Here is a 72,089-nt window from a genome sequence, read left to right on the forward strand (position 1 = left end):
TGGTAAAGTCGCCTTCACAGGCTCTTATAAAAAGAATAATGAAGGCCGTCATTATTAATAAATTTGTAGAAAGAGTTCATTGTAAAACAACCTCTTTGTGAGAGTTCCCACAAGGGGACATCACCAATTTGAGACGGTCTTACATAAAAGAGATCTTCTTTGAGAGTATATAGTTGATCCATCTATTGGTTCTCTTACTTTAACTTTCTAAGAGAGTGTTCTTTATGACCACTGCAAGGCAACCGTACAGTCCCACCTTGCTGCATTAGCATAGAGCTCAGTAAACAAAGAGAAGAGCTTCAAGAGCCCTAGCCAACTATCCCCCCAAAAGTAGATGTTCGTGCCATTTTTCAATTTAAATGACAGACAGTTCCAAAAGGCTTTAAGTTGTTTGCTGATATCTTTCCAAATAGGGGATAGGCTTCTCAGACTTTTTCTAATCTTCATCCTAAATTTCTTCCTCTGATAGTAAACTCTTTGAATAAGCTTTCACTAAGGGGAGTCACTGCTTTACGAGAACTTCCAAGCCTATTTTGCAAGAAATGCTAGGTTCATTTGCTCAATATTTTTTATCCCTAGCCCTCCTTGTTCCTTGGATCTACACACCAAATCCCAATTCATCAAGCAATGGAAGCCACTAACCTTATCCACTCCTTTCCAAAGGAATGCACGACACATCTAATCAATCATATTAAAGACCCATTTTGGTAATCTAAATACCAACATATAATAAGAAGGGAGAGCTGACATCACCCTATTAATAAGGGTAAGCTTATCCTCCAACAAGAGTAATCTTCCTTTTCAAATAGCCAATCTTCTATTGATCTTCTCTAACAGTGGAAGCTAACATTGTCTTGTAAGTCTCTTATCATAGAGCAGCATTATGAGTGATGAGAATGTTTGAAACCAACATATATGGATGCATAAATAAGTTTAAAAAAAATGAGTGATGAGAAGTAAAATAGTCTTTGTGTATATGGACAGATCCACATTCTCATATATAAAATAATTATATCAATTACAATAATTATTGTTTGATACTTGGATAAATATACATGTCAGCTATATTTATTATAGTCTTGCGAATTTTATTGCAAGCAAGAGGTGAAACAAACAAAATATAGATTTAAAGTAAAGATTAATCACAATGGATCGAAGGCATTTGTGCCTACTTATTATGAAATGGTGCAAAATTATTATTATGTGAATAAATATTAATTTTGAAGTTAAAAATGTTGCCCAGTAGATACAACCCAAGAGGGGGGGTGAATTGGGTCTTTTAAAACTTTTATGCTACTTCTAAAACTTTATGATTAACTATGCTAAGTTGTATAGATGCACAGTGAAAGTTAAACTTAGCAAGGGTTTGATGTATAGACTTCGACTTGATTAAATATGCTTGCAACTAAAGGATGTGTGGATAAGAATTAAGCAAGCAATTTATCTAAGTAAGTAAGTGTGTTAGTTAGACAATAACTAGAGGCATTACAAACACAAAGGACATATAGTGGTTCGGTGCACCCCAGCACCTACATCCACTCCCCAAGACCTCTTGGGAATTTCACTATAATCCTACCGATTACAGCCGGTTGTTTTACAAGCTCACAACCCAACTTGTTGTTTTACGAGCGCACAACGAACTCGGTCGGTTTTCCCAGGCTCACCGACTAGAACCAACCCCGATTGTTTTTCCGGGCTCACAATCAAACCCTTACACGTTGGTTTTACCCTCGGCTCACCAACAAACCTAAACCCCGTTGGTTTTCCCTTTGGCTCACCAACAAACCTTTAACCCCTTGATTCAATCCCTTGATTGAATCAAGTTACAAGATATTAAAACAAAGAATAAAAACAAATCAAAGCTTCTTAAACAAGCAGATATGACAATATAAACAAATAGAGTAAAGAGAAGCCCTCAAACGAGTTTTGAAGATGGAGGAGCTCGGCTTCTTCTTTACTTGATCCTCCTCTGATTTGGCATGAAGTAGAGGATCCCCGAGGCAGCACACGGATGGAGAGGAAGCTTTCGGATTCACTTGGATGCTCTTCTTCTCTCTATTTCGTTTTGGATGGCCCTTTTGTGCTTATGGGAGATTTCCTTTGTAATCTCTTTGAGATCTCTTTCCTAGATGATCTCTCCCACTTCCATGAGTTCTCCCCTAGCTCTCTTCTTGTTTTTATAGCTTTAGATGGCGTGGAAACAAGAATATAGCCGTTAGAGACAAGAAAAAGAGCCGTTGGACACAGTCTGCATTTCCTGACAATATTACCGTTGGGATCGGAGTCGACTCGCGCGATCAGGAGTCGGCTCGCCTGTTGCAGGAGTCGGCTCGTGTTTTACCGGAGACGACTCGGTCACTGTTCCAAATTTGAATTAATGTGCTTGCCTCGACTGGGAGTCGACTCGACTTAACCTGGAGTCGACTCGCCAACTTCTGGAGCTGACCTGGCAATTTCGGAGTCGGCTCATCCACTGAAGTCCGTGGATCCAATTTTGAATTTGATCCACTCGAGTCGACTCGACTGTCCTGGGAGTCGACTCGAATCTCAGAGCCCGAACTCCCGATCCTCTGTCTTTTGGCTCGTCCAGTCTTGGAGTCGACTCGAACTTCCTCGGAGTCGACTCGGCTCTCAGTTTCCGAAACTTGGTCTTCTGCCTTTTGATGTGAAGCTGTCTTGGAGTCGACTCGAGCTGTCTGGGAGTCGACTCGAATCTCAGAGGCAGTAACCTGGTCTTCTGTCTGTTGATGGTCGCGGAGTCTCGGAGTCGACTCGTGCAATGCGGGAGTCGACTCGAATCTCAGAGTCCCAAAAATGCTTTCTGACTTTTTCCTTGTGTTCCGCTGAGAGTCGACTCTTGCTTTCTTTGGAGTCGACCTACCAACCATCGGAGTCGACTCGCGTGCCACTGGAGTCGACTCGAATCTCAGAGTCCGAAAATCGTTCTCTGACTTTTCTGCCTGTGACTCCTAGGAGTCGACTCATACTTCTCCGGAGTCGACTCATACTTCTCCGGAGTCGACTCGAATTCCACTGGAGTCGACTCGAAGACTGTTCTTTTGAATTTTTCTTTTGATTTTACTCCTCCAATTTGAATCCTTTGAACTTTAAACTTGGGCCAATAAATTGTAGCTTTCTTCCAACTTGAGAGCTTTGGAGGCCTTCTTGTGTTCTTCCAACTTGCTATGTTCCTTGCAAAATAAATATCTTTCTCCTTGCAACATAAACATTAGTATCTATACTTCAAGGTTTTGTGATCATCAAAATCAATCTATGAATCAATCTTTGGGTCATCAATCTCCCCTTTTTTGATGATGACAAAACTTGGAGTATATGCAATATAAAAGATATTGATTTCTAGAAGTAATACATAGCTAAGTTGCATGAAGTGGAAAACATATATATTTAAAAACATACTTCATGATAATGCTTTAGATTTAATCAGCTTAACACAATCAACATATTTAAATTTTAAGCTGATTTGTATTCAATTCAAAGTAATAAAGCATTCTGAGTATATAGCATATACTTAGATATTTCTCCCCCTTTTTGACAACATCAAAAGGATAGTGAAACATTAAGTACAAAGATCAGAGCAGAACTCATCGAGTGTGAATTCAAGAGTTTTTTTTTTAATTTGATACCACAGATAGTTTTCTAATCAAGTGTAGGTGGAATCTTCCTTAGGTTAATTCAAGAAGTACCACAAATGATATTCAAAGAAAAATATGAGTGGAAATCTAACCTCTCTTCACTAAGTATGAAAGCTTGTTCATTTAAGACCTTTTGCCCAATTTATTAAGTATTTTATCAACATGAGAGCAATTTAATTAATTTTCAGAGTAAAAGATCAAAACTTATATATTTGGAAAAACATATCATCATGTTGGATCATTAATTCTTAATGACTTCAAAGTTCTTATATGATAATAAGAGCATTGGGGCACAAATACCAAAATATGAGTTTATGCAATTTTTGATACATCTTTGAGCTCTTTTAAAGACTTTCTTTTATTCCTTTAGAAAATAAGCATAATTTGATACATAAAATAATGAATTGGCACACAATTTAAGTTTTAAAGATCAAGTCAATTAGGACTCATTAGTGAATATCAAAATAGATTTTCTAAAAGATACTCAAGAAAATTTTACACGTTATTCTCCCCCTTTTTCATTAAGTTAGAGGCTCTTTAAGCTCAACTTGCAATTTGGTTCATGATTTATGCATAAGATATACTAACCAAATAACACGCCTCAAGGTGTATCATAAAGATTTTCAGATTAAATTTCAGATGATACATATTGGAGAGTATTAGGATCATTTTTCATTTTGTATTCTTCCTCTCTCCTTTAGTTATAGATATACGCGATTAAGTTCCGTGAGACCTCTCCTTCTGAAATTTTCTTTCTCCCCCTCTATTGATCATTCTATTCAAGAGTTTAGAATTTGAAGATAATGTTCAATAAAATTGTCAATCTCAAAAATATATTTTCTATAAGTTTCAGCTCATTTTCATAAGACTCAAGGTTTGAGATAAGACAGCCTTTATAGAACTCATCTCAAGGTATAAACTCATTATATAATTAAAGCAAGTCGTGCAATATAAGGAGGTTCATTAAAAACAATCCATAAAAAAGATACTGAATATCTGAAGCTCCCCCTCAAAAGATGCATTCTTCTTTAATCATTCTTTTCTATTGTTGAATTTCAGATTTTAATGATAAACGTGAATAAGACTGAAATTCTATGATATCGAGAATGTAGAGTAATCTAGTATTATTCAAAATTTGTGGCAATTACTCTTTCTAATCCTTCAAGAACAAGTTATGCTTTCTCTTAATCTTAGAGAAAATGTATAAAAATATTAAACAGAAAATGATTCATTTTAAGCTCAGTTTCTTTCAAAAGCATTTACATTTTCTTTCTCTTAGAATCATTTGAGTGAGCTGAAATATTTCTAGCTTTAAGATCATTCACTCTATATATATTCTGATGGAAGTCTTGAAGAATGTAGGAGAGAAAAACATATAGATGATCATTGAGGTATATAGATTTATAGAACTCAATTACTTAATCACAGTTTTTCAGCAATGTATACATGAAACACAATAAATCCCTTTTTAATATCAAAATAAAATTATATATTTAGAAATTTTTGTTTGCAATCAAGATCATCGAAAGACACATCATTTGGACCAATATTGGTACACTGTAAGGATAAGAAATGATATGTTTCAGATGCGTATCGGGTCAAACAATCAAGGCATCAGAATTATTCTATTTTTCTTAAACTGTAGTTTTTATATAGGAATCATATTGAGTTTAAAAATCAGATTCTGAATTTTATAAAGATTTTCAATAGAGGCTTTTAAATCATGATTTAAGATATGTATCTTTCACATTGAAGCTCATCTTAAATCACTAAGATTGAAAACACATATTTCAATAACATTAGAGCACTTTCAGAATCTTTATATTTAATATTGAGTTTCGATACACAATGGAGGATAATTTAATAAGTATTAGGACATTATGTATCAAAGTTAGGCAAGTAGAAAGATAGATCAAGATTAATTCATTCTGCCTAAATAGAGATATCTTTCTCTTCTCCTTTTTACAAATTTATTTAACTTTCAGATTTTAAAGATGATTGTGAACGACAAATCTGAAATTTCTTTTCAATAATACCCAAAAATTTATGCAGTATTTCAAACATTCAATTAAATTATCTAAGCATGGAGCATTACAAAATATTGAGAACCCATAATTCAAAACATCATTCCACATGCAACATATATTATGTGTTAAGTCATGCATTAAGAACAAGCATGTCAAGGATCAAAATCAATTCTTTTCAAATAAACTCCCCCTATTTAAATATAATCTTGCATTGATTTCATCCTTAAGGTGTGTTTCCAAGTGACAAAGAAATTGAATTGATTCTTCTTATATATTTTCATTTACTTTGTCTTTCATTTTTACTTTCTTATGCTCTATACTGTATTTGCTCCCTATCCGGTGGAGTTGAAAGGGGCACGAGGTACTACCACTAGCCTCCCTCTTGTGCCGTCCCTAATATGCCCTACACCGAATAGTTGGGTCAAATAGTGCCGGGTACTACCACTAGCCTCCCCATTGGCACCATCCCTATGATGAGCAATATAGAAAGGTTAAAATGTTTACTTCAAAACCTCCCTGTTTAAGTGTAATTAATTATGGATTTTATCCCTTCCAAAAGAATGCTCACACAAGTCTCACAAATGTGTCGAATATATTAAGTTTGTTTTGCTTTTCCTTAAGGTTGAAGTGTTTGCCTCTACTTGGATTTTACTTCTCTTGAATAATATCCATTTTCTTTTCTTTATCTCTCTCTCTTTTTGTTATTCTCAAGTAATTTTCATGAGAGAGCAGAATAGAGAATTAATCTTACGTATCATATATATGTATATCATGCAAACAACATCTTCATTATGCTCAAGGATTCATAACTTCTCACAAGTTATTTTACATTAACATTTTAAGCATATACTTGTGTATTTCATGGTTATGACATAGGCAAAGATATATTTTAGTTTGGGCAAACCATGAAATAATTTCTAAAAGTATAAGTCAGTCAATACACATATAGACATGATATCAAAAAATTAATAATTAAAGAATTTAATCATGCCATAATAAGATTTAAGTTACTGACTTTGCTCAACTAATTTGTGAGAAAGGTATCTAAATTACCTATTCATTATATGTTCTTCAAGCCAAACTAGATTTCTTATGTGTGAACTTTTGGCTGAAGAAGATCCTCTCTCTTGTTTGCATGTGAATGTTTAGTATATCTTACATGAAGATATCCTTCAAGTTGAAATTTCTCATTTTTCTTTCTTGAAGGAAGGTCATTAGTTTCTTTAAGATACAAAGCATACATCCAACATATATATTTTTTTTAACTAGATGACTCAATATAAAATATGACAATAGTTGCATGTTGAGTCACTTTACTCAAGAGATTGCCTAAATATAAGCAAGCACATATCATTTGAACTAAAGAGATAGATTCATTAACCAAGATAGTTTAAGTCAATTTAGTTTAGATTCTATTTGCTTAAGATAATTATCAATAAGATATGTTAACTATGTTTTAATCAATTTATCTTAAACATTTGTTTCTATCAAAATTCAGATTATGATTTATTTGTTATCAATAAAATATGATTAATTAAAGTTAGATTGAAGTCTTGCACAAGGTCACATAATGAGCATACAATCTGGTCTACTAGCTGTATGATAGAATAATTATTCTATCATGCTTCAATACGGCTTTAACACAATAGATCTACTTTGCTCATCCTTTTTAAATTCTACAAGATGGGGTCATAGATATACCTTCTTCATGCCAATCTTCTATAAGAGTTTTCTTGTGGACTAACGTTGGTCAATGAAGATCCCCTTTCCTGTTTGTCTTAATTTGGAGTTTGAGAGAAGATGTTAATTCATTCATCATATTTCAAACTCACTTTGCAATATAACTCTTCATTAGTAGAACCAAAAATGATGTCATCAATGCATACTTTGAGCAAATAAGATATCACAAATTCATCTTTTTGATGCATAGATTTATCACTATTACTTTCTATCAAAAAGGTTGCTTAAGCTTTTATATATCATGCTTTTGATGCTTGTTCTAAATCACATATTGCTTTATCATATATGTAATGTGTATTTTTAAATATGGTGGTTATTTTTCATAGATCTCCTTTTTAATGAAGTAACCACATAGGAGTGAATTCTACACATTCATTTGACAGAATATAAAGCTCATGAAGCAAGCACATGATAATGATGATCTTTACTTCTAATCATGCAAGAATCTTTATCAAGATCTATTTCATCTTTTCTTGATTTAATCTTTTAGTAGTCATCAATTTTTCTTCATTAAGTGCATTTCTGAAAAGACTCAATTTTGTTATACTTATTAACAAGTTTTCAGATTGTTATATGTAAAAGATTAACCATATACATATATAATTTGATTTTAGTATTTTGATAACAAATCATTAGCCTCATAAAGAATAAAATGACTTGATATTTTTGCAACTAAAATCTTTTCATTGAATATTCTATATGCATTGCTTGATGAATGATATCCAAGAATAGACATATCTCTATCAAATTTGGCATTATTTTCATAAGAGCATATCAAGCATAACATGTACGACTGAAAAATATGAAAGATATGTAATGGTTCATTTTCCATTTTTCAGAAGATCAAAATTTTCATAAAAAATAGATCTAATAGAAATCATATGTATGACAAGCAGTGATGATAGTCTTTTAAAAATTATTTAAGTAGATGACTAACATACATAATTGTCTTTTTCATTTCTTCAAGAATTCTATTAACCCTATTTTACTTATGATGTCCTTGGAGCTGAAATAATTGAATTTAATATTATTATCTGTATAACCTTAATCAGGATTTTGGTTTTCAACACTGTGCCATGATCTTCACAGTTTGGAAACCTTTTTCATTTGAAGCGCTTTTACGAGATTTAGTAAATACAGAAAAATACTTCAGTTTTATTTTCCAAGAACAAATCCAATGTAAGCTTTTGAAAACTTAGAGATGGAAACAACATCTTTAGATTTAGAAGTGATTTTTGTTTGTTTCCTTAGTTAGCATGCATAGCAAAACTTTGACCTTTAAGTAGATAATCTAAGTAAGCCTATAGCAAGGTCTTTTGAGATTAAGTACATACTAGCATGAGTTGATTCTATGTGCCAAGGATGGTTTCTTTAATCTTGGTATTCATAGTGCATATATTCAAAAGCATACCAAGTACACATTATCATATCTATGATCAATAAACAATGATGCCATGGATAAAAACTCTCAATCAAGCATATAGAGAATTCATAGAATTAATCTTAATAATGATTAATCATTTAGCAACTTTATCCAATAGTGAGTAAAGTATCCTATAAAATGAAGTGATTTGATTATATTTCCAAAAGTATTTTCTATATCACAAAATTGATCAACACATGCAATTCATACTTTAATCAACTAATAAAACAATTTCAGTATGAGAGGATGCAAGAATTACTAATTTCATTATTTCTTCCATTTTAGTCACTTTTCTTAAGTATATTTTAAGTTTCACTCTTTAATATATGTCTAGAGCACCCAATGTCCAATTTAACATCTTTTGTTGGAGCCTTGAGTGCTAGACACACCTGCAGAAAATATTTAGATTTTCAACTTAGGAACCCAAGCTCTTTTGGGTCCTTGCAGGTTAGCTATTATTGTTCCTTTTGGAACCCATATTTTCTTAATAGCTATTTTGTCCATAGGCTTGCAGATTTTAGGACTACAAGAAGTGTATTTCTGCATCTTCTTATTAAATTTAACGAACATGGATTTAACATGAGTGGTAGATAACCCTTCAGTTTTCTGTTTTTGCCTTTTAGGTTTATCAAATTTGCAATGTACAGATTTAGGAACAGAAGTGATTTTGCATAATCTTTGTTCCTGTTTATCAGCATTATAAGAATCTATTTTAAAATGATTAGAAACTGTTTTAACAAACATATTATTGAAAGATTTTTGGGTGTACCAAGGTTGACATCCCAATCCAATATTATCAAATTCAGCTCTTTGATTATTTATCATTAGATTCAATTTTTCAGAGCTCAAAGTAAATCTTTCAACAACAGGTTTTAATTTGTCAACTTCTTTAGTTAATCTTTTGTTATCTTCTGAAAGCAATTCATTATTTTTCTTAAGTTTATCATGGCTTTCAGTGAGAAGTTGGTTTTTCTGATTTAGTTCTTTATTTTTCTTAATTAAGATTTCAGTTTCATTTACTAGGATTTTCTTTTCATTCTTCAGGTTCTTGTTTTTACAAATGAGTTTCTTATGTTCTTGATACAAATCAGAAAAGGCATCATGGAGTTCATCAAATGTAAAATTGCTTTCAGTTTCAGCATGTACCTCTTGTGCCACCAAGCACGGATTTTCAATATGATACTGCTCTCCTTCTACACATGATGTTTCAGATTTGTTAGTGCATTCATATTTGTCTTCAAGCATATTCCATATTTCTTTAGCAGTCATGCAAGAAGATATGCAATTAAACTCATTCCTATCTAGTGCACAATATAGTAGGTTCATGGCTTTTGAATTTTGTTGAGCCATTTTCTCATTATGACTAGTGTTTGTGTGTGTTCCATTGACTATAATGCTCCATAAACTATAATCAACTGATTGTATAAAAATGCGCATGCGTATTTTCCAATGTGTATAGTTTATGCCATTAAATAGTGGAGGTGTATCAATTGATTGTCCTTCTCCTAGAAAACTATCTATTTGAGTTGTCATGATCTTTGGCTCTAGTCGGTTAAGACTACAAATAATATTTGAGCACCTGCTCTGATACCACTTGTTGCCCAGTAGATACAACCCAAGAGGGGGGGTGAATTGGGTCTTTTAAAACTTTTATGCTACTTCTAAAACTTTATGATTAACTATGCTAAGTTGTATAGATGCACAGTGAAAGTTAAACTTAGCAAGGGTTTGATGTATAGACTTCGACTTGATTAAATATGCTTGCAACTAAAGGATGTGTGGATAAGAATTAAGCAAGCAATTTATCTAAGTAAGTAAGTGTGTTAGTTAGACAATAACTAGAGGCATTACAAACACAAAGGACATATAGTGGTTCGGTGCACCCCAGCACCTACATCCACTCCCCAAGACCTCTTGAAAATTTCACTATAATCCTACCGATTACAGCCGGTTGTTTTACAAGCTCACAACCCAACTTGTTGTTTTACGAGCGCACAACGAACTCGGTCGGTTTTCCCAGGCTCACCGACTAGAACCAACCCCGATTGTTTTTCCGGGCTCACAATCAAACCCTTACACGTTGGTTTTACCCTCGGCTCACCAACAAACCTAAACCCCGTTGGTTTTTCCTTTGGCTCACCAACAAACCTTTAACCCCTTGATTCAATCCCTTGATTGAATCAAGTTACAAGATATTAAAACAAAGAATAAAAACAAATCAAAGCTTCTTAAACAAGCAGATATGACAATATAAACAAATAGAGTAAAGAGAAGCCCTCAAACGAGTTTTGAAGATGGAGGAGCTCGGCTTCTTCTTTACTTGATCCTCCTCTGATTTGGCATGAAGTAGAGGATCCCCGAGGCAGCACACGGATGGAGAGGAAGCTTTCGGATTCACTTGGATGCTCTTCTTCTCTCTATTTCGTTTTGGATGGCCCTTTTGTGCTTATGGGAGATTTCCTTTGTAATCTCTTTGAGATCTCTTTCCTAGATGATCTCTCCCACTTTCATGATCTCTCCCCTAGCTCTCTTCTTGTTTTTATAGCTTTAGATGGCGTGGAAACAAGAATATAGCCGTTAGAGACAAGAAAAAGAGCCGTTGGACACAGTCTGCATTTCCTGACAATGTTACCGTTGGGATCGGAGTCGACTCGCGCGATCAGGAGTCGGCTCGCCTGTTGCAGGAGTCGGCTCGTGTTTTACCGGAGACGACTCGGTCACTGTTCCAAATTTGAATTAATGTGCTTGCCTCGACTGGGAGTCGACTCGACTTAACCTGGAGTCGACTCGCCAACTTCTGGAGCTGACCTGGCAATTTCGGAGTCGGCTCATCCACTGAAGTCCGTGGATCCAATTTTGAATTTGATCCACTCGAGTCGACTCGACTGTCCTGGGAGTCGACTCGAATCTCAGAGCCCGAACTCCCGATCCTCTGTCTTTTGGCTCGTCCAGTCTTGGAGTCGACTCGAACTTCCTCGGAGTCGACTCGGCTCTCAGTTTCCGAAACTTGGTCTTCTGCCTTTTGATGTGAAGCTGTCTTGGAGTCGACTCGAGCTGTCTGGGAGTCGACTCGAATCTCAGAGGCAGTAACCTGGTCTTCTGTCTGTTGATGGTCGCGGAGTCTCGGAGTCGACTCGTGCAATGCGGAAGTCGACTCGAATCTCAGAGTCCCAAAAATGCTTTCTGACTTTTTCCTTGTGTTCCGCTGAGAGTCGACTCTTGCTTTCTTTGGAGTCGACCTACCAACCATCGGAGTCGACTCGCGTGCCACTGGAGTCGACTCGAATCTCAGAGTCCGAAAATCGTTCTCTGACTTTTCTGCCTGTGACTCCTAGGAGTCGACTCATACTTCTCCGGAGTCGACTCATACTTCTCCGGAGTCGACTCGAATTCCACTGGAGTCGACTCGAAGACTGTTCTTTTGAATTTTTCTTTTGATTTTACTCCTCCAATTTGAATCCTTTGAACTTTAAACTTGGGCCAATAAATTGTAGCTTTCTTCCAACTTGAGAGCTTTGGAGGCCTTCTTGTGTTCTTCCAACTTGCTATGTTCCTTGCAAAATAAATATCTTTCTCCTTGCAACATAAACATTAGTATCTATACTTCAAGGTTTTGTGATCATCAAAATCAATCTATGAATCAATCTTTGGGTCATCAAAAAAATTTCTTAATATTTTTGTAATATATGACATAATGATAAGATCCAAGAGAGCCTACTAGGATGGAATTCATTCGATGCATTCATTATATAGAAGGAAAGGAATAGGTATCAATAAAAGCTGAGTTCAAATATGCCAGAACTTATCATTTATAATAATATTATTGCAACTTATTTTTTACTTTTAATTTGTTATTTATTATTTTATAAATTATAAAATCAAATGATAGAGCTACAATCACAACCAATGCCAAAGGGTAAGGCCTCATTAACTCTAGATAAGATAGTTGATCATGAGCTTGATATGAGATCGGGATACATCAAAGGTCTTGGTTATTGTCCGAAGCCAAGTACTTCGAGGTCCGCTCATTAATCATTGTCCAAATATCAACAGTCAGAGGCAGAGGCTCAAAATTTAAAGATACAGTCTAAGTGATCAAAGGTAGAGTCTTAACAGTCATAAATATAAATTTAGAATTTAAAGATATAGTCTCAATAATCAAAGATAGATGATTTGAGGTCATAACTAAACTCGGCATTACCTAATCAACCTGAGAAACTTCAGGCTTTGCACAACAGCAAATCTATCTCATAGTTAGTCACCGATAATATACTTGTATTTTACTTTTTTATGATAAGATACATTTTCTTGAACATTTTTAAAAATATTTTATTTTCTTTGTCTCCATGTTTATTAAATGAAAAGCATTGTACATGACTTATACACTATTGACTAATTAAACCTTATCTTAATTTTTGTACAAATTAATGTGGATTATGGATTGTTATATAGGGAGAGCATGGAGCATTTATTGGACTTGGGACTAGTTACTATTGGGATATTTTTATTTAGTAGGTTTCAGTTTTATTTTGGGGATATTATGTAAGTGAACACTGATAAAGTGTATCAATGATTGATGTTATTGATTCATTTTGGAATTGATTTGTTATTTATTAGATTCCACGATTTTAGATTCAAATGTGTTGTTGATATATGATATTTGTAAAATATATTGACATGTTTAGCAATCATATGTTACAAAGAAAACAAAAAGAAGGAAAAATTATTTTCTAGAAATAAATTACTTCTAGCAAGTTAATAAATTTTGTTTATAAGAGTGATTCAACATAAGTTGACCAATATCAATCTTGCAGCGAAAAGAAAAATTGCTTAGCGATGATATATGTTCCATTGATCCTAGAGGAAAATAGACAATTATAATACTTCGTTCAAAAAGGCTATATATTGGTAAAGAATAGTTTTCATTACTAATTTGTCTTTTTGCAACAAAAAACATTTACCTACTAATGGTGAGCTATAAGCAATGAAGATATCGGTCACTAGTATTTTGCAATTTGCAATAAAAATATTTCATCTTTAGTACTTGATTTGAGCGACAAAATAGTATCATCTCCAATAACCATCTTTTTATGATAAGGTCAAATTTATTACAAAAATTTAACTCCATCTAGTAGAAGTTTTATATTAGTTAGATTTTGTTTAAAAATTTAAATCTTATAATTTTATAGTTATCTTGTGTGTGAATTTTTAATGTGTTAAATATGTAATGCTAAGTAGAAATGATTGCATCTAAAAAGATTGCATGACACTATGAAGAGAGGGAGATCACTACTAGAAGTGCCCTTAAGTGCACAGCATTTTGGACCACTGGACCATGCATTCCACGCCCAAAAACACAATATACGAATTTTATAATTATCATATATGTGAAATTTAAAGCAATTAAATGTCTAATACTAAGTAGAAAGTGATTGCATGTAAAATTAGAGAATAATTTAATTTAGCTGCATCATTGACACTGTATAAAGAAAGATTACCATCACAAACATGTCCTCCTTCCAGTGGACTATGAATCCTATGCCAAAATGACCTAATATGAACAGTGCCGGCTCGAGCCTTAGGCGACCGCCTAAGGCCCCCGGCCCAGGGAAGGCCCCCACCACCCACTTGTTTTTTTTTTTTTTTAATTCCAGCTCAGGGCTATCGCCTATGTGGGAGACTGGGAGGGGACTGGCTATGCCTATGGGCTATCACTGGCGGAGTGGGCAGCGGGTTTGGGCGGCGGCGACGCGACGTAAAATGGTGAAAGGTTGAGGCCGACTGCGGCGACTGGCGACGGGCGACGGGCGATGGCGTGGTCGGTGGTCGAGCGGTCGAGTCGTCAACACTCGACAAGCAACGGGCAAGTGGGCAACGGCTTTTTCCTCCCCGGCTCCCCCCTTCTCTCCGACAGTCCGACTCTCCCCTTCTCTGCCTTTTTAATGTCGGAACCTTCTCCGGTTCTCGGCACTCGGTCTCGGCACTCGGCAGGGCAGATCGGCTATTCGGCTTGCAAAACCCTCTCTAGCTCTCCTCGCCGACGTCCGGTCCACTGTGCGTCCGTGCAGAGTCCCGTGACTTCCGTCCTCTCCTCGGCGTCCAGCGTCCTCGCCGACTCCGAGTCGCCGTCCTCGGCTCCTCCGACATCCGACTCCGCGGCGACCGAGGGCCGAGGCGGTGAGGCCTCAGTGACTCAGTCCCATCCTCTTCTCGCCGACGTCGCCGACTCGCCGTCCTCGGCCTCCCGTGAGGCTGTGACCGGCGCCGGCGGTGGCCCCGTCCTCTCCTCAGACCTCAGCTCCTCCGCCGCTCCGGCCGGCGGCCTCCTCGGGGTTCCCGGTTCCCAAATCCCAAGTCCCGACGGCCGACGGACCTGACACCCGACCTCCTCCCAGGCTCCCAGTCCCACGGTCCCACCGGGCCACCTCCCGAGGTTCGGCTGTTCCCAGTTCCCACTGTGGCACTGTCTACAGTCCACTGTTCCCGATTCCCCAATCCCACTGAGTTGAGTAAGTAACTGTAGTATGTAGTTACTTAGTTTATTAATTATTTTTTGGTTTAATTAAATTATATTTAGTTAAGTAATTAATTTAAAATTTGTTATTTTTTGGTTCAATTGTAGATTGGTTGTGACTTCACTACTTCAGCGGTTCGGCACTATTCGGCCTCTTCTCGCTGTCGAGTTCGGAACTATTCCACCTCTTCTCGACACAATTAAGTTCGGCACTACTTGTCGGGACCCGAGTTTGTTTTTCTTGACACAATTAAGTTTTATCATTTTTAACTTTTTTATATTTTGATTTGTTTGTGGTAGTTTTTTAATTGCTTAGTTTGATAATATTATTTATAGATTAAAATGTCTAATAGAAAATATGACTGTGGATATGAAAAACTCAAAAAAAAAAGAAAAATCGATAAACTCATTCAATCTCAAAAAGGAGCTCTGGATAGATTTGTTGTTACAAACAAACATAACACTACATCAAATTCAACTCAAGAATTAGCAATAGAACAGGCACCCGAAATAGAGTTAAAAAATGAGATTGCCAGTGAAACAATATCTAGTGAAGAACACAATGGAGAATCAGATAGAGATAGGATAAACAAGGAAAAAGATTGTGAAACTAGTTCTATTCCTACAAATTTATATGATCCTGGTCAATGGAAAATAATTGATACAAAATTTAGAGATCTAATAGTGGAAAGAGGTCCAATTAGGGATTATGATTTTCATTTTCCTAAGGATGAAAACAATAGACACTTTTCTACGATATATTATATTCGTAAGTTACCTAATGGTGAAAAACATGATAGAAAATGGTTAGTGTATTCGAAAGATTTGGATAGAGTATATTGTTTTTGCTGTAAATTATTTGATTCAAAGTCTAGCACGAGTCAATTAGTCAATGAAGGAAGTAGGGATTGGAAAAATCTAGGTATCAAGCTTAAAAGTCATGAAACAACTAATGAACATATCATTAGCATGAATAGGTGGATTGAGTTAGAAGTGAGATTGCTAAAAAATAATACAATTGATAAAAATCTCCAAGAACAAATAAACCAAGAGAAGGATCATTGGAAAAAAGTTCTATTTAGAATTATTGCTGTCGTAAAAAATCTTGCAAAAAATAATTTAGCATTTCGAGGAAAGAATGAAAAGATCTATCAAAGCAATAACGGAAATTTTCTAAGTTTTATTGAAACGATTGCAGAATTTGATCCAATAATGCAAGAACATATTCGACGCATTCAACATGGTGAAATTTACAATCATTATTTAGGTCATAATATTCAAAATGAATTGATTCAAATGTTAGCATCTGAAATTAAAGCTATAATACTTAAAAAGATTAAAGAAGCAAAATATTTTTCTGTAATACTTGATTGCACTCCTGATGCAAGCCATCAGGAACAAATGACCCTAGTTTTAAGATGTGTAGATACTTCAACAAGTTCAGTAAAAGTAGAAGAATATTTTTTAGAATTTTTAGAAATAGATGATACCTCTGGAAAGAGCCTTTTTAATGAACTTATAAATATAATAGAAAAACATAAACTTGATGTTAATGATATAAGAGGACAAGGGTATGATAATGGATCTAATATGAAAGGAAAACATCAAGGTGTACAAAGAAGATTATTAGATATAAATCCTAGAGCATTTTACACACCATGTGGATGTCATAACTTGAATTTAGTATTATGTGATACTGCTAACTCGTGTCCTAAAGCTATATCTTTTTTTGGAGTGATACAACGGATTTATATCTTATTTTCTTCTTCTACAAAACGATGGAAAATTTTACAAGATAATATATCTACATTAACTCTTAAACCCTTGTCACAAACACGTTGGGAAAGTCGTATTGAAAGTGTCAAAGCAATTAAAAACCAAGCTCCTAAAATAAGAGATGCTTTAGTTCAATTAGCGGAAACTAGTGAAGATCCTAAAATAAAGAGTGAAGCCACATGTTTAGCTACATATGAGATTGAAAATTTTGAATTTTTATTAGGCATGAATATTTGGTATGATATATTGTTTGCTGTTAACTCAGTTAGTAAGATTTTACAATCTGAAGACATGCATATTGATGTTGCTATAGATCAATTAAAAGGTCTTCTTTCTTATTTGAAAAGTTATAGGGAAAATGGATTCATGAATGCTTTGAATTCATCTAAAGAAATTGCAAATAAAATGGAAATAGAACCTATATTTTGTGAAAAACGTGTGATCCGTAGAAAAAAAATATTTTGATGAAAATAATGATGATGAGATAACAAGATCAGCTGAAGAATCTTTTAGAATTGATTACTTTTTATATATAGTAGATCAAGCTATTTTTTCAATTCAAAATAGGTTTGAACAATTTACCGTATATGAAAATGTTTTTGGTTTTTTGTTTAATTTTAGAAAGTTAAAATCTTTGAATGAAGATGATTTGAAAAAGTGTTGTCTTAATCTTGAAAACTTTTTAAAGCATGGTGAATATTCTGATATTGATGGTATTGATCTGTTTTCAGAGTTAAAAATTTTAAAAGAATTTTTACAAACAGAAACTAGTACCCCTATTGATATTTTAAGTTTTATAAAAAAAACAGATTCTTTTCCAAATGCATGCATTGCATATAGGATATTATTAACAATACCTGTAACAGTTGCTTCTGCTGAAAGAAGTTTTTCAAAATTAAAATTGATAAAATCTTATTTGCGATCAACTATGTCACAAGAAAGATTAAATGGATTAGCTATATTATCGATTGAAAATAGTATTTTAATGGATCTTGAGTATAAAAGTTTAATTAGTAATTTTGCTTCTCAAAAAGCTAGGCGAATTATTTTTAAATAAAAATTTTAAAATATTTTTATACTTATTAAAAAAATTATTATTTAAATAATAATAAAAAAGGCCCCTTCTAATGAGTTCGCCTAAGGCTCCCAAATGTATTGGGCCGCCCCTGAATATGAACATCGCTGGCTAGGAATTGAAAGCTTCAGTGTCCGAATGCAGGTCAAACTTCAGCTAATATTTGATGAACCCGACATCCAAGCAAGTAGATATCAATATATTTCGAATATTAAAAATAGTTATATATAAATACATAATACACAAGCACCATAGCATAACAAAAGAAAATTATTGCAACCAAATCCTACTATTTGTAAAAAAAATATGCGGAAAAAAGATCTCAAAATGTTGAGATGAACCTATGCCAATTCATAGGTCGTACCAGTTGATGGTTGTCCTCAATCCATCCATCTAGGAACTAGACCATTTCAAGATTAGACCATGATCCTGAATTGGTAGATGTTGAGACAATGTGGTGTTTGGTAGATCCTGAATGCTATACCATGCTAAATGAATAAAAATGAGGCCAGAGCCCCTTCATCACAGACAAGTCATTACAGCACAAGTTGTAAGAAAATATAAAAGATATAAATAAATCTATTTTGTCCTATCAACTTAAGCTTTTGAGATAAGTGGTGATTTCAACACAGGCTACCTTGTTTTCAAATAAACCAACTAAAAACAAAGATGAACAAACGACTTGTTATGATACTCAGAGTCAGAGGTATTCCTCTTTTTCTGATGTAGAAAAAAATTAACATATGATTCTTGCACTAATCTACCAAGTCTGATGGCTGAGCTTCCAGCAGCATGCAAAGGGTGATGGATTATTATTATTCTTATTATTTGGTTATGAGGTGAACCGCCCGAGAAGTTTTATGAGGATTCCAAGTTCAAGGCACTGATACATTACTACAGCTATTACCACAAAAAATAATCAAGAAAAAAACAGATGACATCCAGCCTCTAAAACCTTTACTTCAAGACAAAGAACAAGGAGGAGGGGTATTGTTATAAGTTTTGGATCAATGGAGCAAGGATCACTTGCATGCTTGAATCGAATCATAATGGTTAGTAATTTTGGTTGGTTTAAAGTTCAAGGCACTGATACATTATTACAGCTATTACCACAAAAAATAATCAAGAAAAAAACAGATGACATCCAGCCTCTAAAACCTTTACTTCAAGACAAAGAACAAGGAGGAGGGGTATTGTTATAAGTTTTGGATCAATGGAGCAAGGATCACTTGCATGCTTGAATCGAATCATAATGGTTAGTAATTTTGGTTGGTTTAAAGTTCAAGGCACTGATACATTATTACAGCTATTACCACAAAAAATAATCAAGAAAAAAACAGATGACATCCAGCCTCTAAAACCTTTACTTCAAGACAAAGAACAAGGAGGAGGGGTATTGTTATAAGTTTTGGATCAATGGAACAAGGATCACTTGCATGCTTGAATCGAATCATAATGGTTAGTAATTTTGGTTGGTTTAGCGTAACATTAGGCATCAATATTCACCAGCCTTGTTCCCGGAAGAAATTGTCCAGCTTCGGTGTCACCACCCCAACTCTAGCAAGAGCTCACATGGTGACCATCCGTGAGTCAAACGGTCAGAAGTCAGAGCCCTCCATCCTAAGTACCTCAAAATTCTCGGTGACCATGTGCCTCCACTGCTCCTAACGGTCTGATCGCTCTCCTTAAATGATGTACCTTTTAATCCTCCATTTTGTACCCAAAATGCCCTTCCGTGCCAAAGCATTATTTTTGCCATTTTTTCACTCAGACGGTGCTAAACGGTTCATACGTCCAGCCAAAGGCTTCAAATGGGTCAGGTTGACTGTAATACGATTCAACCTATTTAGGAGGACTTGTGAGGTAGATTAGGTCTTAAAATTTATTTCGTTCTACTTTTCAGGTCGGATCTGATTTACTGAATTCAGATCCAACCCGACTCAACCCATTTAAAATTTGAATAATTTTGAGCTGTCAATTATACGGCCCGATCCGATCCGAAACTGTAAAATTATTTGGGCCCATGGGCCATAGCCCACGAAGGTACAAACAAGTTTTGAAGTCATTAATTGGTTGATTCGAACCGAATCTGATTCAGATCCGATTTTTTTTGGGTTGGGTCTGGGTTATAATGGATCCGATCGGACCCGAATGACCCGTTAGGTCAAAAATTGTAGTAGTGGATCCGACTCGAGCCGATCCGATCTTCTATTAAGTTAGTTCTTGGTCTAAAATTAGGATCCGAATAAGAAATCGGATTGGATCGGGTTACTTGTAATCTGGCCTGATCCGACGCATTTGCATCCCTACTAATTTAGATGACGTGCCAAGAAAATGGGCAAAAATTTAATGCGGGGAGATGATGGCGACAGTGGCGATAATAAAAATAACAGCTTTGATAATAACAATAGTATAATATTTTTAAAATATATAAAATAAAAATAATAATATTAAATATATTTTTTATTTTATTTTTTAAAATTTTATTTCAAAAATATAAAATAGGAAATAAAAGCGACAAGAAACCGATCTGATCTCTTCTCAATCAGGTGAGGCTAAGGCCGTTTAGGTCAAATAAAAAGACCTCCAAATGGAACCAATAAAACATGCGCTTCGTAGTTTGTACTTGGCGGTTCGCCGTGTCTCTTTACGTTGGAGCTCCTTTGTCTCTACGTGGTGTCACAAAATAAGAACTCATCATGGCTTGGCTGAGCCACTAATTCTACGGCACATAGTAACAGGAAATCTGGTATTGACACGTATAGAATTTGATAAAATGTTATCATAGGTGGCATGAAGTAGTTTGCTGACTATGGTGTTGCCGAGAGGGACGTCACTTTGACATTTTGTACGATCCTTCAAGTCCCGGAACAGCTCCACTAATAAAAGCTAGAGATCATGACCGCAGATGCATGTCCCCCATGAAAACCTTTTTTTAAGAAAAAAAATGAGGGGAAATGTCTATTTTATTTTATTTTATTTTTTCGTGCGAAAAGAGAACCCAATTAAGCTATATTTTATACTTCTTTGCGATTTATAGTTTATTATTATGAAGCTGGGAGAAGATGTATAATGTCTATTTTAAGCAATTTTTATTAATAATGATTACCCATTATTTGTATTTTGTTGTTTTTTTATGTAGCTGGGGCTTCTCTGGAATGGCAAAAAGGAAGATGTGTGAATACGAGAAAGGTAAGCAATTTGTGAATTGGAGAGACCAAGCAGGTTGTCTAAATTGGATAATGCTAGGTGGGGTCACTCTGTCTCATGATATCAGATGGCGCAGGTTTCAATCTTAAAATAGTATACAAATGTTTGGATAATCAAGTTGGTCACCATTCTAATTGCAATATACAATGTCCTGCATAATCTTTCAACTATATGCAATACCTTCAAGAAGGCCCTTAGTTGATAAGTGATAATATGAATTCTAATTACCTAATGAAAATAATTGCGGAAACAAGCCAACATGTATGCTAATCCATGAGGAGTGACAAATGTTTAATATTCAAGAAAGCGGTAATAGTTATAACCCTAACTCACTTTCATCCCTTAACGACAAAATCAGGTGCAGATTCTTATCTGGCTTCCTCCTCATCATAATTACCTTAAATTTTCTTTTTTTGCAAGATAATTATCTTAGATTTTAAGTAGTTTATCATGAGCTACTGAATTCTATTATATGGTTGACCTAATCTATGCTAACACCTATATTATTTTTGAAGTAGTAGACACAACTTTTTCTATGTCAATAGCTTTAAGTCTAAATAACATTATACGAGAACTAGTAGTTCCTCGAACAATATAAATGCAAAGGGAAAAAAAAAGAAAGAAGGAAAGGAAAAGTTATTATCTTACAAGAGTACTCAAAGGAGAGTTAGAAGGTTAGAAGGAGAATGAGGCTTAAATATCACCTTGATGAGAACATCTTTACACTAGCCTTGATGAATTGCACACATGTTGGTTGATAAATCTTCAATTGCTTACATATTTGCGTAACTATTGAACTAATTATTTATCTTTTTCTTGTTTTAAGTAGATACGTGTTACCTGATTAAAGCTGACAAGTACAAAGTTGGTAGTAAATTAAAATGGATAGTTATATTTAGGGCTATTGCTTTAGTTGCATCTAACCCATTCCTAGAAGGAAGAATAAAAATATTGTTGTATTTTAAATCAAACATCAAACTGAAAATGACAACACTAATGAACAAAAAATAATATAAGCTAGATCATTCATTGACTCTATGATATTTTAAATTAATGTGCAGGAGGATTATCACTTAAAGAAGAGATGCTGATATGTTTTCCTTGGCAAGATTACTTTTGATTGCAATCTTGAGTGTTGGATATCTTTGCGAGTTTCAAAATGAATACATTTGATACTTGATAAGCTACTTGGTGCATAGATGTTTATTATTTTTCACTCTCTGAAGCATCTTTTCTCATGTTAATTTAACATGAGAATATAATATAGGTATTATATCATAATGCCTAGTCTTATGCATGCCAGCATCTACACGTATGATGCTTACTCAAGTCTTGGTTAGAAAAATCAATGCTAACTAAATCATTCAATTTAAATGAGAAGTGTTTCATGTCCTAGTAGAATATCTAAGAATTTATTTTAAAAAAAGATACTTCTATGCAAAAAAAAAGGCCTTTACCTTCTTTATAAGCCAACTATCAATTGTATAATTGGTCTTCGATCTACCGCTTTCAAGCTCAAGTCGTTCTACGATCAAAAGCCAGTCGTAAACTCTTTTTGCAAGCTCAGTCTTTTCCAAATCAAGATCTCTGTCTGTCTTCGTTCTCGCAAGCTCAGTCACCAGACAACAAACTTCGTTCTCGAAAGCGCTCAGTCTCAAGCTCAAGCTAAGCTGTGGTCTAATTTCTCTGTCCTTCTGTCTCCCCTATTAGCTAGTTGTCCCGTCCGTCGTCCAATCCCTCCCTTCGTTCCTATAGTCCATTAGAGTAATGGGTCTAAAATCCCGAAGTCCCTGAGAGCCTTATTTGATTTACCGGAATGCGGTTTAGAATCCGTCCCGTTCAGGTTATAAACCAATTATTATGAAAAATATACTTGATACAAAATACTGCTGTAAATATTAACTAAACCAACAATATGACCAAAAAGAATTCAATGAATTCAACAAGAAATTTTCTTTTTTCTTTTTTAATGTAAATCCCTCTCTCAATGCATAAAATTTCTTTTGTTAGAAAATTTTTACAAATTATGTGATTGAGCAGTATATTTAAAAAAAAAATCAGTTTTTTCCTAAGTAGACCAGTTTAAAAACTACAACCAACATTGTCACTAGTAATCTAATTTGAAAAATTTACATATATGATATGCATCAGTTATATAACTTTCTATCCAAATCTTCATGGACAACAGACATCTTTTATGTTGAGAAATCAAATCCACCTCAAAAAAATCCATGATGGTTGGATTATCATGGATTTTATCAGGATATTTTTAGATCTTGTCTTAATCTAATGTTAGTCCAATTGGATAATCACAGCATTTGGCTCTTTCTTTGTAAGCTGTCCATTTCTCAAGCACCAGCGCCCAGGTCTCCAAGACAATATAATACCCACAGACTCCACTCATCACAAACAATTAAACAAAGGAATCCTACCTGGGAATTCCTGTCCATTTCTTTCCCAAAAATATCACACCACGTAGCAAATCAACGGCCGACACGCCGCCACGTGCACAGCGAAGTCGAAATTTGGATTTGCCGCGCTGTGAGTCAAACAAATCGAGAACCCTCCGTTCCGAGCCTCAGCCTCGGAGTACTCGAAACCACGTCGCCATAAATAACTATTCCCCTCCGACCCCGTTCCCATCTCTAGTAATTAATACCACTAGATCGAAGAGGATTCAGAGCAAACTCTCCGCAAGAGACTCGCTTTTTGGGTCGGAAGCTCCAACCTTTTGGGTGTTTCTGCTTCGGTTCGTGTTCTCTGAAGCTTCTGGAGCCGAAGGAGCCGCATCTCGCCCGGAACGGTGGCGTGTGGGTTTCAAACCAGGAAGACGTTGAAAAGGGACGCTAGGGAACGATCGAAGGAGGGACAAATGAGGTTAAAAATGTGTTTTTCTTTTTTTTTTGAAGGATTTGACTGATTTGCATGTGTCTTTTGGGAGAAATCCACCTCTGGCAGTGGTTTGGAGGTAAGAGTAGAGCAGATTGGTTTCAGCTCAGTGAAAAGATTGGATATTAGTTGTTTATTTGATCCGGAGGGAGTAGAAAGTTTGGATTTTTAGTGAGAAATTTAAGTTTTTTGTGACGTAGATGGCTGCTGGTCAGAGTTGGGCCTAGCGGATTCCAGTTCTTTGTGGTTTTGGATCGAACTGAGAACTGGGTAAGAAACGCTCTTCTCGTGATATCTTTATGAGAGAGAGGTGTCAGCTCCTGCTCCTCTTTGCTTGGTTCAGACGTGGCTGTGCTTGGATCTTAGTTTTTCTTTTAATTTTCTAGATGGAAAATAATATTTTTCTTGAATTTCTATTAGTTTTTTCGTCACTCTTCTGGCGTTATTCAGAAAAAGATGAAGCAAAATTAGTTTTTCTATTTCATATGTTTGATTCTAAATCAATATCCATTTTTTTATTTTTTAACAGTGAGAAACAACGGTTTCTTTCAGACTTCCGAATTTAATGCAAACAGTGCTGGTTTGTGCGTGAGAGAAAAAGAAAGAGGGCTTTGACGGGACGAAGACCAGTTGTTAGGATTACGGTTTTGTAGCCAGAGGAAAATTAGTTAAAAGAACAGGAGCATCCAGTGATATAGTGCTTTTTTTTTCTTTTTTCTTTTTCTTTGGAGCAGTTCTTGTGTATTCTAGAGAAGGCTGAGAAAAAATTGTGGCAAAGGTAGCTTCTTGCTAGTTTAGAGCCTTTTCGGATTGGTGATGTTGGCTGGAGAGAAGACATCAACATCATCATCACCATCTTCGGAATTAGATCCGCTGCTGAGGGATCTTACAGAGAAGAAGCTGAGCTTTCAGAGAAACGTTGTTTCATTGGCAGCGGAGCTTAAGGATGTGCGAAGTAGGTTGGCTTTGCAGCAAGAGTCATTTGCCCGAGAAAGCCGAACAAGACAGGTTGGTTCCAAGTTTTTTCAGCATCTCTGAAGAGGCTAATTTTATGATTCTGGTGTATGGGAGTGGGAATGAAGTATGTTGGGCTTTCCACAGGTAGCAGAGTCGAAGGTGACGGGCATGGAGGAGGAGATTGGTAGGCTGCAGAAATGTTTGGAAGAGAGGAACGAGCAATTGAGAGCATCTACATCTACTTCAGAGCAGGTTAGAATCTGCTTGATTCTTTTTTATTCCTTTCCTATTGAAATTTGAATGTTCACTTTCTAGAATGGACTGAATGAGGTTGTGAAAATTTTTCTTGCTTTATCTGTAGGGCTATGAAATTTCTTCTTGCTTTATATATGGATGTTGACTTTAAATATCCTGAGTAATTTAATTAAAAGAATTTGAGAGTTGGTTGGTATGAGAACAAACACATGATTATGAGAGGGAAAAGAAAGTTCATCTAGGCTTTCAGAATCTTTTCTTATATTGCATGTTAAAGTAGTTTCAATTAGCCCAATATATGTGTATACTAAGTTGGAAATCAACCCCAAACTTTGTTTCATGTATATGTTTTGAGGAAAAAAAAAATTCTGTAGTCTAATATCCTGTTAAAACATACTAGGTATTTCCTTTGTACCTTTCAGTGTCTAATTGAAATATATATGCCACTTCTAGCATTAGAGCATTATTCAACCCCTCTCTTCCATTTATTTGCATGCCGATATCTTCATTACTGGGTTCTTTTATGTTACCCTTTTGTTTTAATTGTATTATTTTTCTCTTCTATTTGATACTAGTAACGATCACCTGGATTTAGGGATATGACACTCTTCTATCTTCTAATGTTTGCAATCATTTTCAATTCGCTATTGGAAAATTGTGGAGAAACCTAGTTTCATGCGGGTACAAAACATTGCTCTTGGGAGAGCCTTTGGTAACAATTCCTCAAAAACTTTATGTATATAACTTATCTATTGCCCATGTATATATGTATTTATACAGCATAGACATGGGTCCCAACAATTAATGAATCTCTCTCTCTTTTTTAATTTTTGTTGTAATCTAACATGGTGTTGGGAGAGTGCTGTTTTGAGACGATGAGAATAAGGGGCGGGATAAGCTGGTTCCAACATTTAATGAAACACTTTCTTTATTCTCTGATGTAGCACTGGGAGAGTGGTCAGCATTTAATGAAATATTTTCTTTTTTCCTTTTTAAGCTCCGACGTGGCATTGTGAGAGTAATCGTTTAAAATGATTAAACAGAGGGACAGGTGTAGGCATGGGTATTATGCCTCACTACATTAATTTCTTTTTTCTTTTTCCAAACAACTGTTGTTAACAGTAAATTGGAAAGCTGGACATGCTGGGATTCGTGCGGAACGGACAGTTCTGGAGGCGACTGGATTTACCTCTAGATTTGGTCGAATGGAGCGTAGTCTCTCTCTCTCTCTCTCTCTATATATATATATATACATATGTATATATGTGTGTGTGTGTGTACAATTATATGTGTGTTGTATATATATATATATGTATATATGTGTGTGTATATATATATAGACACATACATACGAACATACACACACACACATACATATGTATATATACATACATATATACAGACACACACACACACACACATATAGATAGATAGATACACATGCGCACACACCCACACCCACACACACATATATATACACACATATATACCTATAAGCCAGCCGACTTATATACTAATAGGTAGAAAGAATAATGCTTCCTATTTTAGATTGTTTATCCATTTTGCACCCCCCTCTTTAGATTGTGTTATCCATCCCCTCCTCCTCCCCCCCACCCCCCCTCTCTCTCTCTTCTTTTCTTGTTTGACTATTTGAAGATTTCATAAACATTTTTTTTAGAGATTTCTGTTTTAATAGAGATTGTGTTCCACCCCCCCCCCCCCCCCCCCCCCCCCCCCCCCCCCCCCCCCCCCCCCCCCCCCCCCCCCCCCCCCCCCCCCCCCCAAAAAAAAAAAAAAACAACAACACACACAAAAAAAGAAAAAAACATCTTTGTTCATGCACTGCTATATTTTGATTCAGGGAACATTCGAATACTGTGTATGCTGTAGGGATTTTAGAAGAGGCAAATTATTTTTTATTTGAAATTTTCAGCAACTCTGAGTCTAAATAGTTCTTTTGATTTGTTGTCTTATTGTTTGCCAATTTGTGTATACTGCCATTTCTTTATAACATAGTTTGCTTTTGAAAAATTTCATCCGCATTTCGTATCATCATCTTGCCATTCAAATTCTGATAGTTTGTACCAAGCAGGTTGCTGTTCATGGGAAATTATCTGTGGTCTTTGATGTTTCTTAGATGCAAGTCTGAGAAGAATAATTTGAGAATCAATAAATGTTATGTTATCCTGCAGGTTGCTATAAATCTAGATAGCTTGCAGTATTTTTTTTGGCATCCTTTTGGTTCTTAATGATTTGTTTCTTGGCATTACTCCGATACATGACTCCTATGTTGCTATCTTGCACATTTTTGTCTCCCATCTTGCTCATGTGAAAACTTTCAGTTAAATTACTTCTCCATTATCTTGTGTTTAAGTTGTCAATTAATTTTCTCAAAAGACCTCCCTTATCATTACTTATATGCAGTATCTTAAGGAGTTGGATGATTTGAGATCCCAGCTTTCAGTTACTCAAGCCACTGCAGAGGCTAGTGCGTTGTCGGCTCAATCAGCAGAAGCCCAGTGCTTGACCTTATTGAGAGAACTAGATGAGAAAAATACTTCACTAAAAGAGCATGAGATCCAAGTCAATAAGCTAGGAGAGCAGTTAGATAATCTGCAAAAGGATCTCCAAGCAAGAGAGTTTTCACAAAGGCAACTGAAAGATGAAGTTTTGAGAATAGAGAAAGAGATCATGAATGCAGTTGCAATAGCTGGAGCTAAAAAAGATTGCGAGCTTCGGAAGATTTTGGCTGAAGTTTCCCCCAAGAATTTTGAGAATATCAGCAAGCACCTGGATGCTAAAGATGCAGAGATTGCCAGAGTAAGAGATGAGATCAGGATCTTGTCTGCACACTGGAAACATAAAACCAAAGAGTTAGAATCTCAGGTAATTCCTAATTTTTGGGCTAGTACAATGTGCTGTTCCTTTTGCAGCAAGGCAACATTTCTTATATGTATTTTGCTGGTTTGTTTGTAAAATAGTTAGAAAAACATCGAAGGGCTGATCAGGAATTGAAGAAGAGAGTATTGAAGCTTGAATTCTGTCTTCAAGAAGCACGGAGCCAAACACGAAAACTTCAAAGGGTAATTCATATTCTGATCTTTTAAATCATTACATCTTTTGGTTCCTCTCATTGTTTTCTATATTACTATGCTGAGGTTCCTTAAAACGACAAAAAAAGAAATGTGAGCTTTCTTGCTTTATCTAATTGAATTGATGTCCAACTAGCAAACAAGTGTAAACTGCTTGCTAAATTTGTATTTTCTTTGTGATATGCAATATTCAAGCATGGAGATTACGTACCTATTCTGTGTACGTTATGTGTCCTGGACATCGATGGAGATGTTCAGTCTACAAATTTGTACAGGGTATTATATTCTCCAAGTTTTGAAAAGAAAAAAAAGATATTCTATAATTACTTGATTGTATTCATTCCTTTTCTATTAATATATCAAGTAATATTAGTTACAGATTTTTTTTTTATGAAAAGTTATTTTTTTTATTTTAAAAATAGCATGCAGCATTTGTTTTTTAAAAAATTAATCTTCTATCTACCTATAGGGGAGTCTCATGCAATATACGGAACAACTTTATGTTTAAGGGGGGAAGGATGCATTGCTAACCTATTAACTTTTGATGAAAATATGCTGTCTAGTGTGCCGTCAAGTATCCATGCAGACCATGAGTCATATGGCTATCTGTCTTAGGATGATTTCCTTATGTTTCGTCATTTTACTTAATGTTCTTTAGTGTGCTTTTATTAATCTAGTGGGCTTTAGCTAATGAATAAAATGTGTGCAAAATCTATGGAATTTGATTTTTTTCCTTATAATATTGTTATGACAATTTATTTCAAAAATGCATGAATAGACTGAGTAAATTTACAATTTTAGTTTTTCTTTGGTAGAAAGCCTTTGCCAATTTCATTCAACAAATCAGCTTCTTACGAGTCAAATCAGTTCCTCTCCATCTCAATAATGGACATTAAGAACGGTGTAAAGTAAAAGGGCCAAGTTACAAACTTGTATTGGTAGCATGTTTAGCCAGCAACTTCAATTAGTAATAGGGTTTGGAAGATGAGATTTACTTGAATGTTTAGATATCAGCATTCTGAACAGTTGCAAGCACTCCTTGATGGTGCGTCACAGCATATGAGAATTCAATTTGCCTTTGCCATTGTAAAAAAAAAAAAAATTATTTAAATTATGGTGATTGTTTGGAAATATTAGGTGCCTTTTTCTTACTACCTATTCTTGTTTAAATTTGGTGTCTTTAGCACATCATATATAAACTATGGAAAATAGTTGTATACATAAGAATCTTGTCTATTTATCAAACATTTAGACTCTTTCTCATTCCTCTTGGTGTTTTCTATTATGTGACAGATGGGAGAAAAAAGAGACAAGGCTCTAAAAGAACTAAGAGATCAATTGGCAATGAAGCAGCAGAATGGGGCTGGTTGCAATGACAAGCAGAACTTCTGGGAGAGCTCTGGTTTCAAGATTGTTGTTTCTATGTCTATGTTGGTCTTAGCTGTTTGTGCAAAGCGATAAAGGCTTCCTTTTCCTGTTATCTATGTGTACTAGTACTCGAACAACTTTATTTATTTAAAAATAGAGGACTCTATAAACACTCAAGTAGATTTGTTCATAATCCCTATTATCTAGGTCAGAACTTCTATTTCCCGATACCAAGCAGCCGAATTAGAATATCTAACAGTTTTCTCAAATATCATTTAATATACTATTAATTGTTGGAAAATAGGATTATAAAGTAACAAAGACTTTTCTGTTGAAAGAGAGTTGGATTTGCTGATAGTTCCTGTCGGTTCTTCTCAGCCCAATGAATACATAGATTCATTCAGCATTTATTATGTTTTAGCACTGACCAACTGGAACTAGAAGCAGTGCTGGGGCTGGAACTTGAACTGCATTAACCAAAAGAAACTGTAGGCTCCAAATTTTGAATTGAGAAACAATTGACTGTTCTGTTCATACAATCGGAAATGTTTTGGGGTTTAAAGATTTCTGCTGGTTGCATTTGCTTTGAATGCTATTACTAGTTACCGTTTAGAGTGCAAGTGTTTTCTTGGGTTTGATGTTGTGAAAGATGGCCACAGTATAGCCTGATGCACTTTGTTCCTCTAGTAGCAGGGTGTTGATTGGGCTTGTTGGAACCGAAGATCAGGACCAGATGCTAGGCGGCCAGTCTCCGGTCGATGGCCATGGTTGAGTTGGTTCGCTTGAATTTATCGATGCATGTCCAGGTTTTTTTATCTGTCAGGTTATCTTCAGGTAGTACAAGGGTGTCGAAATTGGCATTGGGGTTTTTTTCCTGCAATGCTGGGAATGATAGATGGCAAGGAACGATGAGTACTTGTGAGGACCTGTGCGGGCGTGTATTTAGTCCCACATCGATTATTCGCTGGATAGATCTTGGGTACTTATACAGGATGAAGGAACCCAAATAATACCTGCCGGCTAGCCATTTTGGGTGAGATCTTGGGTTGTTACAAATGGTATCAGAGCGGACTCGGCTCATAACTTATGTGGACTAGGGGACACTGCAGCACAAATTTATTGGGGTTGACCACGGACCGATCGTGGTGTTTGTGATTAGATTTGAATGGATTCGAACCTTTAGCCTGATGAGGATGTCAGGGCTTGAACGGGGGGAGTACGTGAGGATCTGTGCGGGCGTGTGTTTAGTCTCACATCAGTTATTCGCTGGGTAGATCTTGAATACTTATACAGGATCAAGGAACCTAAATAATACCTTCCAGCTAGCCATTTTGGGTGAGATCCTGGGTTGTTACAGTACTACTGAGACGAAGCATGGTATCCGAAGGCAACAAGGAGAGATATCCAACCTAAAATCCATGGCATGTTCATGGTGCGAAGAGTGCTCAAGCTTGAGAAGGGTTCTGCGTGTAGCAAAGTAAAACAGCGTTAATGCAAAGATCCAGGAACTGCATTGGGAAAATGATAGGTAACAGATACATTTCTTGTAGCTCTCTGGACAATGGACAGCCAATTAAGCCCCTGATTGCGTCCTCAATATGCCATGGTTATGCTCAGGAAAAAGATGGACCAGATCAAAATTAATCAAAGGATCACTGACATCTAGGCACACTAGATTTATCCATAAGTATAGATATGAAGCAGCTGTTCCATACATCTGAAATAGCATTGATGCTGAAAGATTACAGAAAGATAAACATCAAAATGAGGCACGATGAATCTCAAAGAGAGCAGTTGACACTACAGGAAAATGGGCCTTTTTCGATGCTAGGAGAAAGCGTCGGAAAAAATTTCACCGCTCGTACATTTGCCGACGCTTTCATTTAGCGTCGGAAATTCTTAGCATGCTGTATAGATCCCAACTAATAAGGAACCAAGCACCAGCCAGTCCCAGCTTGGTCATATCGAGACGGCCGGGTGGGGGCGAGGCGACGAGCGCTCTCTCTCTCTCTCTCTCTCTCTCGCTCTCTCGCTGGCTCGCCGTTCTGTGGCTTTTAAAGAAGAGAAGGCGGACGGTAAAAAAAGCTCTCGCTGGCTCTATTTCGTACCCTTGAAAGCTCGGGCTTCTTTTATCGTTGTCGCTTCATTAGAAGGATTTTGTCTTCCTCTTCCCCTCGAGCGAGCGGGTGATCTCGGAAAGGTATGGATCTTTACCCCCATTCCTTTGGTCTTCTTGGAATTAAATCGGCGTAATCTTGCGTTTCTTCTCGGATTTTCGAACCAAATAAGGGTTCTTTTCTGGTTGTTATGCTGATTTTGGATTTCCTATTTTCTTGATCAGTTTTAAGGGTTTTCTTTCTCTTTGCCGATGGAAATAGGTGGCTTTCGGCTCGGATTATGTAATGTGGAAGTATCTGGTGTTGATTTCAGTCGGATCTTTAAACCCAGGTTTTTCTGTACGGATCTTCCTCGTTTTCTGGGGTTTTGTTGGTCTGATTTCGTTGCACTCTGTTTTCTTGTTTTCCTATAAACTTTTTGTTCGATTTTCTGGTATGTATATACTTCAAATGATCTGAGGAACGCAGAACGTTGATCTGCGTCTGTTGATATAATTATGATGTCGGTTTTCTTTTTCCTTGATTTCTAGTCTTTGGGGTTGCTACAGGGGGCTGGTTGAGAGAGTGGTCCTAACTTTGTACATGTTTGTCGGATCAAAATGATGGCAAATTTTGTTACAAGATCCTTGGCGTAAGTAATCCTGTCTTGAATTAGTTTTAGTTTTCTGGCTGTAACATTACATCCGGACAGTAGATCTTCGTTTTATCTGTTATGTTACTTGTCTTCAGAAATCCTTTTCAAGAAAGTGAATTTAGATGAGAACTCAGAGCGTTTCTGTCTATAGGTTGGTTCTTGGCTATGCTTATCCGGCATATGAATGCTTCAAAACTGTGGAGTTGAACAAGCCGGAGATTGAGCAGCTGAGATTCTGGTGTCAGTATTGGTACGTTCTTGCTACTTGTCAGGTAAAGGATTTCATTTTTCAATTCTATCTTGCTTCTAGTAGTTACTTGTGACTAAAAAGAGAGTTTTGAATTCTTATTCATTTTTCTAGGATCTTAGTTGCTGCGCTGACCATCTTTGAGAGGGTTGGAGAATCTTTTATTTCATGGTAATGTAGATCAGTGGTTTGGAAAGTTGGGATCTATACAGCATGCTTTCTTTACATTTATTCTCCTCTTCCTGCTACAACTTAGGGTCGGAAATTAATTTCCAGAAAGTGAGCATTTTAGTTTCACTGATAAGCAAGAAAGAGGGCATAGATTTATCTTAGCTGGGTCGAAATGCCTATACTCTGATACTGTAATTTCATAGATTTTGAGGAACAAGGTAACCTGAAATATAAATTATCTTCAGATTAACATTATCGATGGTGTTAAATTTCAGGAATTCTTTATTTGGTTAATGTTTGGTTGAAAAGTTCAATTTTATTGCACATTTGATGAGGAACTGAGATTGATGTTTGGAATTTTGATTGGCATCCTGCAGACTTATCTGGGAATTCAGATTTTTCGGTTCTACTTCAAATGCACCAGATGCTCGGCTGAAATTGCATTCAAAACAGATCCTCAGAATTCGGACTATGTTGTTGCATCGGGAGCATCCCGAAATTTTGAGCCTTGGCGGGAAGAGGACGAAGTGAGTGATTTACATAATGCTCCGTAGCATGTTATATTGCTGGGTTTGACTAGTACATGTTCTGGGGTATTCTTGATATTTGATATTTTCGCAATAGAATTGTGGTTTCAATTCCAATATCTTATGTTGTGCTTTCACCAGGCAGTAGAAAAAGAGAAGAAGAAAAGAGCTGCTGAAGAGATGGGGGATGCGATGAAGTCACTGGAAAACAGAGCAGTGGATTCAAAGAGAGATATGGACATACTTGCAGCACTAGAAGAAATGAGGTCTATGAAGGTATAAAACCTTTATTAGGTATGTTAGAAGAGTGAGAAGGGTTTTCCCCCAAAAAAAGTGTAGATCAAGTGGGAAAGGGAAATAGTTTTCTTCAATCATTTTCCATATTGAGGGTTTAAATATATTCAGCGATTTCTCCCTCCTCAGGTAAATAACTATATGTATTTGATGACTATACATAATTATTATTTTGCATGAGTTAATGATTTTCATATTCCTAACTTCTAAAGTTTCTTTTTTTTTTTTTAGGTTCCTGATACTTCAACAGCTCGCAGAGATGATGATGGGGCTGAATGCAGTCCCTGATATTTTTTAGACTGTTATTTAATGAGTTTTATATGTATCTTTCTTATATTTTTCAAAATACATTGTAAATGTAATGCAGGTTCATATTTGTAATTCTAAACTTATGTAAATTTAATCTTATATGACAATATGAATGTTTCGAATGATCTGTATATTTGTCTTGATGTAAATGTAATGCAGGTTCATATTGCTATAATATGTTTTTTAATATGCTTTTGTTTCTTTTTTTTTTAAAAAAAATCTACTCCCGACGCTTTAAAGCGTCGTTAAAAACAATCTTTGGCACGGGCTGGCACGCCATCGCCGACGCTTAAAAAGCGTCGGTAAAAATATCTTTAGGCGACGCTATACAAGCGTCTTTATAGCATGGTTTTACCGACGCTTTAAAGCGTCGGCGAAAACCCAGGCTTTTTTTGGACTTTCCTGACGCTTTAAAGCGTCGGCGAATCTCAATTTGCCGACGCTTTCATTAGCGTCGGGAAAGCCCTGTTTTTGCCGACGCTTTCTATTGGCGTCGGCAAAAATATTTGCCACTCCGGTATCGCCAACGCTTTTACGACGCTTCTGTTTGCGTTGCGGGAACTTTAGCCGACGCTTATAAGCGTCGGTAAAGATTATAAAAAGCGCCGGGAAAGATGAGATTTCTTGTAGTGTGAGTACTATAGATATCTAAGAAGCTTTAGATAATGTATGTTCAACAACATGATTTACAAAAAAGAAACACTTGTAGCAGTCTTAGTCACAGAATTAATTTGTTATGATATTCAGGTGAATGGACAATACATATGCTTATGGATATAACTTAATAATCTACAGGTACAAAACGGAAATACTTGTAGCTGACAATGCAATTCCAACTGCTGCATCCCTTGAAAAATCAAAGCCCTTGGGGAGATGCCCGGGGTTCAACTAAGTCTCGTCATCTTCGTACTGTAACTATCTGAGGCAAATTGCATTTGAAGAGCACATAAACCTAATTTTACTTCAGCTGCTCTTTGGAACTAGCCAAAGGATTGATCCAGTTGCCAAATTGCATCTTGAGGATAAATTCATGATTTTGTACTAACAGATTTACCATTCTAATTTTGTGCTTTATTCAAATCTGTTTGATCTCTCTCTCTCTCTCTCTCTCTGTGTGTGTGTGTGTGCGCGCGCGCGCTTCTTTGAGCTCATAACAAGCGATCAAACAATAAATCACTGAAGAAGGGATCAGAAAGAGAATCTTTAGCAGACTCGTATGAGTTTAATCGCTTTTTGAATGATCGAAGTTCCCTCTCATCCTTTGCTGCTCGTTTCTGGCAAAGACAAAATGCATGATAACCAGTTAGAGTGTCGGCATATTGTGGGCTCCACACTGTGAAGTTAGCTCATCCACGAATCTTAAAAGTAAAAAAGTTTAGATAATTCAAACTTACAAAGGATTTCTTTGTCAATAAAAGGTCTACCAGATACACTAACCAAAGGACATTTGTCTTTGGGAAACTGCAAGATCAAATATTCATAATAAATATTATTAGACTCATTTGCAAAAGAAAACTTGGTAAAAGGCCAAAACAAGACAACCTCCTAGGTCCAGGTTGTCGTTAGATTATAATATTTTCTTCATAAATATGCAGTCGTATATCACATATCAATTGCATTTTTCCCTTTTATTTCTATTTTAGATGTTATTGAACTGGGGTCACTATTAAACTATAATCACCACAATAAAAAAAAAAAATTATGAGCCTTGAGAAGACCGAAGGCCGTATAAGATATGGTGCTTCCTTGTAATTCAAATTGATTGTGTGCATTCTGTAAGTTATGGGTATAAAGGTGAGCATTACCTTCCCTCCCAGAACTCTTCAGTTACTTCTTTCATTTTTCGATATGTTTCTGACTGCAAGCAGATAAGAATCAGTTAAGAGGATGGCAGACAGGGTCCAGAAATAATATAAGGTCAATATATAGTGCTAATGTCACCTGTTTATCTCCTTTCGGACCCTCAAAGAGACCAGGATCAGCAGATAAGTCAAGAAACAGTATAGCTTCCCCTGTTAAAAACATAAACAAAATTACTAATTTCCTTGACATTTATAGTGCATCAATAACCATAGTAGGAAATTCTGTGAAGGCACAGTGTTGTACAATTGTCAATAGCACATTCCTATAGCTCCACTCACAAGTTTTGCACAGGGCATTGACAGATATTTCAGATAGAAGTGAGGTGGAAGACATACCACTAGACCTTAAAAAGCTTTCTTTACAAAAATATATAATACATGTATACCCACAGAAAATAAATATTATGTCTAATTGATGGGCATATTGCAACAAATCTTAACATGTCATGACATAGTAACCTTCCTTGCATAATTTGTGAAAAGGAAAGCTGTGTCTAGAGAGCATACAAGTTCTACAAGGTCCTTCAAATTCAGTATTGGGTGTCATCAATTCAATGAGGAAATTTTAACCCATTCTCGAAAATTTCATGTGATACCAAAATACGCTACCAAATGGGCTCTTACAGCTTTTAAGACTAAGTATTCATTTCCAAAGCGTTTATTGTGCTTTGCAACAACAACTTCCAGTGTCTGAATACTCCGGATTAATGTTACTATGTGCTATGAACACCACAAGTCTTGCAAATATTCTCTGATCAAACATTTACTGGTAATATATTCACTGCAAAGAAAAATTCCTTACTGTACATTTGGTCAAGATCATGTCAACTTCTCATCGTATCATCCTCTTCTATTCCAAGATTTACAGTATTGGCTTGTAGTGTGTGATTTTAGAAGCAAGCAGTTCTCTCGATCTGTTGCATCAAAGACTCCAACCATTCTCTTTGAGTTGTAGATCAAAATATAAGAGACATGCAAAACCTTTTTCTTTTGCTCTTTTATCTTTGTATGTAAATAGAGTTGATCATTTCCCTGAACTCATTCAGCAGGTTTTTTGGCCCTAGCATTGTATGTATGCTAGGTCCCATCATGACACCACTTCCATTGATGGTATCTATCAGCATATTTGAATCATGTACTTCAAGACAAATCCAAGTTCTTCTGTGCTTTTAGGGCCTTCCATCACTTTTGAACCCTGACAAGTTTCTCTGAATATTTTCTGTTACATGGTTTGGAGAACATAATTTGCATGACTTCAAAAAATGTTGCCTATAGGAAAGGCAATGAACATAATTCATGAACAATTTTCATGCATCATTTTTTTTTAATGCAAACATTATGCCAAAAAAAAAAGATTGCATACAACTGAGGATAGACTATATGTTCATTTTGGTGTCTATATTGCCGTATGAGAAGTTCTGAAGAAGCCACCTAATTAGACATGATGTTCCTCTGGCCATTTAGCTTATCTCAATATTTAAAACCCTTTCTAACTGCATTAGAGCTTCCTTCACCTTCTCCCTTGTAATATGTTCCCTTGCTCCACCCTTCTATAACTCTTTATCTTTCGTCCCTTTCTCTCTCTGCCATTTTCTTTTCTTTCCTTCTTTTTAATTCATCTTGTATCCTTCCTCTTTTAATAAATTACTAGGCTTTTGTTGCCCAAAAAAAAGGCTAGGTCTGCTAGGATCCATCCTTTTTGCTCGAAAAAAAGTAGAACCCTTTGTGATACAAATTCAGGTAGAAGGTAGGCCTTTACATCTTATCTGGTTATATTGATCTACTTAAAGCTGAAAATATTTCTCCTTAAAGCACTTAAGGCCTAAGCAAACCTAATTTGCACCAGGCAACATTTGATTAGATTAACTTGGCCCCAAGTCAGTCATAGTTGGCCTTAGTAATATTATTTAAGCACTTTCTCCTTAATAGTTATTTAATTTTCCATCTTCATCTAATTAAAACAATTTTTTCCTTTTCATTTTCCTCAGCAATTTTTACATTATTTGTAAACTTATTTTCAGTCAGCTTTGCTGAGTTTCCAATTTGCCGATTTTGGAGGTCTCAATGCTTTCAACTTGAGTTTCAAAATAAGGTTGCAAATGAAAATGCCTATAAGCTAAATGATGCAGTTTGACTCAGGCTGTTGGGCCAGGTATGTTGAAAATTTAAGGCATTTTTGGCTCAATCCTTATTTTAGATTTATGGTGTTAGTTGTCAGAATGGGAACAGGTGCAGGAGTGGGAGTGAGTGTGGGGAAGCGGATGTTTTCTAAAACCCTTGAAGTAAAGAAGCGCTTGGGAAGCAGATGTAAGTTCGAGTTCCTGGAAAGATTTTGAAGATTCATTAGCCTAGGTACAAGACTTGTTACTAAGGTTTTGGCAAGGAAAATGGAAAAATAAGTATAAAAAATAAATGAAGCATATATTACATAATTTTAAATCATATTCATTGCTTGAACCTTTTGCTTTTGATTAATGGTAGGGGTAAAAGATCAAATGGATAAAGAATTATAAATTCTTAGAAAACCAATGAAAATTTTAAAATCCGAAGAAGAGTGGAAAAAAATAGCTATTCTTCATAAGTTTTTGAAAGTGTTTTATGATGTGACTAATCAGTTTTCTGCTAGCAAGCATCCAACATCGAACATTTATTCTAGGGAGGTGTGAGAGATTCATAGAAAATTGATAGAGACTACTAATGTCCCATATGATTTTATGGTTGATATGGTTAGAGAGATGCAAGTTAAATTTAACAAGTATTGGTCTGAGTATAGTTTGATCTTATCTTGTGCTACAGTTTTGGATCCCCACTGCAAGTTAGAGTTAGTTGAATATTGTTATTCTAAACAAACATTTAATAGTTTGATAAAAATATAACTATTCATAGATGTAAAATGCATAAGTATAAAACTATATACTAATGTACTAGATATTCTGATTACCATCATATCAACTACCAAGCATGGGTGATATCTAGGTCTGGGGGCATACCGATGTGAGGTGGGTATGTTATGCACCATATGCCGAGATATGCCTGTGCCAAAGGCATCTTAGCCTCCGAAATTTGGTTTTTTATCTTTTACCTTGTTTTCTTGTCATAATTCCATGTTTTGTAAAAAATAAGGATTCAGAATTGATTTTGAAGTTAGTAGTCCTGGTTTTCTGTGTGTTTTGTAATCAATGGATCTAAAGGACCTGATTTTGAAATTTTCTGTAGTTTCCTTTTATCTAATCACATATGTAGACTTAAAAGACAAAATTACTAAAATTGTTTGGTTGCTAATATGGAGACCATTTGATAAGGAGGGAGAGGTTGTGAACTTCAAATATTCTACTAACGAAGAAAATTCCTGTACCATATTTTTATAATTTCTTTCAGAAAAAAATCCCTTTGGTCATTATATGATAATTTGTTTTTTAGATATGCAAGCAATAGAACAGAATTATCATGATTTAATATGACTATATGAGCCAAAATTTGTTCTATTATGACTGCATGCACCAAGAATTGTTCAACCCTGCTCTTTGCTTCCGCAGAAAAAATGAAACATATGGGAATGCCCACTTTATTTTTGTTTCATGTTTGAATGCATTCTTCATCAACAAGCTGAGCATTGAGGGGATCCATTTGGAGCAAGTCGTCGAATAGAATTTAGTTCATTTCTGCATATCTAAACTCTGTCTCCAGTTTTTTTTATTTTATTCCAAAATTACTTAAATATAATTTAAGTAATGTATTATCATCCCCTTTATTGTATAAAGATAAGAGATACAATACATGGATGGATGTATTTTGCTGGGAAAATGGATGAATTGAGATATTTCAGTGCATAACTCCAAGCTAGCTTAGGTTTCAAGGGAATGGATCCACCAATCTCTCTATAGTCCAAAGCCCACAATTATACACCCAAGATATCCTAAATTGCATCGTTTATATTAAGGAATACATGATACATGGTATATCAACACATGGGGTGTGTGTACATGTGTAAGCATCATAGAGCTATTTCAATATTATAAGACTCTTAATTCTAATCCGGTTTGAAACTATATCACAACATCCTATACTTAGATTCAAATTTAACAATGCTTGTTAAAGTTAGATCTAAATTTGCTGATAAGCTAGATAGCAGATGTGATTCCATGGGTCAACAATGTTACTTGAGCATTACTTTCTAAAATATTATTTTTTAAGGTTTTGTTGATATAATAATCATAGGAAGGTTGTGCTGCAACAAATGCCCTTGGGAATCATATTGTCATGTCTCTAGCAATGCACTTTTCTTGAATTTGGGCATGAAGATAACCATACTTGTCCCTTATATGGCACTAGTAGAGCCCTCAGACAAAGCAAAAGTGATGTTGCCAAGAAACAATGCAAACGTGAAGGATAGATGTTTGCCATTTAGTTAAGATATAAGGCATGGGTGAAATGTAGATTCGCTGCCCATATGGAAAATCTGATGTAATATAACCATAAATCCAAAGGATAACTTGATCACAAAGGGCTTACCATATACAATTTGACAAATATCTATAATGAAACTGCATCATGGGCTAAGTAAATTGGATAATAGGCAATGTGCCTAGATGGCAGGCCCTCACATGATTAAAAATTATAAATACAGGAGCTAAGCTTATAAATGGAGATTTCCTTTTAAGTTGTGTTGTCATTATATTGTTTTTTGATGTTGTGATAGGAAGACAGACTCCAATAATCTATTTAACCTATTAAAATGGGTAAGGCACAGGGTTGAGATGAATTGGATCTATAATTTATTGTAACATGAATGTTATTACTGAAAAATATAAAGACATTGGAATGAGAACAAAAGAATCAAGAGCTATTTGATTTTTCTTTGCTTCTGATTTTGGAATATAAGAATCTTCATCCATGAGATATGAAATAAAGCATGATTGATTGCAATAATGAATAGTCATTTTTTTGCCCTATAAAATAAAGTGCATTTTCAATTTTTTCATTATATGTTCTTTTGCGTGTATGCTATATTTGAGTCAGTCAATGTAGGAATTGTAGATTGGACAAAGAAAAGACTGCCTTATGCTTGAACTGGATTTAACTCCAGTTAAATGCTCCTGGGACTAAGCCACTATAACTTCATCCTGGCCCCATGCAAAACGTGCACTTCTATGAGTGCTTACGGATTGGGCCAACCCACTTTGCACTCCTATTTAATAATTGACTTGATTCTGTCTAGAAGGAAGAAACTTCTTCCCCAAGAACTGTTCCATCCACCCACATGAAATAACAACAAGAAGAATAATGACAAAAGGAAGTAAATGTTAGGAAAATGTCGTGGACTTTTGTGAAAGAAGGTGACCATTATTGGATATACGAGAGAAAGGAATAATGATCAATGAATTTACAAAAGGAACTACCCCTCCTCTTCTACAATTTCTGAGAATAGAAGTGTTGATTCATAATGTATACCAATATGGAATATCTACAATAACTCATAAATGAGGCATGATATGGGTGGATATCATAAAGTGACCCACTTCATCATAGTGAATGTGACATGATACAGGTCATTAAAAGTTAACATGTGGCCAGACTACAAGGGAATGTTTGTCAATCCCAATCATGAAATTAAAGTTATAAATGGTGTGACATAGTTTTCAATGTAACTTAAGCTTCATATATTTTCCCTTTGTTTACTTCAATACATTGTTAGTTGATGGCAATTTTGGTTTAGATTTCTTTTGAATATATAATGCAGGTGCCAGTAATGATATAACTTTTTGCACTAACATGTGTTTTTATTTTTTAAGTGCAAATTTGTTTAAAATCTTGATTATTTGTGTTACCTCTAGTTGTGTATTGATGCATGCAGGTACTCAAAAAAAATATATTCTACCATTTCAGCTTCTTGTTGGCTTGACCATGATACATGATGTTTCAACATGATACATATGCTTAGCTACTTTGGGACGGACTATTGAATATTTTAACCCCCCACAGTTTCATACTACTAGTGGAGATTTAAAATATTTTCATATTCCAGATATGAGGAAAAAAAGAAAAGAAAATGGTGTTACCAGGAATTTTTGGTTTTCTGAAACTACAGCGAGAGCTCAATATGCTTATTCTTTTTTCCATGTTTACATGAGAATTTGAGGACCACCAAATGTCCTACACTTGCATCTCCGTGCACACATCAGAGATTGATTATCACTTTTATTCAATAAAATATAGATTACATTGAGACAAGCTAGTTCCTAATATCTTCACCTAATAGCTACCATGAATCAGTTGTAACCGTACACATGACAAGTTTTTATCTTAATCCAAACTTATCAAGCTTGAATTTCTGTATGAAGCCCACTTTGGTTTGCCTAAGCATGGTTGTCAAAAACAAATGGTGCCCTTAAGGCAACATGAGTCCTATGCTGCCTAAGGCACTAGGCACTGAAAAAAGTGTTCACCTAAAATAAATCAACATGCTAATTTAAAAACAAAGTTCAATAAGTGTATTAAAAATAAATAATAAGTATTTGAAAAAAAATAATACAAAAAAGCATCATCCAAATAGTAATTCAAGTTTCAGTATTAAAAACCATAATTTTATTGTACACTAGATATGGCATTTCACATCTTTCAGAATATCATAGAAAAATACCACTTTCCAAAAGATGTTTGACATTTCTAAACAAAACATAATGCAAAAAAGAAAATCGTTTAACACCCTAGAGTAACCCTTTATTTATAAGGACTCCAATAGAACAAAAAAACCTCAAACCAAAACTAATGAAGGTCTAAAAGAATGGGCAAAAAAGGGATAGGAAGAATATTGTTGGACACTAGGGAGGTGCTTGCCCAAATGCCATTCGCTTTCTCCTAGGTGTCACCTCAGTTAACTCGCCTCACCTTGGGACTGTTGAGGTGCTTAGGGGCTTCCTCACATTGCCTGAGGGACTAGGTGAGCACCCGGTGTGCCTTTGGCAACACTGAGACTAAAAACAAATTATTGCTACTATTGAAAAATTCCAATAATAAGCAGTCATTTCATATTATTTCAGTCAACATTTTAGCTGCATCTTTGCTCTCAGCTAAACCTAATGCTTTATGGACAAAACAAATAGAATGGGTTTGCAACACAGTTCTATTATATTCCACTTAGATTCGTCTAATAAAAATTTGCATCTTTTCATTTCAGATCTTCTTTTAATGATGGACTTACATAGATTGAGGGGGAGGGGGAAGAATAAAAAATTTCAGAAATTGGCTTGTAATTATACGAAAATCAACTCTTAAACACATGCACAATCACACATAAGATATGATATGTTGTTTGAGAGATAAAAGGGCAACATTCTTCAATAGGCATACTTTTCCTACTCTATCTAAATAGATGTGCTTAACTAAAATGGAATGAACTTCCTCATTGGAAGATTGAATTCTTTCGCCAACGGCGACTAACTCGGTTGGCACCCTTCTCCTAAAGATTTTCTTTTGGGAGAGGTCCAGGTCCAGACCTTGGTGGTGGCACATTACCACTATATTATTGCTCAAAATAAGATTGACTTCCTTTTCCTTGTTCTTGTACTTATTATCTCTTCTAATAGGTAGACTTGTCTCCAGAGTTTCACATGCTAATTAGGTTGCAAGGAACATGGTAAACCCCATAACTACATATCCTCTACCCCATGTAATAGACAGAATTATTTTGACTATACAAGCAAACAGCGTAGCTGGTATTCTACCAAAATTTTAGAAACATTACCTCCCAATTGTTGTAAAAAATCTGATAAATTCATGAAAGTTAAGCTTATCTCCAGATATTATTTTATGGTCCATTGTTGTGCAAAGTTTAATACATCTACTAATTCCTGCAAATTTAAATAAAGACCAGCAGGCTCAATTATAAAACATCTAATTGAAGGTTACTCATTAATTTTACCCCTTCTCCCCCCTCTTTCCTTCTTTTCTCTGGGGTTATTGCAAGTAGATGACTGCTTAGTGCTTATAGTGTACTCTTCAGAACCTAAATCAGTGGCGTTACACAGTCTAGAAACTAGATCATGTAAGGAATGATGGTTGCATTTATGGAAGTCGGACCTCCGATAGTAGGAACTTAGTCTAATTAGAAACGGACATGGAATGATTTCATGAAACCATACATGGTGCAACACTGTAGCTACTAAGCTCAAAAATACAATATTCTTGCATGCAACAGTTAAAGGAGAAAATTCACCAGTGTTGATCCGAGAAAGTGTAAAATCAATAATCGATGCTGTTAATCCAAATGTCTTAGCACTCATTTTCTTCCCTTGAAGAGTGAAATTCATGGTTGCAACTTCATTGCGAGTTAAAAGAATGTTGCCCCTGCAAAAATATTTTAAATTTATCATGAGCAAACAATAAAAAGAAAATTGATAATTGAAACACAAATTTTAAACTAAATAAATTGGAGCCACAACTAGACCAGTGCAAGTCTCGATGTTCAAATTCGCATGCAGTTTCTGCCACAGCCAATGCAGCTGTTACCTGCAACAAGCAAAATGAAACCAGTAAACCCAGATAGGTCAACAGTTACAAGATACCCCGATGAGGAAAATCTTTAGCAACTTACTTGCACCAATAAACCTCGAGCCTCATCAAAATTTAACAGCACAAAACTTTCAAGATCCTTACCACCATCAGCAAGTACAAAAACAATATAACACTGAAACAGATTTTAATCTTGTTAATTAAGCAGCAAATATATAAATACAGGCACGCATACATAAAAACAAAAAGGGAATCAACTATGATATCTACTGTTACATTGAGCCACTAATGTTTGCTACAATCTTTATTACTCAGAAAATGAAAACCTGTTCCTCTGAAAATTCCTTGGGATGATCATTTTCAGAACCATGCTTTGCATCCCAGTTTTCCCATGCACTAACTAAGCCAGCATCATAGGCACCTTGGCAAACACGAAAGCTGAAGAGAAAAAATAATGCTATCACTGCCATTATTACTATCACCAAAAACAAGAATATGAACTGATAAATACAATTGCAAAACATAGTTCTGATGAATAAAATGATGTCAGTTATTTGTAATTGTCAGTCAATTCTATTACCTATAAAGGAATGTAAAATAACAGAGCGAAAATCCCATTTTTTTGACCCAAGAATGCACAAATCAACTAATTGCATACTAGCAGTTCTTGAAAAAATATATGCTAGAAACATACTCTTTTGATTCTATGAAGCTTGTGCATGCATTCTCACTGTTAGCTTCTCCTTGTCGTCCCCTTAAACTATTCAGAGTAAGTGAAAGCATGACTTCTTCTAGAACTTCTTCAGATTTCTATTATGACAACATAAAATTAGTAAACAGTGGAAATATTGATGGGCATATAGTAATCAGGGGATGTACTCTACAAACCTTCTGAACTTCTCCATTCACCAGTAAATCTCCATCAATGGGAACTATTTTGCATACAGTGTCACCAGCTTTAAAGGCCTCTCCATATGTACCTTCACCAATCTTGACAATACTACTTGGGTCACTGTTTTCAAACAATTTCAGAATTTACAGTAGATCATGGTTGAGATGATCTATTTACAGAAAGAATAAACTCAACTCAACTCAACTAAGCCTTAACCCCAAACTAGTTGGGTCGAGTTACATGAATCCCTTTCCTCTATTCTGCTCTATTTATAGAAAGAATAAAATGATAAAAAAAGTCCACATCAATATGATAATAGTTCCAGCAACAAATATTAAATCTTGTAGTGACTGCCACCAATGAAAATATCAGATTGAAACTTCCATCTTATACAAAGATAATATGCTTGCAGTTGTGCAAAATAAATGTCCAATATTCAGTTTGTTTTCATTGTCATATAGCAAACTCATTGCATCAGTCTATGAACACACAGTTATTATCAGGGTAGTGATGTATGACTTCAGAATTTCATTGCACTAAGCAAGAAACATCTCTAAATACTGATGATGGTGATTTAGAATGCAGTCTAGGCAGTTTCATGTATTCCCATATATGCAGATGCAGTCTGGTGGCCACACCAAATTGGCATGGTGCTGCATTACGAGACACTGAGAGTTTACATAGGCCTGAGCAACTCATATGTGCAGCCTGAGTTCATAGGATCTGATGATAATTGCTTTTGTCTCGTAAGCAACTTTCTGAAGAAGCTTGAATTTTGAGTGTGTTTTTAAAGACCAGTAGTTTACTTACTATATATCTGTGTAAAAGATGGTTACTATATAGTTAATTATAGGTAATGAATGCATGTTGCTTGTTTTTTGATTGCACATTATTTGGTAATCCTAGATTTTCTTTGCTGCATTAGCATATCTGAAATTTGAGCATGATTTTTACAAGAATGCCTTCTTTTTTGATTAATACCAATCGATATGTTGATATTTTAAAAAACATGATTTGAAATATATTAATTCTATACGAAGAAATACCAACATGTTTTGAAACAGAATAAGATATTTGTAACTAAAAATAAGACAGTAGAACCAACCAATATGTTGAGAAGACATCTGATAGCCTTACTGGAGCAGACTGCTGGCAAACCATTAGAAGTTGGGTGAATGCACTCAAACATTCACCACCCAATGACGTCAAGCGTGAAGCAGCTTGATGCTTCTTTATTGGTCCTTCTAGCTCTTCGCCTACATCACCTTCCCTCCTAGTTTCCACATCTTCACCAATATCACTCAAATTTCCTTCATCTTTTATGTGAAGCGCATCAAAAGATGTGAGGACACCATTCTCATTTAAGTCTGTGCTCAAACTGTCATCTGCAGGCTGTGCAGTATTGCTCCTCTGAGAAGAAGTAAAATTCAAAGTGACCCTTGACCATGAAGCCCTTTCCGGGGTTTTTTCGATCAAAGCATTGGAACTTTGCCCAGAGGGAATTAATGGTGTTTCCATAATCTTAAACAGTGGCTTAGAGGACCCATACTTAGAAGCAAGCTTGGAGATTCTCCATCTCTCCAAAATGGCGGGCAAATCATGCACAATAGTGTCCTGTTTTGTGCCCATGACCCAAGTGCCAAAGTGCTTGGGAGAAGGGCTTTCCTCCAACAGCTCAAAGGAGTCAACTTCTTGGAAGTAGGACTTCTCCTTTGTGAAATCTGGAGGCACCTGCCCAGCCTTCTTCTGTAAAACAGGTCATGAAAACAAACTAAAACATGTTAACATCTCCACTAATCCAATCTTAAAAGCATAGTTTGGCAATTGAAGTCATACTGCACGTTGACCCTGCTTCGGTTTCCTTGGTGCTCCTCTTTGGTTAGGTTGATGCCTAAGATTCACCCCGGCAGCAACAACAATACTTTCCCTTCCTCTATTGATAGAAACAATGGATGAACAGAAATTTCTTAATCGAAACACATATTGAAAATAAAATCATATTTCTACAAAATCCAACGATCTAGCCATGATTCAAAAATAGTAAATTAGAGCTACTAACTTCCCAATCAAAAACCTAAGACCAATACAAACGTCTATTCAAGCACCGTTTTGAACTAATCATTTTACAACCTAAGAAGAAAAATCGAAAGTAAAGGCACTAATTTCCAAATCAGATATCTTAGAGATCATAAAGAGCCCTAAATTCAAGCACAGGTAAAAGCAAAAGGCACCACTTTTACTAGTAATTTAGCATATGAAGATAATATAAATGACAAAAAGACGGTATTTCGAGGCAGACCTGATGGAAAGGGACCGGTTCCAGCTAGTCCTCTTGCTCGGCCCAAAACTCAATCGGTTATCCTTACTTGATCGGCTTCTTTTAGTCAAAAATATACCAAAAAACGAAAATTAGCATTAAGATAGGAAATCTCATACAATCCAGTGAGATCGGAGATCCATTTGTGCCTACATTTGTACGTCTCTAGGATTCGAGGGTTCTGCTCTTCTTCTCCCATAGACCACGGCGATTTGGGTCTTAGGTTGTGGCTGTTGCTGTTCTTCTTCGTGGGATGTGATCTCCGCCCAGAGATCCCTTCCGGTGCCTGGAGAGAAGGGAGATTACGGTGGGAAAATGGAAAGACTTCGGCGAATAGAGAAGATCAAGAGGGAGAAATTAGGGTTTCCGTTGCTACCTCTCCGAGAAGCCATGACGAGAGAGAGGAGGATAGACAGAGCGAGAGGAGAAGAGGGGGATGTAAAGAACCCTCGGTGCGAGAGAGAGTTTTTGAAAGTGGTTTCCCTCCAATGTCTAAGGGCTTCAAGGCACACAACCCAAACGGTCCGGGGTCCGGAATGGCTGCCAACCACAAGTGGACCACCAACAATTGCCACATTGCTGACCCAAAAAGCATATGAAGAGTACTCTGCATTTTAAACTTTTCTCCTAGTTGCCGACAACTCAGTCATGATCATTAACTATTTTATAACAAATGCCATACTCAAGCAAACCCCTACAATCTAGAAGTGCAAGCATAATTCACGGGTGAAATATATGGTTTGTTACTTTATTAACTAACGTATAGCCCCAAACTATTCAGCGACAAGCTCCAGCCCTCACTTGTATACTGTATCCTAGAGGCTTTCTAGGTAAGTTCTGTTTCGACTCTCTTATACTGCCTAATTATCTATCTCAAGCTTCCTCCTATTGCTTGAGAGTCGTATTTGACTTAGGTATCAGAGGATCTCCCTCCGAACATGCTCCAGTAGGTGGATTTCTTTGTTTTTGTTGTTTCAGGTTGGAGCCGACATTAGAGCGCTGGCCGAAACCATTCCTCCGCTATCTAAAGCCAGCTCATAGGTGCTCGGCTTCAAGATCATCACTGATTGAACATCACGGCCATTGGACCATCACTGCAGAGGCATGTAGCAACCCCATCCGATCTCTTTGATATGGATGATAGATGAGCCGAGATCTCTAGCGACCTTATTAACTCTACATCTAGGGTCATGTTGGTTCTTAGCGGCAACAAATTGGCTCTAGATAAAGGGCCCTAATCCCTACTTTGAAAGTCTGATCGATCCGACAGTCTTCCGCACCGGTTGAAGCTGCTCCTTCATTTGGAGGGAGATCTGCGCCCGTACCCCGATGGTGATCCCGGTGATCATATGGGAGATCGGGGACGGTCGAGCTATTGACGTCCTGGAGGATAGGTGGCTATCCAAGGTGCCACTGCGGGGTTGGCCCACTCTAATCGACCATGGTTGGTTGGAGGCCCGCAGAGTCTATGACCTATTTTCTCCGGAGGAGTGGAGGTGGGACGAGGACCTTGTCAAGCGGATATTTGGGGAGCAGCTAGCTGAGTGGGTTCTATCACTGCCGATTTTTGTAGGGGAGGCAGTGCGTAGGAGAGTCTAGAGTATGACTGAGAGGTCTATGGTGAGAGCCTAGGACTATCTGGGGTGGTTGGGAGGACTTTGGCTCGGCAGATTGCAGAGGGCTGGATTTGGAGGATGCATATCCATCCCTATGTGGCCATGTTTATCTAGAAGGTGGTATGGGGCTTTCTGCCTACCGAAGATGTGTTGGCTCGACGGGGACTGAGGATCCCCTCGATCTGTGCAGCTTGCCCAGAGGTGGAGGAATCTATCTTCCATATCCTCATTGAGTGTCCGCGGGTTGATCAGATTTGGAGGTGCGCCTTGGCCTAACCCGATCCGCAATAGGGGTGCACATCGATTGAGAATTTTTTAGGCTTTTTCATGGGACCTGGCCTTATGGAGAGGGGGACTTGTGCTGCCTATCTAGCCTACCACTGCTGGCTAGATAGGAATGCCTGAGTCTTTGAGAATGGTAGTGCACATCCGAGGGTGGTGACAGATAAAGCTCTATTGCATACGGCGGAGGTTCTCGACACTATTGAATCATCGTCCTTTGAGATGGCTAGAAAAATCTGGGGCCCCCACTCTACTCTAGTAGCACCCAGGACAGTGCTTGTTTTCTAGAAGCCCCCACCCCTTGGCTTTCTCAAGGTAAACTTTGACGATAGTATTGGCGAGGGAAAGAGCTGAGTAGGTGTGGTATTTGTCATCATGCCAGAATGGTGGCGGCTGGGGGTCGGCAGATATTCGACATGTCTGTCGTCAGTGCCGAGCTTAGGGCCGCATGAAAGGGCATCACCTATGCTATGCCAGGCTTGTACTAGGTGCTGATCGCATCTTTCCTGAGGGGGACTTGGCTACAGTGATTGAGGGGATTCAAGGTCGGGGTTGCACTGCTGGGGAAAGGCCGCTGCTCCACGACATCCGTAGACTACTAGAAGAGTGTGGCTCCTATCAGGCCACGCATGTCTATAGAAAGGCAAATGGTACTATAGGCCGGGTTACCTCCTTTACAGATCACCACTCTGGAGATTTTGTTTGGGCAAACTACGGGTCCGTGTCTAAGCCATTGTGTGACTTCCTTTTTTTTGATTTTGTTGGCCGCATTCACGCTCGTTGCGTGTGAGCCGCAGTTGTACCAAAGAACACAGGTGGCGATTGCAGCCGCCTAGCATGATACAACCCTAGAGTCCAATGGCTCTTTATAGAGCCCTCGGGGGGATTCTCCTTTGTAGGAGTTACAGCTTGACCCACCGGTCACTGCTGAGCAATTTTGTCTGCTTATGTAGTAGGTTCAGACGTTGACCACCGCCATCTAGAACCTGTAACAGACAGCTGCTAATCAGCAGCAACCACAGCTGCAACAGTCGATGCAACAGACCCATGCACTTGGAGATCAGGAGGATCTGCGAGTCGCCATTTCTATTCTTGGAGTCCAGGACGAGCCTGATACAATGATTATTCTAGCCCACGGGGCATAGGACAAGAGAGGAGGCACCAATATCCGAGTTTACAGTCTTTGGAGGTGAGGATGATAGTGTTATTTTGATGATTAACAAGCAATTATCTAGAGTATATTATAAGTTAAATTGATACTTCATTTATAAGTTCATTACTCTCAGTATATTTGTATGATTGATAATAGATACATGGCTTTGTTCATTTGAATCAATCTAACCTTGAGAATGCAGCAAAGTGTGGATTGAGTCGACCCAAAGGTTGATTGGGTCGACCCCGGCACCTCAAGAAATCATTTGGCACACTCCTACAAAAATGGCACAGATGAACAGTGAGTTGGGTCGACCCAAGGTAAGCATGAGTCGACCCAAACTTCAAGAACCTCAAAACATGAAAGAAATATGTTCTCTGGATTTACTGAGAGGGTCGACCCAAACAGTGGTTGAGTCGACCCAAGCTTGAGTCGACCCAAACCCTGAGAGGGTCGACCCAAAGGCAAGACAGAAAGGCAGACAGAAAATGGTTCTCTGGAATTACTGAGAGGGTCGACCCAAGAAGAAGTTGAGTCGACCCAAGTGAACTTTGAGTCGACCCAAAGAATGGTTGGGTCGACCCATGGGAAGGAAGGCTGAAATTTCAAGTTTCTGTGTTTTCTGAGAGGGTCGACCCAAGGAATGTTTGAGTCGACCCAAGTGAATGTTGGGTCGACCCAAGGACAGGTTGAGCCGACCCAAACACGGGCTGAAGCATAACGGCTAGTTCTGCAGATGTACTTTTTGTCCTTCCAAGGTCAGTAACGGCTAGTTTTTCAAATCTAACCATTGGGGCTTGTCCAAAGGATGTGGGAAGCTATTTAAAGGGGCACTATTCATCAGATAGAATAACTTTTGAAAGAGATATCAAAGAGTACACAAGAAAACAAAAGTGCCCTAATCTTCTTCATTCAAGTGCTTCATTCAAGAATCAAAGAAAGGGGTTGAGCAGATTCAAAGAGTCATCAAGAGCTCCATCCTCCCTTGAAGAGTGAAGCATCCTTGACAAAGAAGAGCAAAGCCACTTCAAAGCGATAAATACTTTCTAACTCTTCTTTGTAGTTAATATTGTTTCATTTGCTCATTTAGGAGTTTGAATCTTTCCTTTTTGTTTATCAAACTATTTGTAAAGGTTCATTGGTGAGCCCGTAAAACCAACAAAGGTTTTTGGTGAACCCAGAAAACCAAAGTGTATAGGTTCGTTGGTGAGCCCGCAAAACCAACAAAGATTTTTGGTGAACCCAGAAAACCAAAGTGTATAGGTTCGTTGGTGAGCCCGTAAAACCAACAAAGGTTTTTGGATTGTGAGCCCGGAAAACAATCCAACTGTAATCCGCGAGATTATAGTGAATTCCCAAGGGGTCGCTTGGGGAGTGGACGTAGGTGCTAAGGAGAGCACCGAACCACTATATATTGTTGTGTTTGTGTTGTGCTTGTGTTTACATTTATTCTTGCATTATCTTCCATCTTTGTTCTAGTTTAACTCATTCAAATAATCTAAGAAAGCAACCACCGCACTTAATTAAGAAAGCTTTTAAAACACCAAAATTGAGAAGAAATCAATTCACCCCCCCTCTTGGATTGTCACCTTGGGCAACAAGTGGTATCAGAGCAAGGTGCTCTAATAGTACTCATTGATCTCACAATCAAGAGTTAAAGATCATGACTACCCAAGTAGGATGTGCAATGAGTGAGGGGCAATCCACAAATAGACCACCTCTATTTAATGGCACAAACTACACATATTGAAAGCTAGAATGAGGATATTCATTCAAGCTTCAGATTATGAACTATGGCAAATCATCACTAGAGGACCTCACACACCCACACTTAACATAGAGGGCACTATCATACCCAAACCAGAAATGGATTGGAATGAGAGTGATAGAAGATTAGCACAGTTAAATGCAAAAGCTACAAATGTACTTTACTGCTCATTAGATGTAAATGAATTTAATAGAATATCTACTTGCACTACCGCCAAAGAAATTTGGGACAGACTTGAGGTCACACATGAAGGGACCAATCAAGTTAAGGAGTCTAAGATAAACATATTAGTACACAAATATGAATTGTTTAAAATGGAATCTACTGAGTCCATAACTGATATGTTTACTCGTTTTACTGACATTATAAATGGGCTTAAGAGTTTAGGAAAATCTTACTCTAACTCTGATTTGGTGCGAAAAATTCTCAGGTCTCTACCAAGGAATTGGGAGGCCAAGGTAACCGCTATTCAAGAAGCAAAGGATCTCAACACACTGCAGTTAGAGGAGCTTCTAGGATCTCTCATGACCCATGAGTTGACAATGAGGCAAAATTCAGAAGATGAGGTCAAGAAAGAAAGCCCATTGCCCTAAAGACTACCACCCCTAAACAACTAACTGAATCGGAAGATTCAGATGATGATGAAGAAATCGATGAAGAAGGGATGGCTGTGCTTGGGAGAAGATTTAGAAAATTCATGAGAGGTAAGAATAGGTTCCATAAAAAGAAACCCTTTCTTAAAGGTAATTCAAGCAAAGAAAAGGGTAAGGACAAAGAAAAGGAAAAAGAGACTCCCATTTGCTATGAGTGTAACAAACCCGGGCATTATAAGATAGATTGCCCAGATTTGAAGTGGATGGCAAGAAAGTTGAAAAAGAAGAATTTCATGGCCGATTGGAGTGAAAGTGAGGAATCAAGTTCGGAGGAGGAAGATCATCAAGAGACGGCCCAAATGTGTCATATGGCCAATGACGATGAGGTAGATTCTGAACTTGACTGTGATTTTACTGTTAATGAATTACATGATGCATTCTTAGAACTCATGGAAGAACATAAGAAAGTAATTAATAAAAATAAAGCTCTAAAAGAAGAAAATCAATCTCTTGTCAAAGATAAGCTAAAACTGTCTCATAACTGTGAAACATTAAGTAGGAAACTTGCAAATGAAACCAAGAATCTAATTGCTGAAAATATCAAGCTAAAAAAGATGCTGAAAAATATAAAACTTTGGTAGATAAATTTACTCTTAGTTCTACCAAATTAAATTTGATTCTTGATAGCCAAAAAGCTGTATATGATAAGGCCGGTTTAGGATATAGAACAAATAGGAAACAAAAATTCTTAAAAAACATTTTTGTAAAAGCTAAAAGTGAGAATATTACTTGTTATTGTTGCAATAAGTTAGGACATAGAGCATATGAATGTAACTTTAGAAAGTCTAATCAAAACAAATTAAGTAATAATCAAAAGATTAAATTCAAGAAAGTTTGGGTTCCAAAAGGAACATGGAGCACTAACCCTAAAGGACCCAACTTAGTTTGGGTACCTAAAGTCTCTTCTTGATCTTGATTGCAGGTGTGTCTTGCAGCTGATAAAATGGAAAAACGATGGTATCTAGATAGCGGCAGTTCAAGACACATGACCGGTGACGAAGATCAATTTATCACCTTGGAATCAAAGAAAGGTGGAGTAGTAACCTATGGAGACAATGGTAAAGGGTATATCATTGGAAAGGATAAAATTTTCATTGCTCCATCTATTTTTATAGAAAATGTCTTATTAGTTAAGGGTTTGAAACATAACCTTCTTAGCATAAGTCAATTTTGTGATAAAGGATTTAAAGTTACATTTGAAGCATCTGTATGCATAATCACAAATCCTAAAGATAATAGCATTGTACTTGTAGGACAAAGGCAAAGAAATATTTACTTAGTAGATCTTCATGAGTTAGGCAAGAAAAATAGTTTATGCTTAATTACTAATGAAGAAAAGAAAATTGAAACTAGTTGGCTTTGGCATCGAAGATTAGGACATGCTAGTATGGAATTAATATCAAAACTAGTTAAGAAGGAATTAATAAACGATGTGCCAAAATTGATCTTTGAAAAGGACAAAATATGTGGACCATGTTCAATGGGAAAACAAACTAAGTCATCTTTCAAATCGAAAAATGTAGTATCAACAACTAGACCATTTGAACTCATACATATGGATTTATTTGGACCTACTAGAACTACAAGTCTAGGAGGGAAAAAGTATGGACTAGTCATTGTTGATGATTTTTCAAGGTATACATGGGTTACATTTTTGGCACATAAGAATGAAGCATTTTCAGAATTTTTGAAACTATATAATAATATCATAAATGAAAAGAAACTCACCTTAGTAGCAATTCGAAGTGATCATGGTACGGAATTTGAAAATCAACACTTTGAAGAATTTTGCACTAAAAATGGAATATCACATCAATTTTCAGCACCTAGAACGCCTCAACAAAATGGGGTTGTTGAAAGAAAAAATAGGACATTGGCAGAAATGGCACGCACAATGTTGTGTGAGTCAAATCTTCCAAAGTACTTTTGGGCTGAAGCTATAAACACTTCTTGCCATATTCTAAATCGAGTTTTAATACGACCTATAACCAAGAAAACTCCTTATGAACTCTGGAAGAATAAGAAACCAACTGCTAAATATTTTAAAGTGTTTGGATGTAGATGTTTCATCTTAAATAATGGCAAGGAGGATCTAAGTAAATTTGATGCCAAGTCAGATGAAGGTATCTTTTTAGGATACTCCACATCTAGCAGGACATACAGAGTATTCAATAAAAGAAGCTTAGTAGTGGAAGAGTCAGTCAATATTATATTTGATGAGTCTGATAGTGAGTCTGCTAGGAAAGAAAATATTGTTGATGATGATACAGGAATTATCGACTTTGAAAAGTTGAATATTGATGACGTGCCAAATCAAGATAAGGGAGATGATTGCGTGCCACCACAACCCCAAAACTTGCCAAAAGAATGGAGGTATGCACATGGACATCCTAAAGACTTAATCATTGGTGATCCATCACAAGGGGTAAGAACTCAATCATCTCTTAGAAATTTAAATGATTATCTTGCTTTTGTTTCACAATTAGAACCTAAGACTTATGAAGAAGCTGAAAAAGATACTAATTGGATAAATGCCATGCAAGAAGAATTAAATCAATTCAAAAGAAGTAATGTATGGACATTAACTGAAAGACCAAAGCATAATTCAGTAATTGGAACAAAATGGGTATTTAGAAATAAATTAGATGAAAATGGATTAGTTATAAGAAATAAGGCTAGACTTGTAGCTAAGTGATACAATCAAGAAGAAGGAATACATTTTGATGAGACATTTGCTCCTGTAGCCAGATTAGAGGCTATTAGATTGCTTCTAGCATTTTCATGTTTCATGGATTTTAAATTATATCAAATGGATGTGAAGAGTGCATTCTTAAATGGTATTATTGAGGAGGAAGTATATGTAGAACAACCTCCAGGATTTGAAAATCATGAATTGCCAAATCATGTGTTTAAATTACATAAGGCATTATATGGATTAAAGCAAGCACCTAGGGCTTGGTATGATCGTTTAAGTAAATTTCTGCTTGATAATGACTTTAGTAGAGGAAAATGTAGATAAAACTCTATTTCTTAAGAGAAAGGACAAAAATCTGTTAGTGGTACAAATATATGTAGATGATATAATCTTTGGTGCCACTAATGATACTCTGTGCAAAGAATTTGCTGATTTAATGCATGGAGAATTTGAAATGAGTCTAATGGGAGAACTAAGCTTCTTTCTAGGTTTACAAATCAAACAAACCAAAGAAGGCATTTTCATTCATCAAACTAAGTATACAAAGAAAATACTAAAGAAGTTTGGGAATGAAAATCATAAGGGAGTAGGTACTCCAATGAATCCTACTAGTAAGCTAGACAAAGATGAAAAAGGGAAGAGCATTGATATTAAGCTCTATAGAGGACTAATTGGATCCTTGCTCTACCTTACTGCTAGTAGACCCGACATCGTATTCAGTGTAGGGATATGTGCTAGATACCAATCGGATCCTAAGGAGTCACATTTAAGTGCTGTTAAGAGAATCCTTAGATATTTAAGAGGAACTACCAATATAGGATTATGGTACTCGAGAGACTCCTGTCTAGATTTGCTTGCATATTCAGATGCTGATTTTGCCGGATGCAAATTAGATAGGAAGAGCACAAGTGGCACATGTCAATTCTTAGGAAATAACTTAGTATCATGGTTTAGTAAAAAGCAGAATTCAGTGGCACTGTCCACAGCTGAAGCTGAATACATAGCTGCTGGTAGTTGTTGTGCTCAAGTATTATGGCTCAAGCAACAACTAGAGGACTATGGAGTTAAACTAGATAATATTCCTATTAAGTGTGATAATACTAGTGCTATCAATCTTACTAAAAATCCAGTTCAGCACTCCAAAGCCAAACACATAGAAATAAGGTACCATTTTATTAGGGATCATGTGCAAAATGAAAATGTATGTATTGAGCATATATGCACGGAAAAATAATTAGACGACATATTTACGAAACCATTGAGTGAAGATAGATTCTGCATGCTAAGGAGGGAATTAGGCATATGTGATCCTTTTTATTGAAGAAATATAAAAGGGAGCTAGAAGTCTCATGATACACTCCTCTAATTTCAAAAATCCCATGAAACATGAGTCAAATTTGTTATCCATAGATTCCTTACTCATGTATCATTGTCCCATAAAGAGTTTATAAGGACTGGAAGCAAGGAAAACTTTTTAGAAGCAAAAAGGAAGAGAAAAGAAAAAGTCTGCACTTGGGTCGACCCAACCCAGAATAGGGTCGACCCAATGTTGAGTCGACCCAAGAAAAATCTTGAGTCGACCCAACGTCGGGACCCCACTATTAAAAGGGGACCCGAGAGCATTTCTAGGGCACTGTTTGCCCTTTGTCTTCTTCCGAAAAACCTTTTCCCCACTCTCAAATCTTCTCCAATCATCTCCAAACAGTAGATTTCCTTGAGATCTTAGAGAAATGAGACCCAAAAGAGCCGTAGCCAAGAGATCCGGAAGAGTGACACGGATCCAACGGGAGGAAAGGCAATCTACCGAGCCATCTCCCGTGTCTCCACGACGTGAGGCACGTGCGGAGGGCCCTCCTCCTCCTTCCCCCTCAGTGATACTTGCAAGATTTGCGGGGAGGCCGGTTACAACGGGGAGAAGGATCCATTCCGAGTTCTTCAATCAAGAAGGGTTTCGGATTTGGGAATGGATCCAAAGGCAAGGTTGGGAGTATCTTTGCTCCCTAGATGTGGTTATCTACCCCGGATTGGTACAAGAGTTCTATGCCTTCCTCAAAACTGGTATGGGAGGGCTTGTTTCGGAAGTTCGAGGGGTTCGAATTCGAGTTTCCGAGGAGAGCTTGAGTGAGCTACTTCATCTACCCTGCATAGGAGCCACTCCGGAAAAGCCAGAAAACAAAATGAGAGCTCTACAGTTGATCATGGAAAATGAGAACTTCGACTTTTCCACGAAGGTAATAGCTAGTTCTCTTTCCGCTGAAATGAGATTACTGCTCAATATGATCAATAGGATTTTATTTCCAAAGACCGGGAGATTCGATCTCATCACAGAGCGAGATCTAGCTGTGATGGAGTGTATGATTCGGGGGATTCCCCTAAATCTTTCCGGCTATGATACTGAGACAGATGAGGAAGGTAATGTGCAGCAACAGGGTATCACTACCTTATGGTATGATACTCACCTTGATTTTTCGTCAGCACGGTTTACCTCTCGAGGAGGAGGCATCCAAGAGTCTGCATCATACTGATACATACACTGCACGGACACTTATACGCATGGGATATGAGAAAGTGAACGGGCAGTGGATTCACACTGGAGCAGGCATTCAGGGTGAGGCGCCAGAGGGAGATGCACCAGAGGATGAGGATGAGGAGCATATGGATCATCCTACTGCACCCTCAGAGGCTGGACCATCGTCATCCGTTTCTCCGACAGATACGGATGAGTTCTGGAGTAGGATGACTGAGCTCATGTCAGCTCAGGCGAGGACTATCACTGACGGGCTGACGAGCCGATTGGACGCCCGGTTGGATGTTATGTCTGCTGAGATCAGTGATCTGAGGTAGCAGATAGGAGCACTCCGGAGAGAGAGAGAGACCCATGGACCATCTGTGCCACAGGCTGCTGAGTCAGAGATTTCGGCACAGAGTCATCCAGCTCGTCGTGCTCCACGCCAGACACAGTCTCACCAGGCTCGACCTCCCCTCGCCACGTATACTAGGAGGATGAGGACTAGATCCCAGCCGTTAGAGTCTCCCTAGGCTGTTCTTAGCACTTATGTTTAGAGCCTAGGTTAGAAATCTAGTTCTCACATGTATCTTGCTTTTCTCATATGTATCTTGTTTTTTTCTCATATGTATCTTGTTTTTTCTCATATGTATCTTTAAATCTTGATTAAGGAACATTGTATCTTTTTTGTTTTTGGACATGAATGTATTAAAATGTTCCTATTTTGATCAATGAAGTTTGAAGTTTGTTATATATTGCATCTTTCCCATGTATCTTTTTGATGATAACAAAAAGGGGGAGAAGAAAAGAAAGAGTATTTAATTTGAGAAGTAAAGAAAGAGTATTAATTTTAGGAGAAGTAAAGATATTGTTTAGAGTAAGTAAAGAAAGAATAAGAAGAGCAAAAGTAAAGAAAGTTAAAGAAAGGATTATGTAAAGAAAGAGAAATAAGAACTTATGCAAGAAAAGAGAAATAACTGGGCAAACAAATTGAAAATCATATAAGATAGCTTATACATCTAAGGGGGAGCAATTTGTAACAATGAAAATCATCAAATCAAAAATTTCTATCAAAATTCAGAATTTGGCACATATAAATTCAGAATTTGGCACGCACCTCTCACACCCCGATACATAACCTGAAACTCATATTTTATCTCAAATTTTTGAAGTTTCATCGCTAATGAATTATAAATGAAAGGGGGAGCAATTCAAAAAGTCAAATTGGCAACATTTGAATGATATAGGGGGAGATTTCACTCTTATATATGAAAAGCTGAAATTCAGCAATTTAAACCCTTTTATAAACTGTTTTTAAAGACAGGTATCAATAGGCTTATACTCTTTATTTTGTAATCATCAAAAAGGGGGAGATTGAGGATGATAGTGTTATTTTGATGATTAACAAGCAATTATCTAGAGTATATTATAAGTTAAATTGATACTTCATTTATAAGTTCATTACTCTCAGTATATTTGTATGATTGATAATAGATACATGGCTTTGTTCATTTGAATCAATCTAAGCTTGAGAATGCAGCAAAGTGTGGATTGAGTCGACCCAAAGGTTGATTGGGTCGACCCCGGCACCTCAAGAAATCATTTGGCACACTCCTGCAAAAATAGCACAGATGAACAGTGAGTTGGGTCGACCCAAGGTAAGCATGAGTCGACCCAAACTTCAAGAACCTCAAAACATGAAAGAAATATGTTCTCTGGATTTACTGAGAGGGTCGACCCAAACAGTGGTTGAGTCGACCCAAGCTTGAGTCGACCTAAATCCTGAGAGGGTCGACCCAAAGGCAAGACAGAAAGGCAGACAGAAAATGGTTCTCTGGAATTACTGAGAGGGTCGACCCAAGAAGAAGTTGAGTCGACCCAAGTGAACTTTGAGTCGACCCAAAGAATGGTTGGGTCGACCCATGGGAAGGAAGGCTGAAATTTCAAGTTTCTGTGTTTTCTGATAGGGTCGACCCAAGGAATGTTTGAGTCGACCCAAGTGAATGTTGGGTCGACCCAAGGACAGGTTGAGCCGACCCAAACACGGGCTGAAGCATAACGGCTAGTTCTGCAGATGTACTTTTTGTCCTTCCCAAGGTCAGTAACGGCTAGTTTTTCAAATCTAACCATTGGGGCTTGTCCAAAGGATGTGGGAAGCTATTTAAAGGGGCACTATTCATCATATAGAATAACTTTTGAAAGAGATATCAAAGAGTACACAAGAAAACAAAAGTGCCCTAATCTTCTTCATTCAAGTGCTTCATTCAAGAATCAAAGAAAGGGGTTGAGCAGATTCAAAGAGTCATCAAGAGTTCCATCCTCCCTTGAAGAGTGAAGCATCCTTGACAAAAAAGAGCAAAGCCACTTCAAAGCGATAAATACTTTCTAACTCTTCTTTGTAGTTAATATTGTTTCATTTGCTCATTTAGGAGTTTGAATCTTTCCTTTTTGTTTATCAAACTATTTGTAAAGGTTCGTTGGTGAACCCGTAAAACCAACAAAGGTTTTTGGTGAGCCCGGAAAACCAAAGTGTATAGGTTCGTTGGTGAGCCCGCAAAACCAACAAAGGTTTTTGGTGAACCCGGAAAACCAAAGTGTATAGGTTCGTTGGTGAGCCCGTAAAACCAACAAAGGTTTTTGGATTGTGAGCCCGGAAAACAATCCAACTGTAATCCGCGAGATTATAGTGAATTCCCAAGGGGTCGCTTGGGGAGTGGACGTAGGTGCTAAGGAGAGCACCGAACCACTATATATTGTTGTGTTTGTGTTGTGCTTGTGTTTACATTTATTCTTGCATTATCTTCCATCTTTGTTCTAGTTTAACTCATTCAAATAATCTAAGAAAGCAACCACCGCACTTAATTAAGAAAGCTTTTAAAACACCAAAATTGAGAAGAAATCAATTCACCCCCCCTCTTGGATTGTCACCTTGGGCAACAGGAGGGATTGATGCTAGGACATTTATCTGACCACAAATCAGAGAGGATCTCCATGAGGGATATCGGCCTCGACCATAGGTTTGAGGATGCTTGGGAGCTAGCAACCAATGAAGTGAAAAATCACAGAAGTGCCTTTAGAGAGTGCTTGGGAGCTAGTAGTATAGTCATTAAATTTAAAGAAGGTGATCAAAAAAGTATTCTTTGTATCAAACTTCAAAGCCATTGGACTGATGAATTTTGAATAATTTTTATGATTTTATTAGGCTAATGGATATTAATTTCATTGAAATAGTAAAAAAGGTGGAAAAGAAGATTTTTTTTTGGGCAACCGCAACATTAAAATCTTGCTTGAGGGATTTAGGAAAACCAATTGATCACTAACAATCAATGAAGAAAAAAATTATGCAAGTACCTTGAGAGGGTGCTTGATAGCTAGTAGTATAGTGGTTTAATTTAAAGATGGCGGCCAAATAAGTATTCTTAGTATTAAACTTCAAGGTATGGGCCAATGAATTTTGAATATTTTTTTATTTTTTTAAAAAGAATGAGGTATAAGCCTAATCCAATTTATTAAGTAGATGGAAAATACAACAAAACTTGGTGAGTCAAGGCTAACCAAGACTAAGTAATATAGTCAAGTACAAGGCAAGCTAAGGAAGCTTGGAAAGTACATTTTAATTTGTTTTCTCTTTCTGTTAGAAAAAAACCTTACCATATGCTTTGAATAAAGTTTTAATAATCTTTTAGTTTATTGACTTGGTCTTTCTTTTTAATAATATTCTTTTTATATTTAATTGTTATACATGAGAAAAAAAAAGCTCTAGAAGTATTGGATCATCACACTTTGAAGTATTTTTATTGTAGATTGGACAAAAGACATGCACATGCACTATGTGCACAGAATACTGGTGGCAATAAGCGTGAAGTAAATAAGGCACTGGTCAGAGGAAACACAAGAATGATTGATGGGAAGGGAGTTCTGCATGGTGGAAGAAGAAATAAGATATAAAAGGAAAGAAAACTTTGTTTTGATTTTTATTTTTATTTTTTGTCAAAGTAATAGACATAGAGGACTAATTGGCTAAAGATCTTGGCACATGGGTTACACATGGGTAGCATGGTTGATGATACTACATCCAAATGTTGCAAACTGGAGGCAGCTTTACTTTAAATGTTAACACTCATTTGTCGAAATTTAGAAATCAATTAATAATTGTCAGCCTACAATTTACGGGATACATGTCATTCATCAAGGTTAGTTCAAAATAAGTACCATACATGATGGGTAGCACTATGATGATGCTACTTAGGTAGTGTCTAAAATTCATTCCAAGAGCTACCAATTCTATCCCTCTTATCAGGGCTGGCTCAATTCTTAGGCGACTAAGGCGGTCGCCCAAAGCTCCGGCCGAAAGAAGTTCCACCGCAGAAAAGGCCTGAAAGATAAAATAGAAAGGAAAAAAAAAAGACTCTCTTAGTTAGTTCGCCTTAGGCCATCTTACTATAGGGAAGGCCTCAAAGATAAAACGGAAAGAAAAAAAGGCTCTCCTAATGAGTTCGCCTTAGGCCTCTAAATACATTGAGCCGCTCCTGCCTCTCATCCCTACCCCCTCCCCCTCAAGAAAAAACTTATAACAGTTGAAAACCTTTCCTGACCGCTCATCAAAAAGCTTAAAAGGATGCAACACATGAAGCATTGAACCTTAGTTGAAGAGAGGGCAATACGTTTTATCATGATGCAAATTCTGATGTATACACCCATAAAAACAATAAAAGAAAAGAAAGCTTTATTCGCTAAAGTACTCATTCAAATGATATTTTTTTGTATTTTTTGTGTATTTTTTTGTCAAAGTGATAGCATATAGGCTTAGTTGGCTACAAACTTTCTAATGGTTTGAGTCCTTCCAATTGGTCATCAAAAAGCTTAAAAAAGTGCAATGTCTGATGCATGAATGTTAGTCTAAAAGAGTGTTATACATTTTTTTTATGGGTGTAAATTCTGACACGTACACATAATGTACTAGAAAAGGAAAAGCAATGAAAGGAACTAGAAATTTTCTCCTCTTTCTTCCCCTCCACTTGCCATCAGATTTTTCTTGTTCCCCTTCCCACCCTCCTTTCCTCTACCATGCTCTCTTCAATAAAACATTTCCTAGCTACCCTAGCCTTCAATATGGTGGTCCTTAACTATCAGCACCTAGTGACTAACCTTACAACCATAACTATCCCATAATTAGCCTCAAATTAATGACCCTACACATTCTACTGAAAGTGAATCCTAGGTTCTTCGGTGTTTAGCATGCTGAATTTTTTTTTTTTTTGAAAACCATGGCTGAACCTGATCGGGTTGCCTACGTACCCCTTCATAAGGGGGATCAAGCCATACGTAGTTCTTTTTAAGTTTTAAAATGCAGCGGAAAAACCGAATCAAACAATTTAATTCATGCATGCTTACAAGATCAAATCTACAAATCAGCACCTTAAGAACACATAGGATTATGCCGGAATCGTTTAAACAATTATGCTAAAACTTTTATGCATGATTAACTATCAGATCTGAAACTTAAGAACTCTATTCCAATTAATCTCCGAATATCCATCGAATGGATTCTGGAGATATCTCCGTGAGGAGCCCCAAAAGAGGGTAAAACCTCGGGAAATTGGATCTAGACCTTGACACCATAATAAATGATTAATACTAGATTAATACCTTTTATGATGGATGAAAGTTGTGAATCTGATTCTTGACTTCGCAGCCACGCACACGAATGGCCTCTACGAGAAGTACACGCGAAGTCCTGAAGGATCTTCTTCCGCAATAGTGCTAGCAGCTGCAGAACACTTGAAAGCTGAAATCTGCCCGCCGGGATTCAATCAACTCTTGATCAATCATCTTGAAGCAGATAGAGATGAGGTTTGTAAGGAAAGTAGAGGACTCAGATCTGATCTTGAATTTTCTAGATATTCACCCTGAAAACCCTATCTAAAATGGAGAAGAAGAGGAGGAGGAGGCGGGTGAGGAAGAAGGCTGCAATGGATGATGTTTTTGGTGCCCATGTTTGACTCCTTTTAATGGCCTCCGAATTTTCATTCAAAATTTGAAATTTATTTTCATAAAATCTCCTTTAGTTGGCGCATGCAAAAGAATAGGAACAACCCAAATCAGATCTCAACCAAATCTGATTTTAATTCAAATTTTAAACACATGTGCAAGAGGGAAGGAATTTGAAATCCATGCGGCAAGGTAAAACACTTCATAATTTCGAAATCACCTCTTGAAATTCGAATTTAATCCATTCAAAAACTCATACGCCACCTTGGCTGATGGTTTGAGTGATTAAAATCATTTAACACATTGCTTAATGTTTGAATTTAAATTCAAATAACAAACAATGTCGCCATGTGTCAAGCAATGGGTCCATGTGCCATGCAATAATTTTGATTTATTTAAAATTCATGAAATCCAATTCCATGTCGCCAATAATTGCCACATCATCTGAGCCTAATCCTCTTGGGTTGCACCTAATCAAATTTTGTCAAACCCGGATTAAAACAAAGCAATTTGGTTGAACCCAATCTAATCAGGTCAGACCCTGATTGAGCTCAAATTGAATCCAATTCAATTTTTTGGCTCATCCAAACTCAATCAAATTGAATTAATTACTTTGTGTTGGACCTAATCCAATTAGGTCAATCCCCAATTAAGAATAAATTAATTTAAAATTAATTTGATCAGCTTAAGTCCTTTTGGTCTGACCTAATCCAATCAGGTCAAAACCCTGATTGAGCCCAAAGTTGAATCCAATTCAATTTGGCTCATCCTTAGCACAATTACTCAATCAAATTGAGTTTATTAGTAATTTAATTACTAATTAATCCTTCAATAATTACTTTAATTATTTTATAAGATAATTTGCCAATCAAATTGATCAAATTACCCCTGAATGATTCTTAATCATTCATCAGCCTTCTTGATCAATCAGAAATCTTCTATGCGTGTGACCTCATAGGTTCGAACCTAGGCCGGTAGTATAGGAACGACTTTCTACACTAATCGATGTGACCATCTAGCAATGGTACCCGACGTCCGGATAGGCCGAATATATGCGAAGCAAATATTCTGGAACCCTGGACTATGGTACTGTATAATTCAATCCCTTTGACTCCTAATGCCAGGATGACTTAGAGCTCACTGTCAACCCTATAATTTGTACATCCATTATGTGATTAACTTTAAATATCCCGTGACTCCTCACTGGGATTACCCTGGCCAAGGTTTTGCTAAATTAATCACAAGACATTATTTCCTGTTTTCAGAAGGGGTCAATTCCTTCTTGACTTACAATTGACTACGCAAGTACTTGACTGCACCCAGTGACCTTCCGTCACTGAATTAGAAATTCAGGTAGTCCGGTACCAAAGTACAGTGAGTTGCTTGCTAGTCACAGGTTGCGGTCTCAGGTCAGAGGGCCAAACTTATACCCATATCCACTCGGAACATCTCTCGACAGTAGAGCGTTCCGGAATTGGTCACGTTCAGTGAAATGTACTCCTACACTTCACCTGTGTGGCATACCAGTGTCTCCACACTCCTTAGTTAAGAGGACAACCAACATATATGTCACACAACGACCTAATCTCGATATTGCTGTCGTCCTAGTAACAACATATCATTTGGTCGCGAACAAGTTTAAGGACTCAAAGATAAATCCTCCTTTATCATAACATAAGTCCTAAGGACTTCATCATATAAGAGTTCATTTGAAGATGAAATGATGAATAATGCCAACTAACACTTTATTAATTTGTCAATTCATTTACAAAATTCAATCATCAATATGCTGACGATTGACATTTAGGATACAAATCCCAACAACTCCCACTTAGCCTAATGCCAATCGGCACAGTATCTAATACCCATCTTCGACTTGTGTTCGTTGAACTCTTTGATGCCGAGGACTTTGGTAAATGGGTCAGTCAGATTTTCTTTTGTGTCGATCTTCTGAAGATCAATATCACCTCGTTCGACGATCTCTCGAACCAAGTGGTAGCGACGTAGAATATGTTTGGTCCGCTGATGTGCTTTGGGTTCTCTTGCTTGAGCTATTGCTCCAGTATTGTCACAAAATGCAGGCACTGGACCATCAATGGAGGGTGTCACTTCAAGCTCGGTGATGAACTTTCGCAACCATACAGCTTTCTTGGCGGCATCAGATGCTGCGATGTATTCTGCTTCACATGTAGAATCTGCCACTGTATGCTGCTTGGAACTCTTCCAGCAGATAGCCCCACCCTTAAGAGTGAAGATATATCCTGACATGCTCTTGCTATCATCTTGATCTGACTGAAAACTTGAATCAGTATATCCCTCAAGTTTTAAGTCAGAATCACCATAGACAAGCCACTGATCTTTAGTATTTCTCAAATACTTAAGGATGGTTTTTACAACCTTCCAGTAGTTGCTACCTGGATCAGACTGGTATCTGCTCACTACTCCTAGTGAGTATGCCACGTCTGGTCTAGTACATGTCATGGCATACATTATAGATCCCACTGCCGAAGCATATGGAATTCTATCCATACTCTCTCTTTCTTGAGGGGTTGTCGGACAATCCCTTTTAGAGAGGTTAATTCTATGGCCCATCGAAAGATAGCCTTTCTTGGAATTAATCATACTGAACCTCTTCAGTATAGTATCAATGTATGTGGATTGGGATAATCCAAGCAATCTTCTAGATCTATCTCTATAGATCTTCATCCCTAGGATGTAAGATGCTTCTCCCAAATCCTTCATGGCAAATTGAGATGATAGCCAAACCTTTATTCCTTGTAATGCAGGAATGTCATTCCCGATTAAAAGAATGTCATCCACATACAAAATAAGGAATATAATAACTGAACCATTTTCCCATTTATAAATGCAAGGTTCCTCTTCATTCTTAATGAAGCCATATGTTTTGATTACCTTATCAAAACGTATATTCCAACTCCGTGAAGCTTGCTTTAATCCATAAATGGATTTTTGAAGCTTGCACACTTTAGACTCATCTGCAGATGTAAAACCTTCAGGTTGTATCATATACACTTTCTCTTCTAAATCTCCATTTAGAAATGCGGTCTTTACATCCATTTGCCAGATTTCATAGTCTAAATGTGCTGCTATCGCAAGCACAATCCGAATGGACTTGAGCATTGCCACAGGTGAAAACGTCTCGTCATAGTCAATATCATAACGTTGACGATAACTCTTGGCAACCAGACGGGCTTTATAGGTCTCTACCTTTCCGTCTGCGCCCCGTTTCCTTTTGAATATCCACTTACACCCTATGGGTTTAATTCCTTCGGGTGGGTTAACTAATGTCCAAACATCATTGACCTTCATGGATTCCATTTCGGATTGCATGGCTCCAAGCCATTTATCAGAGTCATACCTCTGCATTGCATCCATATATGTGATCGGATCCTCATCGTTTTCATCAAGTTCGATAGGATCCCCGTCCCGGACCAAGAAACCATAGTATCTGTCCGGCTGACGTAGTACTCTACCCGATCGCCTTAACGATGCATCTAATATGGGTTCTGGATCTAATCTAATCAAATCCGACTCAACTGGTTCAGTAGATGGTGTCGGATTTTCTACATGTTGAACTTCCCTAAGCTCAACATTAGAGCTTTTAGTTCCTTCACTAAGGAATTCTCTTTCTAAGAAAATTGCTCTATTGCTTACGAACAACTTTTGTTCTTCAGTAAAGTAGAAGTAATATCCTTTAGTTTCTTTAGGGTAACCAACAAAGAAACATTTGTCAGACTTGGGTTCAAGTTTGTCTGTCTTCAAACGTTTGACGTACGCCGGACACCCCCAAACCCTAAGGTGAGAGAGCATCGGTTTGCGTCCAATCCACATCTCATGTGGTGTTTTATTTACAGACTTACTTGGAACCTTATTTAGAATATAGCAGGCTGACTCAAGAGCATATCCCCAAAATGATATGGGCAGATTAGCAAACCCCATCATGGACCGAACCATGTCTAACAGAGTTCGATTTCTTCTTTCTGACACACCATTATATTGTGGTGTACCAGGAGGAGTCCATTGGAAGAGAATCCCATTTTCTCCTAGATATGTCAAAAATTCATTGGAGAGGTATTCACCTCCTCGATCTGATCGAAGAGTTTTAATACTCTTTCCAGTTTGTTTTTCTACTTCATTACGATATAATTTGAACATTTCAAATGATTCAGATTTATGTCTCATTAAATAGACATAACCATACCTAGAAAAGTCATCTGTAAACGTAATGAAATATGAATACCCACCTCTAGCATCTGTGCTCATTGGCCCACATACATCAGAATGTACAAGGGTCAATAAATCACTGGCTCGTTCACCTTTTCCGGTAAAAGGTGATTTGGTAATTTTACCAAGAAGACATGATTCACAGGTTGTCAATGATTCACAATCATTAACATCAAGGATTCCCTCTTTACTTAACCTGTTCATCCTGTTCTTGTTAATATGACCTAGCCTATGATGCCAAAGGTAGACATCCGTGACATTATCTATTCTAGGACGCTTATCGAATTTATACATTACATGAACAGGCTGTGACAAAATGTAAATGCCATTACTCAGAATTCCATTCATTACAACAACACCATTCCAAATGACATTGCAATAATCCTTTTTTATTGATATTTCATAACCATTTTTGGCCAAAAGGCCTACAGAAATGATATTCAATAGAAAATTTGGACAATAGTGACAATCACTAAGGATATTTACATGAGAGCTGAATTTAAGTTTAAGAATTCCTAAAGCTAGAACTGGAACTGGTCTTCCATCTCCAACATTCAGGAACCTTTCTCCTTCTTCAAACCTCTTACTGACTTGTAGCCCCTGCAACGAATTGCAAATATTAAAAGGACTACCGGTATCCAATACCCGGGTCAAATTATCACAAATAGAAAAATTGCAAGGTGTTATCAAATAAGTACCTTGATTGGCAACTGATTGCTCATTTTTCTTAGGCCGGTTCGGATCGAGGGATGCAATGTAAAGAGGACAGTTCCTCTTCCAATGTCCTTGCTTCTTGCAGAAGAAGCACTCCGCCTTGCTCTGATCAGCCTTTTTATTCTTTTTCTGACTAGGCTGAGCATGGTGCACATGTTTCTTTTGGATTTTATTTTTCTTTTTTCCTTTCTTAAAGGAGCGACCCTTGGATGAACCTCCCACTAAGTTCACCGTCTTCTTAAGAAGTTGGTGATCATTCTCAAATGTCTGTAGTAACCCCAACAATTGGTGATAATTCACTACAGGTTTCGTCATACGAAAATGAGTGAGAAAAGGACGGTATAATCCAGACAATGAGTTTAGTATGGCATCCTTCCCCAATTGATCATGAAGGGGAAAGCCAAGAGAGCTTAGACGCTCGATCAACTCAATCATATACAGTACATGATCAGTTACCGAGGTCCCATCTTTCATTCGGGCGCTGAAGATGGCACAACTAGTTTTGTGCCTCTCAACGTCGTCAGGAACGCCGAATGATTCATTCAACACTTGAATGATATCTTCCGGCTGCGTATTCTCAAAACGCCTACTAAACTCATCACTCATTGCTGCCAACATGATGCATCGAACAGTGATCCGGTCACTGAGCCACTTCTGATAAGTGTCTCTGGCCGATCTTGATGCATTAGCAGCGGGCTGCTCATGTGCTTGATCCGTTATCACATAAAGGATCCTCTCATGCTCTAGCACTATTTTCAGTTTTCTATGCCAATTATTGAAATTTGGACCAGTCAACTTGTCATTGTCCAACAATGAGCGAAGTGACAAATTAGTGGTCATTTCTGCATAAAAAAAAATTGGCTATTAGTATATGAATTGACTAAACTCAATAGACTTGGACTTTAGTCTAAAGGTATTTCCACTATTTTATACAAATTGGTAGCATCTACCTCTAATTCGAAAAATTACTCCTAATTCTTTAGTGGGCACTAGAACCCAATAGATCACATATAGGCCCGAGTGTGGCTCGGCCAACCCATATGCACCTATTGGTAGGTTCTTAACCAATTGCTTCACCAAGCAACTTCTAGTGATGATTTTGCCCTAGGTTTTCCGGCAGGCGTGTGGCGCCTCCACCAAATATCCTAGTCAGGTCCAACCATTAAATGATAGGGTTAAGTCTAATCAACTAATAGACGACCAAGCCCGAGTGTGGCTCGGCTTACCTGACCGCCTATTGAAGGTACACTTAATTCATCATATATTGAATGACAATTCCAATGCTTGATAAGTACCAGGCGTGTGGCGCCTCCAATAATTATCAAAATATTGGACCCATTATCACCCAACTTAATGGGAGGCTATGACCTAGTTATCCCCATAACCATTTCATTTTAAGGACCTAATAATTTTAGAGGATTTCATAATTAGGATAGATGAGAAGATTCGGTTAGTCTAATTTCTCTCACTGACTTCACCAAATCAGATTAGACTCAAACCGGTTAAGAAGACACCTAAATCGGTCATACTGATTTTTCTTAAGGCATGGGCTAACTCGAATCATTAAGTGATCCAATCAAAATGTGATTGACCATGTCGGCCAGGTAAGTGAGATCGGTGGAAGGGATATGCCATTAACTCGACAAAGACGAATCAGTGCGAGTAGCTCCCAATTAAAAACCACCGATCAAAACTGCCAAACTTACCTTAGACACCGACTGGTTAATCAATTTCGATTTGATTACTCAAATGACTCGGGCTACACCTCTGAGCCTAAATCAAGTTCCATCTTGGTCTAATCAAAGACATGGAATTGATCAATCTACAACTATTGTATTTAACCTAGAGTTTCCTTGACCTAATCTAGTTACTACTTAATTAGATTTGATCAATTAACTCTAATTAGACCATGTTTGATTCTAACCTTAGGTCTAACCCAATCCTAAGAACTTGATTCAAGCTAACCCATATGCCCAAAGAATTATGCAATGTCAATTAATTAAGTTACAATTCTATTTCATAACACTTAATTCTCAATTAAGTTTAGACTTATGAAAGTTTTGATCATTGCATATTTCTTTTTAATTACATATTAATTACAATCTTTCAGTTCTTAAAACACATTTTCAGATCTGAGTTTTTGTAATTAATCATATGTAATCAGATTTAATTCATGTTTAAGTCATTATGTTTTATGTTCATGCATCACATATACATAACAACATGAATTAATACAAACAACATACATCTTATGTATTTGTTTTTTCACTTTTATTTTCAGATCTGATTTGTTCATTAAAATCAAAAATCATATGAATCATAAACTTTATTTAGATCTAATCTAAACAATATTATGATTTCAGATTTATTCATATTACTAATCCTAACACAAACATGCATCATATGCATCCAAAATTTCAGATCTACTTAATCATGCATAATCAGCAATTAAATCAATCATAAAAAGCACTTTAGATCTAATCTAAACATGTTAATGATTTTAGATTTAATTGCAAGAATTAAAACATAAAAGTTTAAATATAAACCTGGCTCTGATACCACTGAAAGTGAATCCTAGGTTCTTCGGTGTTTAGCATGCTGATTTT

The 72,089-nt window shown here is 36.8% G+C and overlaps 3 protein-coding genes across 14 annotated transcripts; 2 read left to right on the forward strand and 1 right to left on the reverse strand.

The window, feature by feature from the left end:
- Positions 1-24,059: 24,059 nt before the first annotated feature.
- LOC103707693 (nuclear envelope-associated protein 2-like) lies at positions 24,060-30,169 on the forward strand. Its single transcript, XM_008792282.3, has 7 exons — positions 24,060-24,386; positions 24,508-24,577; positions 24,837-25,315; positions 25,409-25,516; positions 27,944-28,405; positions 28,501-28,602; positions 29,905-30,169. Exons 3-7 carry the CDS (start codon positions 25,124-25,126, stop codon positions 30,070-30,072), a joined length of 1,032 nt encoding a protein of 343 aa, XP_008790504.1. The 5' UTR covers positions 24,060-24,386; positions 24,508-24,577; positions 24,837-25,123; the 3' UTR covers positions 30,073-30,169.
- A 1,752-nt stretch (positions 30,170-31,921) lies between these two features.
- LOC120106246 (splicing factor YJU2-like) lies at positions 31,922-34,448 on the forward strand. Of its 11 annotated transcripts, none has more exons than XM_039119195.1 (7): positions 31,924-32,179; positions 32,358-32,435; positions 32,627-32,727; positions 32,882-33,002; positions 33,526-33,675; positions 33,817-33,951; positions 34,201-34,396. In XM_039119195.1, exons 3-7 carry the CDS (start codon positions 32,696-32,698, stop codon positions 34,255-34,257), a joined length of 495 nt encoding a protein of 164 aa, XP_038975123.1. In that variant the 5' UTR covers positions 31,924-32,179; positions 32,358-32,435; positions 32,627-32,695; the 3' UTR covers positions 34,258-34,396. The 11 variants fall into 11 exon arrangements, 6 of the variants coding, with proteins under 6 accessions (XP_038975125.1, XP_038975123.1, XP_038975124.1 ...); XM_039119196.1 differs by having other exon boundaries at positions 32,645-32,727; XR_005508443.1 differs by lacking the exon at positions 32,358-32,435 and adding an exon at positions 33,092-33,148 and having other exon boundaries at positions 31,927-32,179; positions 32,882-32,980.
- A 500-nt stretch (positions 34,449-34,948) lies between these two features.
- Positions 34,949-48,329, reverse strand: LOC103707695 (serine/threonine-protein kinase haspin homolog). 2 transcript variants are annotated; one of them, XM_039119200.1, is made up of 15 exons: positions 48,237-48,329; positions 48,014-48,146; positions 47,843-47,917; positions 47,380-47,476; positions 46,649-47,289; positions 45,540-45,663; positions 45,346-45,461; positions 44,978-45,089; positions 44,734-44,826; positions 44,587-44,648; positions 44,356-44,486; positions 36,220-36,290; positions 36,084-36,136; positions 35,673-35,739; positions 34,949-35,552 (listed from the first exon to the last, which is right to left on the reverse strand). In XM_039119200.1, exons 1-15 carry the CDS (start codon positions 48,250-48,252, stop codon positions 35,427-35,429), a joined length of 1,917 nt encoding a protein of 638 aa, XP_038975128.1. In that variant the 5' UTR covers positions 48,253-48,329; the 3' UTR covers positions 34,949-35,426. The 2 variants fall into 2 exon arrangements, with proteins under 2 accessions (XP_038975128.1, XP_038975127.1); XM_039119199.1 differs by having other exon boundaries at positions 47,843-47,920.
- Positions 48,330-72,089: the final 23,760 nt, after the last annotated feature.

This window comes from Phoenix dactylifera, unplaced genomic scaffold (genome assembly GCF_009389715.1).
Source record: "Phoenix dactylifera cultivar Barhee BC4 unplaced genomic scaffold, palm_55x_up_171113_PBpolish2nd_filt_p 000502F, whole genome shotgun sequence".
In the NCBI taxonomy this organism is placed as follows: Eukaryota; Viridiplantae; Streptophyta; class Magnoliopsida; order Arecales; family Arecaceae; genus Phoenix; species Phoenix dactylifera.

What these genes read in the sequence shown, in the direction of transcription:
- LOC103707693 (XM_008792282.3), top strand. Translation starts at nt 25,124, where the DNA reads ATGTTGGCTGGAGAGAAGACATCAACATCATCATCACCATCTTCGGAA. An exon ending in GAGAAAGCCGAACAAGACAG is followed by an intron (nt 25,316 to 25,408) that starts GTTGGTTCCAAG and finishes GGCTTTCCACAG; the next exon opens with GTAGCAGAGTCGAAGGTGAC. An exon ending in AAACACGAAAACTTCAAAGG is followed by an intron (nt 28,603 to 29,904) that starts GTAATTCATATT and finishes ATTATGTGACAG; the next exon opens with ATGGGAGAAAAAAGAGACAA.
- LOC120106246 (XM_039119195.1), top strand. Translation starts at nt 32,696, where the DNA reads ATGATGGCAAATTTTGTTACAAGATCCTTGGC. An exon ending in ACGTTCTTGCTACTTGTCAG is followed by an intron (nt 33,003 to 33,525) that starts GTAAAGGATTTC and finishes GGCATCCTGCAG; the next exon opens with ACTTATCTGGGAATTCAGAT. An exon ending in CTTGGCGGGAAGAGGACGAA is followed by an intron (nt 33,676 to 33,816) that starts GTGAGTGATTTA and finishes TGCTTTCACCAG; the next exon opens with GCAGTAGAAAAAGAGAAGAA.
- LOC103707695 (XM_039119199.1), bottom strand. An exon ending in AGCTTCATAGAATCAAAAGA is followed by an intron (nt 45,090 to 45,345) that starts GTATGTTTCTAG and finishes TTTTCTCTTCAG; the next exon opens with CTTTCGTGTTTGCCAAGGTG. An exon ending in GAACATCGAGACTTGCACTG is followed by an intron (nt 44,487 to 44,586) that starts GTCTAGTTGTGG and finishes ATATTTTTGCAG; the next exon opens with GGGCAACATTCTTTTAACTC.